A 72,089-nucleotide genomic window follows, 5' to 3' on the forward strand; every position below is an offset into this window, starting at 1 on the left:
AAAGCTCTGCCTGTGCTGAGAGAGAAAACCTACGGAGGGAGGGCAGGATTAGAAGGCAGAAGCCTGGAGGGAATAAGGCCCATGAGTGTTTTCTCGCTGCGGTGCCCCCAGCAGGCAACACAATGTCTAACAGTTGGTTGGTGGCCCATCAAGATGTGTAGACTTAGCCCCACAGCCCTTTAAAGGAGCCTCCGTGCACAAGAAAATCTCAGTGGAACGTGCAGAAACAAAGAGCTTAAAATGCTCTTCCTTAGTGACGCCTTAGTGAAAGGCGTCTTCTTTGATGAAGGCGTTTTGGTGTAAGAGTTTTAATATTATGTGTATTTTACTGTTTATAGAGACTTGCAGTTTTCACTTGGCAGGCTCCGAGAGTTTTACTGGGGCTGAGGCAGCTGCAAAGGGTATGACTGTGTCTTTGCTCTAAGGAGGGTTGGGCCTACACAAAGTAACATTCAGCTGAAACCAAGGAAAAATATAGCTTTTAAGGGACTTCCTGTGGCGCGGGCTGGCCAATAAATTTTAGGAACAGCAATATCTGATATCCATTTTTAAGTTGTTTCCTGCTCCAGGCTGTCGTTTTCCGCCATTCCCCAACACAAATCCTCTAGTGAGGTCAGTGTGGGTGGGTGGGGCTGGGGGGCTGGAGGCGGGGCACCTCTATTCGCATCTGGTGTGAGGTAGTGAGGAAGGCACGGGTGACTCTGGGGGGATGTGGCTGTCAGAAGCAAGGAGCCTGTGCTGAAAAAGGTGGGGGAAACCCCAGACCTAGCTCAAGAAAGCATGATAGAGGCTCCAGTTATATAATATGATTAATAAAGGAAGGTTGGTGAAGCTGGACACTCAGGTTGCCCGCTATGCTCCTCCAGGAGGCTTCCTAGCTTTTAGATTGTTCCCGGTGGCCGCAGCCTCCAGGCACATGTCATGGCTCTATGTGCAGGTCTTCCAGACTCACACCAGCTTTGCTGCTTAAATATCCCACCTGCCACCTGCCGAGACCAACTGCCTCTTTCCTGCCTGCTCAGCACAGTGAGCCCAGCCCCCTGCTGCAGGCACGAAATGGGATGACGGTTCTCAGTTCTTGGCTCAGGCAAGATCTCACTAATCAGTCTCTCCACCAAAATCCACACCACCCTTATAGACTCAAATCCACCCCACCCAGCCCCTCCAACCCGGTAAAAAGGCAACATCTCTAGAAATCCTTCCTGGTTGCTCTCTTTTCTCATCACTTTTAAAAGCTTCTGGTCCTCTGCATTCAACCAATTGACTTCTCCAACAGGTCTGTTCCTAATAAGATAAGCAAATGATCTTGAAAGAGAAGCTCCCCAAACAGAGCATGGCAGTCCAGAAAGGGAGACTCATTCATTCATTTAACAAAGGTTTCTGAGCTTTGTGCTAAGTGTAGGGAACACAGTATGAACTTTTTTTGGGGAAAAAAAAGATACATGGAATATGGTCGCTGTTTTCTTGAGCTCAGTCTTCTAGGGGAGGCAGGCAGGCGCATGTGGATCGAGGGAATGGTGCAGATTTGAGGAGCTGAAAGGACTCCATGGCAGGGAACGCACAGAGCATGTGAGGGAGGACTACGCATGGCCTCTACAGAGACACCATACGTGGGATGAGGCCCATCCTAGCCTGGTTCCAGAGGTGACTCCAGAATGAGGCAAACCTCCCACTGTTTGCTTTCTTATAGAATCCTCTCCCCTTGAATCCCAGTGAGCCCTGCAACTTACTTTTTACCAACAGAATGTGGTAAAAGTGACTTTGTGTGACTTCTGAGGCAGGGACATAAGAAGAGTCTTCCATCTGGAGATCTTGGGAAGCTTGCCCTGCCTGAACACTGCCACAAGGAAGCCCAGGCCAAACCGCACGGAGAGGCCGCATGGAGAGAGAGAGGCCCAGGCAGCACCGTGCCCAGCAACCCCGCTGGGGCATCAGGCCCCAGTGAGCAGTCATCTCAGACACCTGGCTCAGCTGAACCTGTGATGACTCCAGCCTCTCCCACTGCCTGACTGCAGCTGCTCAGGAGACCCCAGGTGAGAACCGCCCAGCAGAGCACGGTTCACCCACAGAACTGTAAGACTGAAATAATGTGTGATTTTAAGCTACCAAGTTTGGGGCTGGTTTGTTCTGCAGAAATGACAGAAAACAAAAACTGGTGCCTGGAAGTTGGGTGCTGGGGCTCAAGACATGAAAATGTTCCAGTGGATCCACAGAGTTGTCCACTTCATGTCCCGAAGAGCAAACACTGCCCAGACAGGCTTACGGACACAGTGCCTGCTGCACAGAAGTTGGCTCCTGTCTACCTGTTGAATTTCTACAGTCTTTAATTTGAGTCACGTGCTTTCCTGATGGACACCGATAGTTGAGAGTGTCTTTCCGGGCATAAGTGCTGTAAAACTGTAACTGAGTTGATTAATAAGGTGTCTCTATTTCTCCTCTTTCGTTCACTGCCATTTACAAGAAAACAGCGAGAGTGGGTGGCAAAATACAGCCCTGCCATGATCCTGCCTTAACAGAAATAAAGAAAAATGTGAAACTGTCAAATCTCAAGTGTTCTATATCCAGAGGAACATTATTGCATCCTCTCTGGCATCCCTTAACATCCCATAATTCTCCTATCAGTGAAAAAAAAAAAAACAGTATGATGTGCAGATGCTTCTTCTGGGTTTATTTTCATGTGGTTTGGTGATGACCAGGATGATTTTCAAATCCCAGTAAGACAGTTGCACACAGTATTCCTGCCTGCCTAGTTAGACAGAAATGAATACACTGTACCAGCCAGATTAAAATGCCCAGGAATTGGTTTGGGAAAGAATTCTAGGACTATTGGTAGAGATAATAGATGTCATCTATTCTAGCTAATGACCTGATGATTCACTTATCCCTTCATTCAAAAATCATCCTTCAATGCCTCCTATGAGCCAGGCACTGTGCCTTCCCAATCCACCTGCTTCCACCATGGTGGGTGACGGCGGTCTTACTCTGCAGAGCTCCATTTACTTGAGAGCTCTGGTGGAGCTGCCTCTGAGCCCAGGCTCGGGCCATGATGGTCTGTGTTATTCTGCCCCTCAGATTTCCCAAGTGGTGTTGGCAGCTTTCCTTCAGGATACCTGATTATTCGGTTCTTTCTTCAGTTCCAAGAAGTATTGCCCACCCTTTCCATAAACTCCTTTTCTTGGTTTAAACTAGCTGGAGTCCATTTTTATAGCTTACAACTAAGGAACACCTCCTGATACATTCCTACTTACAGATCAGCAAGCAAGGAGTTTCATTTTCTTCGCAACTTCTCTCCAGCTTCAAATAAAACAGAAAGCCCTGCTTTGTGTCAGCCTTAAACCTTTCTGGTTTTAATGTCACTTACATGCTATGGAAGCAGTCACTTTTGGTTGTATTACCTTAAGTCTGGAGTACTTGCTATGGGCCAGACCTAATGAGGAAGTTCAAACTGAAAAGGTTCAGTTCTCAGAGCTGTGTGTATGTCTCTCATCTGCCTTACTAGACTGTAGTAGCACGGGCCTTGCTGTGAGAGATTCTGATGCGTTCATTTCTGTTTCTTCAAAAATCCCTAGGCACTTGTGCTTCAAGGGTAGTAGACATGCTTTTCGAGACTCATTAGACTATGGATGGCCATTGGATGGACGGGAGCCTTGGAAATAGATGACATTATCTCAAGTTTGGAGAGGATTTAAGAACTACACCTTAGGGAACATCAACATTTATAAAGAAGAAAGAGGTAGAAAGAAAAGCCAGCAGTAGAGGCAGAGGAAGCTATCAAAGATGTAAGAACCAAGCATGTTAACACAGAAGCCAGAGGAGACCAGAATTCTGAGAACTAGGTAATTGTCAACAGCACCAAATGCTGCAGAGGGCTTCGGCCAACTGAACACCAAGAAGAGTTCAAAGAATTGGGCAATAAAAAAAAAAATCACTGATGACTCAAAAGATCATTCCCAGCGGAGTGATGGCAACCAAAGCCAGGTGGCACTGGCTGGGGAGACAGATCAGGACACAGCTCTCTACTGTGGTGTTAACAGAGAAAAAGAAAGAATGGGCCATATTTTGTGGCAAAAATAAGATAGAGAGGGCCTGTGGTTGTTCTTGGTAAAGCAACAAATTATTAAATGAATCAATATTTTAAAAATGAAATGTCCTAGTTAATGCTTAATTCTCTGACTACCACTAAATCTCAACTTCCATTTTAAAATAATAAAAATAATTGGTATTTGTGTAGGATTTTCGTGGTCTCCAATGCTTGGGTTAGTGTTTGTTCTCTCTGGTGTTTAAGCAAAACTGATTTACTCAAAACCCCAAACCAAGAATAGTCTTACATAGAATCTGAGACAAACTAAGACTCTAAAACCCTTCCTTTGATCAGGGACTGAGAGTACTTGAAAGGAATACTGTGGTAATCCTCCCACTCTCCGCCTCTGAAAAAAAAAAAAAAAGGCAAAAGCACTGATGCAAATAGCAAGTGCTTCTTGGTGCTTTGAGCTAAAAATCACCCAACGCCAGAGAAGCAACAAAAGCGCCCCCATGAAGACTTTCTCTAACATGGTCCATGGGGCTTAGGAAGAAAAGCCAAAGTCGTTTTCAGGCTATCTGGATGCCAAAATTTTATCCCTGTAACAATACATTTTTTTAGTTTTAAGAATTTCCTCTTAATTTTAGTTTTGGACAGCATACATCCACAGCTCAGTGGATCCTTTTATGCTCCATCCTCACTGTCCACTAACCAGTCAGCTTCCTGAGTGAAGAGCCTTGTCCATCCAGTTCACGTTGTATTCTCATGACATAGCACAGCGGCTGGCACATCATAATTATCTGTTTAACTAATTAATTAATTAGTGCTTTAGCTAAAGCCCTTATCACCTCTTGCCTGAACAATTATGTTCCCTAATAGTTGCTCCTGCTTTTATTCTCTTCCCTTGTATCAGTTGTCTATTGCCATGTAGCAAATCATTACAAAACATAGTGTCTTAAAACAATAGCAATCCTTTATTTTGCCTTTGAATGTGAAATTTTGGCAAGGCTCATCAGGGTCAGTCTTCCTCTGTTCCACGTGGCATTAGATGGGATGGCTCAACTGGGGGCTGGAAGACCCACTTCCAGGATGGTGTACTCACATGGCTAGTAAGTTGGCGCAGATTGTCAGCTGAGAGCTCAGCTGTGTTAGCCGGTGTCTTGAATTCCCCTCCCTGTGGACATCTCCATAAATGCCTGGGCACCCTCATAGTGTGGTGGCAGAATTCCAAGAGCAAGCATTCTGAAATGGCTAGGCAAAAGTTGTATTTCCTTCTATGATCTGGTTTGGAAGTCACACAGCATCATGAGTCTGCCCAGATATTCCTCCACAATAGGAGTGTCAACCTCATATTGTGAGAAGAACATGTGGCATGTCTGATTTTGTTGCAGCCGTTTATACAATCTGCCACATTCTCTCTAGCCATCTTTCTCCAGGCTTCTAGATCTTCTGAACCACAAGTCTGAATGTGGCACCTCTCAGCTTAAAAATGTCCAATGTCCCCTTTACTAAAAGGATAAATCCTATACCCCCTAGTGGAGGTGACAGAGAGCATGGAGGGCATGCAAGCATTCCAGGGCCTGGTCCCTGAATCCTTGCTAGTTTCACCTCTCACTTGGACCCCAAGTTCATGCCAGTAACACCTTTGTTCTTCCTGCTATCTCCAACATGTCATTTCGCTTATCTGATCAAGTACAGCCTCACCTGGACAGGATGAGTGATTAAACTCACCACTGTTCCTCTACCACCATCAGGGTTACTACACACTCTGTGGATCATCCAGAACAGTCTTCCTTGGGACTTAGCACCCTCTATTATAAGGAACCATTTATTTTTCAGTCTATCCTTGAAAATTACCTCTTGGAGAGAACATGTCTCTTTTTATATTATATATATCCCAGAATTTCACAACAATAATAGTTATCACTGTATTATAGGATAAAACTGTGACACACCAAGAGTAAGTAACCAAATATCACCATAAATGGCAGGGCTAGAATTTTAATCTGCATCTTCCTGGTTCTAAAGCCCTCACTCCCCATAGAAGTGATCTACATGGTTCTTGAATGTACCATTAAAGTAATATGAAAAGATAAATAGCTTCTTCAGCTCTCAAAACTAACAAAATAAATTTAAAAGATAAATTTAAAAGCAGCATAAAAACAGGCAATAATCATAAAACAAAGAGCCATAAGCTTATGCCATTATCCTTTTTGCAAGTCTAGGAAAAAGGACTAGGAATTAATGCTTCTTACACCCATGTCCACCCAAGAGCAGAACAGAATAAAGATGGTCAATGGACACAATCCTAAAATAGCTCATAATTTCTAGAGAAGCAGTCTGAGGGATGTGTGGCAGTCAGGGGAAAATATATAGAAATCCTTCAAAAACGAAAGCCCTCCCCCACAATCTCAGTGTCTCACCTTTGCTTTTCCCTGGCTGGGAGGAAAGCTAGAGAGGGAACAGAGAGTGATTATAATTGCTCAAAGCTAATTACCTTCAGCAATAACAGGGATTTAGCAATGCAGTTAAGAAAATAAATAAGACAAGATATCCTGAGGGAAGGAGAGACTTGGAAGGGAAAGAAACACAGGGAGACCCAGTTTAGCCTCCCTCTTCCCACAGATCAAAACATTGCAGCCAACATTCCTGGGTTTCACCTTCTGAATCTTCCACAGGCTGGGAGCAGAGTCAAAACAGCCAGTGAGGAGAGGTCGGTGAAGTCAGGGAAGAGAAACACTGGGACTAAACATCTATTTAAAGTGAAATTTTAGGATTCTGCCTGGAATTAGGAAAATGACCCAAAGCCCAAGAGTGACCTCAGTGACAGGAGCAACCACTGGGACAAGATTTTTTTTTTAAAACACAGTTGGAGAAGGGAAAACAGAAATTTGTCCACCAACCATAATGGTCCACATCCCATCTTATTCTCTCTCCTCCACCCCCAACTTCCCCTAAACTCACACTCGGCAAGAAGATTAACAGATATCAGAGTCAAGGAGCCTTGACTCAGTCTCTGTTGGAACAAATAGCACTGACCATGCTAAACATGAACAAATGGGTGGAGGAAGAGAAAAAGTCTTAGCACTTATGCTACATAACCAAGCAAAATATATAAAAGGAAGAAGAGTAGCATGCAAACCAGAGTTATCAGATACACCTTACAAAAAACTGCATTTAAAATATTTAAAAAGATAAAAGGTATAATTTTTAAATGAGCAAAAATCAAGAGACTTCTGAAACTTCTAAGATAACCATGCAGATTTGAAAAGGAACTAAACAGAACCTCTAAATAGAAAATATATATAATTATTGAAATTCAGAACTCAACATGATTGGAAGAGGTGAGCAACACAACTGAAAAGAGAATGAATGAACTGGAAGTAGACAAGAGGAGTTGACCTAGAACAGAGCACAAAGAGACAAAGAGATGGAAAATTTCAAACAGTAGGAAGGAAAGAAGGATATGGTCTAACATACACCCAAGCCAAAGTTACAAAAGAAGAAAAGTGTACAGAATACAGAATAGAAAATATTAAAAGAGCTAACGGCTGAGAATTTTCCAAAACTGTTGAAGGACATGTATCTTCAGATTCAGGAAACACAATAAATCTAAAGTAGGCTATCTAAAAAGAATACTATAATGCATCCACAGTACTTCACAGTAAAACCACAGAACACCAAAGGCAAAGAACAAGAAAGAAAATCTTAAGAGTAGCTGGAGAGAAATGTCAGATTCCCTACAAAACAATGCCAATTAAACTGCCTCCAGATTTCCTTAACAGCAACTATTAAATCCAGAAAAGCAGAGAATAGTAACTTGAAAGTGCTAAGAGACTGTCATTTTTATTAATACCTCACCACTAAGTGAATCTAAGAACCTTTAAATATAGTCTTACGAAGACAGAGAGGGGGAGATGGCCCAACAATAGTAACTGTAAGTCAGAAATTTTTACTGGCTCATCAAGGTGGAGGCTTAGGATAGAAAATAAATATAAAAATAATAGGATATGCTATTTCATACCAAAAAAATAAAATTTAGAAAGAAAATATATAAACTATGATCCCATCCAAGAAGGAGTATTAACTAAATACAAAGTCAAAGAAATACCAAATCTATGACCCACAGATCTCAACTACAGGACGATCCAACGGATACACTTCAGAAAAGCGGAGATGATCTACAAGGAAAGTCTGAGATTCAAGAAGAAATATTAACCAAATAAAGCAATAGTCATGACAGAATATCTAAAGCAGATGTTAGCAAATCATGGATCATGGGCCAAATTCAGCCTACTGCCTATTTTTGAAAATAAAACTTTATTGAAACGCAGCCTTTCATTTGTTTACATACTGTCTATGGTGGTTTCTATGGTACACAGCAGAGTTGAGTAATTGTAATAAAGACCTTATGGCCAGCAAATCTGGCTCTTTACAGAAAAATCTGCTGAACCTTGATCTAAAGCATTTGCAAAAAAAAAAAAAACAAACAAAAAACAAAAGAAATAATTTATGGGCTAAAAGAAAAATATCAGCAAAAAATGACTATCGATCTACAATAATACGTAAAACAGTGTAAGTGATTGAATTTAAGTGTTCTAAAGTCTATCATTATTGGAGAGAAAAGATATTGGTTAACTTTGGATTTTAAGCTTTTAAAGCATATTAAAATTTTAAGAATAATGACTAAAAGAACAGGAATAGACTGAAAACTGAAACAGTAGAGAGGAAACATGAAATTTAAAAACACCATCAATCCAAAACAAGACAGAAAAAGGAAATGACAAAGCAGAGGAGAGGCACATCAAATAGAAAGTAGGAATTACAATGCCAGAAAGAAGTTTAACTGTATCAGTCATAAATGTACAGATTGACTAATATTCACCAGTGAACAGAGAATGTCAAACTGAGTTAAAAAAAACAACAAGGATATGCTATTATACAAAATGAGTACTAAAAACACAGAAAATTTTTTGGGGTAGCTTACTGATGCCAGATAAAATGGACTTTAATGCAAAAAAGCACCTTTATGCATAAAGAGGATTGTATCATGATCAAATGTTTGCTTCACCAGGAAGGTAGAGTAATTCTATATTTGCTCATGATTAACAGTATGGTCTCATTTATAAGATAAAAATTACAGAACTATGAGACAAATTGTCAAATCCATCAACAGAGTGCGAGAGTAAAATGTATCTTCCCTAGGAATAAATAAAGCCAGCAATCAGGAAGCCATAGAAGGTCTGAAATGCACAATTAACAAGCTTGACCTAATGAATATGTGTCTGGGTCTCTGCATCAAACAATTATGGAAATCATATTCTTCCCAACCATTCATAAAGCATTTATAAAAACTGACATCACCACAGGTCAGAGAGTTCTTAAAGCTTTTCATAGAACTGGCATCTAATACATCACATTCAACCACATCAATTAAGTTAGAAATCAACAATAAGAAAACTTTAAATCCAATGTATTTGGGTATTTCAGAAGCACACTCAAAAAAACCTTCTTACTGTGGGAATTTCCAAGGGGGGAGGATATAGCTCAAGTGATAGAGCGCATGTCTCGGGTGCAAAACATCCTAGGTTCAATCCCCAGTACCTCCTCTAAAAATAAATAAATAAGTAAACCTAATTACCTGCCCCCTCAAAAAAAAAAAAAAAGCAGTTTTATTGTGGAAATTTCCAAACATACATATCATCAATCCTGCGTTTGCCATCAACATTCAAACACACAAACAAACATACTTTAAAATAACTCATGGGTCAAAGAAGAAATCACCATGGGAATGTTAAATACTCGAGACTGAACCGTAATAAAATCTTATACATTAAAACTGTTGGCATGTACTAAAGCAATATTCATAAGGTTAATTTATAATCTTAACTGCTTATATTAGAAAAAATAGAGACCGAAAATTAATGATCAAAGCATCTAATTTAAGAATTTAGTAACAGAGCATAGAATAAATTCAAAGAAAGTGGGAAGAAAATAATAAAGATACAAGCTAAAATTAATGAAGTTTAAAATAAAGATAAAATACAAAGGATCATCAAAGCTAGAAGTCTTAAAAAGTAAACAATCCTTCACTAAAAGTACTTAAGGAAAAGAGACAGAAGGAATAATAGCGCGATTGAAAAGGCATAACTCAAAGAGAACAGATAAAATAAAGACAACAAGAAACATGATATACACAATAAGAGAATGCTATATACACCCAGATACTGATAAATTTGAAAACAGAAGAAATGGACAGTGTCTTGGGGAAAAGTGTATAAAAATCACTCAAAAAAAAAAAAGACCTGAGTTCTCCTAAAACAACTAGAGAGAGGAATATCTTATCCAATAACAAAAAACAAATATAGAAATGCCCCCTGCAAAAGTAGGCTTTCAGTTTCATGGTTTTTTTTCTTTTGCGTTACTTACACTAAGCTTATTCCCATCACTTAAGCCATGGTCTTTGGCTACCAAATGTTACAACTGCTTGGAGATTCAGGGAAAACTATATAACCAGATACTTCAAACATCAAGAAAACAGGTCATAGAATTAAACTTAGCATGTAAGTTCTCTAAAACCACAGAGCAAGGCATTGGTATTTAAGGAGCTTCAAACAAACTCTTTATGAAAGTTGAGTTTCACGTTGAAGAATAGGCAAAGGGGATCTAAGACGCACAAACTTCCAGCTATAAGATACATAATTCACAGGAATCTAATGTACACACAGAGAATGTAGTCAACAATGTTGTTACAACTTTGTATGGCAATTGAATCATTACGTTGTACACCTGAAACTAATATAATATGGTATGATAGTGGTAACTCAATTTTTAAAAAAAGACAAGTATCCAAAGGAAAAAGAGATGATCTGTCAAGTCAGCCAGATTAGGAGGAATTAAGACATTTCTTTCCCTGATTTTTCCATTGAAATCCTGTAGCGGATCTAAAAAGGGCCTGAAAGTTTTCTGGCGCGGATGTGCAATAATATGTCCCAGGCTGCTTGTGTTTATAGTTCTCTGAACTGCAGATTCCAAACTTTCAGAGGTTTAATTTCCACTTGACTCTTTCCCAGAGCTCTCACAGTGAACCCGCAGTTCCTGCCTCACTGTCCCTTCCCTCAGCTGTTTGCTTTTTCCCTAGGAAACCTGGAGGAGACAAGAATAGATGACTTTGGATTGTCAGAACAGAAACTCACTTGCAGATCTGCAGTGGGGAGGGCGCGGGAAGCCCGTACGCGCGCGCGCGCACACACACACACACACACACACACCAGCTCCTCTGTCTCTCTCTCTCACACACACACCAGCTCCTCTGCCTTACAGAGCAGGGAAGAACATTCCCCCAATTACCCAAAATCACCTCTGGATGCTGCTCCGTCTTGTTACGTCTGACAACCTAGGTGGGTGGTACTGCCATGGACTTTTCCCACTTGACTCCACCCCATCCACATTTAGCAGGAGCTTATTACCATCATTTGCTCCTCCAGTGAATGCAATTAAACACACCTCCATGCCTGATCCACTGGGAACCTGAAATGTTGCTTACAAATTACCTGCCTTCCTCGGCCATTACTGTGCCTGTTTAAGCCAGCATTGCACTACCAACCGGAGGGGAACTGCACAGAAAGCATGGCTTGGACGGGAGATGAACCTGAGTTTATATCCTGTATCATGGTGTTCTCACACCTCACTGTTTAGGATATGTTTCAGCAAAATTTAAGTTTAACATACCATTACCAAAGCTTTAATTAAAAATCCCAATCCCTTTGGACTTGCTATTTGTCCCAGATTCAGTTACACTCTATCCCAGATCCATGTAACTGCCTTGCTTTCTGGCTGAAGTGGCTCCAGAGCAAGGTCTCTTCTGCGGCCGCCACTACCACTACAGACCCAGTGCCCACAGTGACAGCTGCCACTCGTCCCTGACGTCACCAGTGAGCATGCCCAGATGGCGTCTTGCCTTACACCTGTGCTATGCACCTGTGTGTCACAGCTACCCCACTGAGCCTTTCACACAGCTCCTAAGGTGCAAAATGCCTCAGGACCCACCAAGCACCCACACTTACCCTGGCAATGCTGGGCAAACTTTGAGCAATGGGAAATGGATGTCAACAGATACCCCTTCCGGTCTTGGCAATATGGCTTCTCTGAAGGCTACCTGGGTGATGGAGATAGTGCCTCGTGGTGAAGCTGTAATCAGTTGGAAACACACTCCCTTATATTTGCTCCCCTGCCTTCAGACTCACTCCTGCCACCCTGGGATTACACTCCCCAGTAAAGTGCTGGGTCTTAAGCCCTTACACCTCAGGCTCTGTTTTTCAGGGAGCCTGGGATGAGACACATCATTCTTTAAAAATGAGCTTCATCCGTTTCTCTCTGTTCTGCCACCTTCAGGAACAGAACTGCTACTTATGGGCCATGAGCTCAAGCTGACCAATCACACACACTCCGGCCTGCCTCTTGCCTAGTTCCCACCCTAGCACTAAATCCATCACAGAACTAGCAGGAGATTATGTACAAAATAAAGGCTCAGCTCCAACTTCTCAAAAAGAAACTTTCTGCTTAAGCATTTCACAGCTATATATTTTTTATGTACCCAGAAAGTGAACATCAAAAAATCCCTTTTTCAAGCAAACGTTGGTTCAATAAAATATGAGGCAAAAAAGAGGGAAGAGCATTATTCTTCAAGACCGATTGTCATCACAAATTAAAGCATTTTAACATTCAAATATAATAGCTTATTTTTAGGTAGTTGAATGGCTTCCTTAAATTTTTTTGACAAGAAAAAAATTAATTTTAAAAATCAGAATGCTTTAAAGTAATTTCTGTCATCACTCATGAGTGATGTAAAAAGGAGACATAACAGAAAATTTTAATTTTGCTAATCCATTAGGTATTATGTTACATTTCATGTTTCTGAATCACTGCCTTTCAAAAAAAGCAAATATTACTTGCTATGATTTGTTTTTGCTATTGCTGTTAAAATGAAACATTTTTACATGAAATATTCATTTTTATTTTGTGAAATGTTTAGGATTTTAATTAGTGGAGAGAATGACAGGAGGATGTCATATGGCCCAGTGGCTACTCTCTGCTATATTAAATTTTACCCCTTTATCATTGGAAGCCAGAAAGCCTTGAAATGCCTTTTGGTTCTTCGATAAACCACATCTTGAGATGTGAGTTCTATTGGAGCATTCCAGCCTTTTCATAAACCTCTCTGTTACCTTCTTTCAGTGACGCTAAATATATAGCACAAACATCAATACTAAAGTGAAACTTGAAAAGAACCACGTGCTTTATGAAAGCGAATGTATTCACTCATTGGCTGTTTATCCCACTGAAGCACCTGTCTCAGCCACAATTCAAGACTTTTCAAACAGACTCCATTTGGCATATCAGGACTCACAAAGATAACCTGAAAGATTACAGCTCAATGCATGTGCTGCCTCCTATTAGATTTCTTTTCATATTCATTTCAGATCTTTTATTTTTTAACAGTTTTATTGTGGTATAATTCCTGTACAGTAAACTACCCACATTTCAGATGTACAATTTGATAGATTTTGATAGACATATACACCTATGAAACCACCATCACAGTCAAGATAGCTGACATTCCCATCACTCCTCACAAGGTGTAAATTTTGAACTCCCAATTTAGCCCTTCCCAACCCTTTTACCCCTTGGTAGCCTTAAGTTTGTTCTCGATGTCTGTGAGTCTGTTTCCGTTTTGTAGATAAGTTCATTTGTGTCCTTTTGTTTTTACATTCCACATATAAGCAATATCATATGGTATTTTTCTTTCTCTTTCTGGCTTACTTAGAATGACAGTCTCCAGGTCCATCCATGTTGCTGCAAGTGGCATTATTTTATTCTTTTTTATGGATGGATAGTATTCCACATCTTCTTTACCCAGTCATCTGTCAAAGGACATGTGGGTGGTTTCCATGTCTTGGCTTTTGTGAATAACACTGCTGTGAACACTGGATGCATGTGTCTTTTCAAATTATACTTTTCTCCAGATATATGCCCAGGAGTGGGATTGCTGGATCATATGGTAAGTTTATTTTTAGTTTTTTAAGGAACCTCCCTACCGTCCTCCATAGTGGCTGCACCAATTTACATTCCCACCAACAGTGTGGAAGGGTTCCTTTTTCTCCACATCCTCTCCAGCATTTATTGTTTGCGGACTTTTTAACGATGGCCATTCTGACTGGTGTGAGGTGATATCTCGTTGTAGTTTTGACTTGCATTTCTCTAACCATTAGTGATGTTGAGCATCTTTTCATGTGCTTGTTGGCCATCTGGATGTCTTCTTCAGAGAGATGTCTTTTTAGGTTTTCTGCTCATTTTTTGATTGGGTTGCTTGTTTTTTGATATTAAGCTGTATGAGCTGTTTGGATATTCCTATTAGATTTTGAATAAGGAGGTAGATATCGATCCTTAATTCATTTAGAGGGACAAACTGAGATGTTTATTGAACACTATTATCAGGCACTGGGCTCATCATTTTGCACACATTATCTCCTCCTGATGATGTGACAGTGAGGGTAACATTAGCTGCTGTAACAAATAAGACCCTAAATCTCAGTATATTATCACACTCTCTCCTCTATTTATCTACTGTAGGTGTTCCTGGGCAACAGGTGGCTTTCCCCCACTGAATGAATCCAGGACGTAGTTCTTTCCATCTGGTGGTTCCACTGTCTGTCTTCCAGGACCCTGGACTCTCATCCAGTTGGCAGGCAAGGACAGGAGAGGTGAGGAAGGCACACCCATTTCTTAATCACTTCTGGTCACATGGCGAGACCAGGTTAAGAGTCCTCACCCAGATGTAAATGGGTTGGCGGGCAGTCAGCAAAGGTATTAATTGGCTGGGCAGCCCAGTCTCAGAGACAACGCTACACTGTACAAAAGGGAGCGCATTTTTTAGGGGTTAACTAGCCATCTCCTTCCCTCCCTCCCCTCCCCTGTCTCTCCCTACCTCACCTCTTCTCTCCTTCCTCTCCCTATCACACACACACACACACACACACACACACAGAGCTGTGCATGCACGAACCCTATGAAGCAGGCATTATTTTTCCATTTTACTAATGATGAGACTAAGAGAGGTTTTGCAAATTTCCTGAGGTAATAATAGCCCAACTCTCTAAGACTCTAAAACCCTGGATCTTTCCCATACATCATGTGACATATAACAAGTATTTGTACAGCTCTTTCAATATACAAAGCACTTGGGGTTTACTGGGAATGGTGTGTGAAGCAGCATGCCCCTCCTCAGTTCATATCAATAATGTATTTCTCACAATTTTATTCAATCAATTTTGAATGAATTAGCACGTACCCCAGGGGACTTTGAACAATGATATATTTATTTATTTATGAAGGGTTTTTTCCCCCCCTCAGGTTCATTTCAGAGACTAGCATAATATTTTTATAGCATCATAAGTTTTAACGTGGCAAAAATTGTTTTATAAGATATATAGGTTTGGTTGTAATTTGAATGGAAAGCTAATAGTCATGATTAAAAAAAAACACAAAAACTTTGATTTGGTTTGTGGTTCACTAAAAACAAAAGTGATACCTAGAACTGGTTCTGCTTGGGTTCAGTAAATTAATGTGGTAAGTTCTGTTTATAGTTAATTTGAATTCTGGTTCCTAGTAAAAACAGTCTTATTTCAAATAAAATAGCTTGTTATGTGTGTTTTTTTTTTTAAAGAGCCTCTCCGTAGAGAGTTGTTTACTCCTTCTTGGAAGTAATAAATCTTGGATAAGATGAATATCCCTTCTACTTTCTTGTCACGTGCCCCCCTCCAACTCTGTCCACCAATTCATTTTATTTCTATTTCTATTTTGCCTTCTATGGCATATTATATGGACTGTTCAGGTAATTAATATGATGTTTCTGAATTCAAATTTCCCGTGAACCTCAACTGGGAAATAAGCATGAAGGGCGTTCCAGCAACCTCTCTCTGTATAACAAATCAACCTAAAATGCAGTGACATAAAACAACCATTTTTTTGTTATGCTCATAGCTTCTGTAGGCCTGCAATTTGAGAAGAACACTGCAGGACAGCTTGCAGGCAGGAGGGTGACTTGATGGCTGGAGACTGCAACCATCTGCAGGTATCTTCACTCAGATGTCTGGTGACTGATGCTGAGCAGGACCTCACATGAATCTTTTGGCATCTACAGCTACATCTCCCTGTGGCCTCCCCATGTGGCCCTGGCTTCCTCATACTATGGTGGCTGGGTTCCAAGAGCAAGAGTCCCAGGAGAACAAGGCGGAGGGTGTAACAAGAAATCACAAGGCATCATTTCCACCATAAGCCCTTGTTGAGGCAATCATAAAGGTCTGCCCAGGTTCAAGGACTAGAAGATATGGAGCCCATCACTCAACAAGAGGGTTCTCAAGGTCACATGGCAAGAAGATGTGGGATGGGGGATATCATTTTGACCATCTTCAGAAAAAAATCATCAGCCACAGAGGGTTCAGGAGACATACCCAATAAAGTGGCAGATGCCTGTCCACCCTTTCTCTCAGGCTGCTGCTACTCATGGTATCACTCATGCTGCTCACTCATTCAGGGGTGGCCAGAGAGAATCAGTGGAAGCCAGACTAGACTGCAATGCTTACTGGACTTTCCAAAGGCTTGGAATCAACCAAAGAGAATGCCAATAGAGAGAACTTAATTTTCCAGACTAGGTTTAGCTGTTGGCAGATGCACAGACCTGGCCCCTGAAGACAAGGCCCCTTGGTTCCAAGCTCCTGGAATGCTGCCAGGTTGTAAGTCAGCTTCTCTCTCTACAGCGCCAATGCCCAGTGCCAGTCTCCTCTGCCCAAGGTTCAGCACACAGTTCTGCAAGGCTCGGATAAAGCCTGCTTGTCATCCTCTAAAATCTGCCCTTTCCACTGTAGGCTGATTGACAGTGGAAACCTACACCCCTTCAAATATATAATCTTGCCCTTCAGTTCGATATTAGTTTATTTCCCAGAGTATAGGGCATTTAATACTGAATTCACCCGGTGTGGGGCCTTCAATGAATAGTTCAGGCTGGGTTTCAGCCATTCTATTCAGGGCCCTTTGTGTTATCCTCCAGCAGAAGGGTGAGGCTGTGCCTTCCTGTATCTTCTGGGTTTAACTACCAATGTCCTGTGAGCAAATGCATGAGAAAATACATGCATACACAGCTTCCAAATACATAATCACACTTGATACTCACAATTACCTGCTGGGATATATATTAATATTCCCATTTTGCATTTGAGGAAACTAAGGCTTAGTAGAAGTTAAAGGGCATGCTCAAGTGTCTTAAACCAGGATTAACAGTCAACCTCTAACTCCCAGTTGTCCTTCCCCTTGGGCCACACTGGCTGTGCAGATTCAGAAATTCTAATTTTGAGTCTCATTCACACAAATCAGTATTTCCCACCTGATATTAACTCATTCATCACTTCCTTTACAGGAGACTTTGCTACAGGTTGTAGGTAGCTCTCCATCACTGTTCTCCCTCCTCCTTACCCACCCCTCCCTTTGAGGCCATCAATTTATTTTCCATCGTTATCATTCTGGCTTGGATCTGCACCAGTTTTCCCTTGAGTGATAGAACACCCTGTAACCCAAAGAGAAATGCTGCTACTCTGTAAAGCAAGCCTTTGAGTCTCTTGTTAAAGAGAGTTCCTACAGTGTGGCAGATTTGAATGACCCCCATCCCTCATGCTTGCACTGGGTCACCTGAGCCACACCATTCAAAAGGATCTAACCACCTCATAATGCCGGCCAAGGCAGACTCAGGCTCACCATGGGGCACCCGGCCTAATTCATTTCACCACCTAAAGCCATAAATCACAGGATTCTCCCCCTTTCTTCCCACCAAAAGGCGAGCTCACATGAAATCTATTTACATGGGATGATTATTCAATTAATTTTTTCATTACACTTGCCAGAAAGCATTGCCAGGATTTCTAAAACTGCCCTGTGTGTTTGCATTAATGATGACGGTGGTTTGTGCTACTTAATTTAGCAATCGTGGCCCATTTGGAGGTCGTGTCCAGCCATATGCAGTCTGGAGACCGTGGAGGGCAGCTGCCTGGTCAGGAACACCTGAGTGCCTGACACGTGTTTAGAATAATCACACAGATATTAATATCCCTACATACTGTCTCCATGGCTCCATCCCTACTGTGGCGGCCTTGGCACAGGCTTGGTGTCCTCTCCTCAACAGCTCAGGTGATATCATGACCCCCTGGTTGCTCTCCCTGTCTCCTTGACCCCTTCCAATCCATCCCCCATATAGGCTGCCAGAGTGATCTTCCTAAAGTGTAAATCTAATCACGCTGCTCCTACACATCAGTGGTGTCCAGCGGCCTGTGGAATTTTGGGACAAGCTCCCATCTTGCTTGCATGCAACGCCCTTTGTGATCTGGCCTGTCCCACTTGGCCAGTCTCAGCTCTTGTTGCCTACTCCCTGACCCCAAGATGAAGCCCAAGCCCCAGCCACGTAGGTACTACCCACAAGTTACAATTCCTCAGCCGCACAGCTCTCCCTGGCACCTCGGCGATTTCCTCTGCCTGAAGTGCCTCTCACTCCCTTATCCACCTGGCAAATTTGTACCCACTTTTCAATACCCAGCTCAAACGTCCCTTCTCTCAGGAAGTACTCATAGTTCTCACAAGGCACTGGCAGGCTTTCTCTGTGGTCTCCACAGCACATTATACATGCTTGAATCACAGCCCTTATCTCAGATTTAAATTCTCTGCTTTCCTGTGAGTTAGTTGGGTCAGTGTCGGTCATTCTTTCTTGTATCCCTAATACAGAGACACTCAGATGAGAACTTTTTGAAAAACACAGATTATTTGGAATTTATCTAGACCTACTGAGAAGCCCCAAAATTGCTATTTTTAACAGTTTCCAAAATTGAGTCTTTTGCTACCAACCTGGCTAAGTCCACAGAACTTGAGTTAGAGACCTACCACCCCAGCATGTGGCCTGCCTCAAGAGCAGGGGCTTAATGATTATTCTGTAACAAGTTGGGGAACGTGCATCTACTGGGGAGACAGAATCACAGAGTAGAGTTCAGTTAATAAAGGCAACAGGGCAGTGGCTGTTCTTTCCTGACCATTAGAGGCCAACGCTGACCTAAAAGGGATCCTGCTCTGTGAGCCTGTTAGAAAAGAGATCGATGAAACATCAGTCTGGGTCTCACGTAAGTGCACTGACCTCTAGCTTCCAAGCAGAGTGTCTACTGGCTGCCTGGCATCTGACCTCCAGGCGCAGGAAGGGGAGGAGGATGGGCAGGCGATGCCCATGCAGACCTGGTCTTCAGTCCACATAGTCACAGGAGTTGCTACAGAGCCTCCAAGGATGCCTCTGGAAAACCAAACCTCTCTTCCTTTGTGTAGGCCCTGGGAGACCCTTCAGGATCCACTGGCCCCAGGCTGTCAATCAGAGCTGTAAACATCACCTCCTGTCCTGTTGTTGCTGAACTCAAGTTACATAGGTAGCTTCTGCCTCCTTTCTGGAGGGTCAGCATCTCAGAGGGGATTGTCTGTGGGTCCCAAACTGACTCCCTCTCCTGGTTTTACTTAGAGAATGCAGGTTCATCTCAAGCATTGGTTTATAATATAGATCATATTGAGAATGTAAGACCTTGGCCGATCAAGCCATCATCATCAGTCCATCCAAATCCCCACTGACAAACCTTTCTCTGTGGGGACCAGGGAATGGAGGGGGAAGTTTTCTTTCATTGTGGCTAAGTTTACGTCTGAAATTGTCTATGCTTTGTGCAAAGCTCTGGCTCTCCCTACCATGCAGGGCTTGGGCAATCTCTGTGATCTGAGGTATAAAGAATTAGATGCCTGTCTGAAGACCCCTCTTATCTGCCTACCATGTCCTGAAGCACTCACCCCAGATTCTATCCAGGGACTTTCTGACTTGGACATTTATTCTCCCAACTGAACTCCCAATTAAGTCATCACTAACCATTGTGGTCCAGCTGAGAAAATACTAAGGAAACCCAGAAAAATCTAGAAAAGCCCAGAAAATGAAAAAAATAGGGAAGAAAATGAGTATTTCTTACACCTTTACTATGGGCCTGGGATTAAATATTCCATTCAATGCCCACAAGCACCTTACAGTACAGGTATTATCCTTCCCATCTATAGACGAGGAAACGGAGGCTTATGTGGATCGTGTTACTTGTCTAATTTTGTACGGGAGGCAAGGCCATGTCTATCTGACTCCAAAGCCTTTTAGTATTTCATTATCTGATCCTTTCTCCAACTGGATCCTTCCAGGAGGGCTTGAAGTAACGTCTTTGAGTCTTGTCTACATACTGTGCATTTTAATTTGGGGAACACCCGTAAAAAAAGAGACAGTACTTGGAGCACCCATTACTCACGCCTGGGGCAGCCTCAGACCCCAGGGGATCCTAGAAAAGTGGGGCAGTAGAGGGATTCGAGGGCCAAGGACTCCTCTGAACTGCTGAGCTGAGTCACTCTCTCTGGTCCTCTGTGGGGTAGGGAGGCAACTGGCCAACCCATATTTCTCTGGGAGAATTGGGGTGAAAAGAGCCAGCTATGGAAATTCAAAATCAGACCCACACATTTATTAAGGGGACGGGAATAGGGAGGAAAGAGAGAGGAAACTCAAAAGAACGGTAAGACAGCTTGTCCTCAAGGAGATGGGGAGACAACAGACGCATCGATGTGCAACTCTAGCAAGATGAAGAGTCTTGCTGCGTTCCCCCAACTGGAAATGTGCTTCAAATGTGGGCTGAGTCTGCAAGGGGCAGTTAGTTCCAGTGGACACACGAGGCATCGGGAAAGCTGATGCTTGAAGGGTGAGGACGGCTTTCCATCCCTGTGGCCTCAGTCTGTGTGACAGGCAGCGCATGGGCCTCCAGAGCCCGCAGTTCCCTCCCAACCACATAAAGGTGGAACGTGATAATTTTGCGTCCCCAGGCAGAAGATTTATTTCACTTCCTTTTGGTGGAGACCTATAAATGTGATCCTAGTCCCTGCTGTCAAGCTTTGCAGTCACCTTTAAAACCTCGGGCTCCGAATTCACTTCATGGTACACAAGGAAGCGTGAAGTCCGCCACGGCCGCTGCAGGGTGAGGAGGGAGATGGAACATCCCTTAGCACCAGCCATGTGTCCTGAGGGGCCCAGGGCTCCTCTCAGGAGTCTTGGTTCTGGAGAGTCCCTGGCTGTGCATTGTGTAATTCTTCTTCTCTCGTTCTCCTTCGTGTGGAGAGAAGCACAGTGGAAGCACACAGAAGTCTGTAGGAAAAGATGCGTGAGTCTTTGGGGGTTGGGAGGCCAAGCACAATAGATTTTCAAATGTATAGGTTTTAGGCATGTGAATGCTGGTGGCTGCAGAACAGGAGAGCTCCCATCATAACAGTCAGAAGAGAAGGAAAGGATGTAAGGAAATGAAAATAACCACGTGCACAACAAACACTTTCCCATGTCCATAAACATCCTTGGAAAATACAATTTTAATGGTTCCATAAAACTCTGCTGTAGGAAGGTATTGCATGAGCCAGTCATTGTCGGATGTTTTCTAGTTTTGTGTTTGTTTTGCGCTGCTCTAATACAGTGTTATAAGGAGAACCCTTGCATATAAATCATCAACTTCTTCTTTAATTATTTCCTCAGGATACATTTCTGGAAGTAGAATTATTGGATCACAGGCTCCTTTTTCACATTGGACTTCCAGGAAAGCATTTGGTTATAGGACCACCCACTGGGTGTGACCTGGGTCTCTTGTGACCCTGACCATGCTGTTAACATGAGAAAAAGAATACTGGGATTGAGGAGAAATGGTAAAGTAGATGGCAGACTGAAAGTGGTTTCTTAAGAGAGCCTTCAGAGAGGTAAAGTTGAATCAAAATTAAAAAGTAGAGCAAAAAGTTCTTTTCCTTGGAAGATATATATGTGGAATGGAGCCATGGAAGTGTCCTTCTGGACTCCATCTTAACATGAAGTCACCCTGAACAGAGCAATATTGATAGATCCCTGAGTCTTGGGAGGTGGGCTGGAAAAATTGTTTTTTAGCCATTCAGTTTTTGTTAAAGTCAACTAAATATGTTAGATGAAATCTACTTTTCGTATTTAACCATTCAAGCTACATAGAGACAAAAGTTAACCTAGTCACTCATTCATTCATTCAACAAACATTTCATGAGATGTTTATTTGCAAACCATTATTCTAGGAATTTGAGACTACAGAATTTGAAATGAAGAAAATAAATCTTTCTAATAGCTAAGCAAAACCTTCCACACATAAAGAAATAAATGTGAAATATGTGCATTACTCTTACTGAAACAGAATGGTTCCTGGGTGAAAATAAGACCCGGTGATGAGTTAACTGATTTTATTAACTTATCCAGAGAAAGAACGTATCAGACGAAAGAGAGATGTGATCGGAGAACACAGAAAAAGGAAACTGAGAGAGATTCATTTTGGCAGTGCCCATCAAAGCATTCTTCTGGTGTCCTTGGAGGTCCACAGGAACACATGATTTCTCCGTGGACGTAGATGCATCAGACTATGAGAATCTGATGATATTAAACCTCCGAATTCACCACCAAGGCCCCTTGCTCTGATCTATTAAATCCATGCAACTTTCTGACAATTTGACTTTATATGTAATTTTCCTCAGTGGAGAAAATGTGCAGAACAGGCTAATCTAACTATCTGCTCCTCCTGTAAGTTGCATTTCCCATTGTAAATTAGTGAATTGACATTTTGATTTATATACGTGAGATTCTTGTGAGCTGGGTTAATTTGCACCCTGAGAAACAGGCCCACTTAATATGCTGAGGGAATCAACCATCCAAGCCCTGAAGGCTGAGGGTTAGAGTCACCAAAGTAACACTTTCCTGTACAACCAACCTGCTTAGCACAGTGCCTTGTGTGTAGAAGTTGTCCAACAGATGCTTCTTGACTTAAATAGATTTGAGTTGAATGAGTTTGATATAATTAAGGTTGGAAGAGAGAGATAAGGACAGGCTCAGAGATTTGGGAAGTCACCAGTATAGTCAGTTGAAGCTATGTGAATGAGTAGAGGTCCCCCAGGAATAATGGAACTTGTAGAGGGAGATAGGGGAGGTGAGGGCAGTAACTTATAGAGAATTCCTGTAAGAAGGAGCTGGAAGACGAACAACATTTACTGGAGCATTTGAAGGTCAGTCAGAGAGGAAACCTGAGTAGAAATGAGGAAGTTCTAGGTCATCCCTCTCTATCTCTGCTTTCCCCATAAATTATCTACATCACTAGCTTTAAAGATGAAAATACAAATAATCTTTAACAATAATCTAACTCCTATATCCAAGTGACAATTTGCCACCTATCATGAGATGTCTCTTGGGCTCCCTAATATAATACACGAAACAGAACTTGATGCTTCCTCTCAAAACCTTTTCCTTCCTCAGTCTCCTCAGCACAGTAAATGGTTCTCCAGTTGTTCAAGCCCCAAACCAAGGCATCACCCTTAATTCTTTCATTTCTTCACTCATCTCTTCCCCTATCCCCACATCAAATCCATTACTACTTCTATCTCAAAACTATGTCTCAAATTCATAAACTTCCCGCATCTTTATAGCTCTTCAGCAAGCCACCAATATTTCTTGCATTATTAAGACCCTCTTATGTCATCAGCACCCTTGTTCTTTAAAAAAATACACATGGGTTCATATCACTCCCCTGCCTAAAAACATTTCATGGTTTCCCACTCCAGCTAGGAGAAAACAAAATCTTCACCATGGTCTAAAAGTTCCATATCAGCGAGTCCTGAATAAACCTCCAACTCCATCTCCTACCAGCAGTTCAACGTTGACTATGACCCAGCCACACGGCTTTCTTTTGCATGAACATACCAAGCTCATTTCTTCCTCGGTAACTTGGCACTTGCTACTCCTTCTGCACCTGGGCTTTATCCCAGTCTTTGTAGGACTGCCAGATAGTATTCAGATTTCTCCTCCTCACCATCTCTAAGGACCCTATCAGATTACCCCATCCCAACTACAGTCACGCTGAAACACATCACCTGATTCTGTTTTCTCTGTGGTACCCCCTTCTGTGTTAACTTGTTAATTGCTTCCTCACTCCACCTCTCCACCACACTCATTCCATGAGAACAGGGACATTTTTCCTCCCACCAATGTGTCCCCCAGAATCTAAAACACTGCCTGGCACATATTAGGTGTTCAATATTTGTTCAATAAAAAATGAATCAATAAAAGGTAAGAACCTTCTACAGGAGGAAGAAACCATCTCTCTGCTCACTTTTTACCAGAATATATTTTTCTCCACCAAGAATCCTCATTAAAGAATTGCAATATTTTATTTTGCTTTCAAAGACCCAAATACTTGATCTCTGGCTCTTCTTAATGGCTTCAGGAGGCATGCCAAAAAAAAAAAAAAATCTACCCCATGTTGTTGAAATACCAGAAAGATGACTGTCATGCATTCGAACTCAATATTTATACTGGAATGCAGAAACTTGATTCTGAGAGAAAAAAAAAGTAACAAGAAGATACAATTCATTGCAGTCTAATCCTAGTTTCTACTTTTTCACCTTGAATAAATGACTTAAACTCTCTGAGCTGTAAGGTAGGTGTATCAGTACCCCCTCTTTTGTCTAACTCTTAGGTTTCTTTTAACTCATAAAATGTGAAAAATACCTAACCATTACTCAAGGTTAGAAATCCTATAGGTTATAGAGCTTGTGAGTTTTTTGATAGCTTTGGAGAGAAGAGTGAATTATTATTTTCATGGTCATAATTCAGACAGTTTATCACATTATGTAGCTTTGAAAAGAATTGTTCTTTAACCACAGAAATAGCATGTTTACATTATGGACTGTTACACTAGTAACAGGATCCGTCACTACAGCATTAATGAAAAGGAAGACGCTAGAATAAGAGGAATGGAAAATCAATTCATCTGCTTTTCCAACCCAACATTTATATGCTGACACCAAGTGCTGATAGTTATTGAGTCAAGTATCAGATGTTTATGTGATGTCTCCAACACTACAGGCTGCCAAGATTTTATTCTGCAAATTCCAGCTGCCTGACTGAAGTTCCAAGTAGGATTTCTTTCTTCTTCTGCACATCCCTGGTATTACACTAAGTATTTTCCACCTGTGATGGGTATAGTGAGATAAATGACTTAATTGTTGTATGAGTTAAAATATTTTTTGCTGCAAATACCCAAAGAACTGGACCAATTTTGGCTTAAAAACATTAGAGTTTATTTGTCTCATCCAGCAAGAATTCTGGGAGAGGACAATCTAAAACAGATATTATCACTCAGTGATGCGATCAGAAACCCAGCAGTCAGTGGGCTGGTCAACATTACCAACCAACCTGCAGGGAAAGTCCTGATCTGTCATATTTGTCAATTTCCACAGTGCATATACTTCCATCAAGGTTTGATTTTAAACTGCCAGTGTGATGTAACAATGTGGAGTTGGGAAAAATATACTCAGTAGCACACCATTACAAAGTATTTCCACCATACATATGATAGACTTAAAGAACCTTAAGAGCATTAGATAACAGTAAAATGCAATAGAAAAATTAGGAAATTGTGAGCTGAGGGCATTATCTTTGCTTTAATGGAATTCATTTAATTGTAAGTTTATATAAGGTAATTTTTAATAATGGGTGTGCTGAACAACAGGCTTGCAAAGTTCCTGGAAATTTAACAGGCAGCTCTCGCAAGCTGGTGCAGCTGTGTCCAACACACCACTGCAGGCAGGCTCTTTACATTATTTTGCTCTTCCACCTTCAACGCGTACATTTTCATCTGCGTGCTTGTTGCCTCATGGTTCCAAGGGGTCAGCTGCCCTTCTAAGCCTCCCATGTGCATGCCAGGCAGGGAGAAGAAAACGGGGTAAAATAGTAAAACAGCATGCCAATTAAAAAAAAAAAAAAGAAAGAAAACTTGGCCAAAGACCCACTCATTGGCTTCAGTTGAAAACTCACTGGCTAGAATTGTGCCTCGGGTACCCAGATTGAAGATGGTCAGGCAGAAAGGAATCCAGAGGAAGGCTGGGTGGGCCAACCAAATGGGTTTGCCACAACAATAAAAATCTATCCAAGGAACTTCAACGTTCAAGACGCCACACCGTGCTCAACACGGCGGCAAGGAGATAAAAGCAGAGTGGGTCAAGGCTCAGTGCTTGCTCTGCAAGATTCTTGGAAGATGAGGCATGCACCCACAGAAGTATAACCGACAACTCCAGGTCAGTTCTCCTTTAACAGCACAGTAAGAGCCAAGCATTGGTTCAGAGGCTCAGCACCTCTGGGCCTGGCAGAGGCAGGCATCACTCTGGACTGCATGGTCCATTTCAGCAGAAGGGCTCATCATCACAGAAAGAGGAGTCAGGTCAAACAAGTAACTGCCGACAGGTTTATAAATTCTGCTTAATTTGGATCATTAATTAGTGTACATGGGCACGGCCTTTGTACACTCCCCAATTTCCGTTATTTTAGCTAATTGCATGGGAGGCTTAAATTGTGTTGAAGTACGTGGACTAAAATCAAACTGCCCTCTCTTCAATGACCTCCCTGCTGTTTCAGGTCACAGGTAATTATCATTTTTCTAAGCGTCGTCCAATAGTCTTCAAAGCCCTCTGGAGACACATTACTGGTATAAAGTGGTCTCTCAAGTGTCCTGTTTAAATTCTAGCTTTCTGCCCAAAGAACACCGCCACAATGCCTTAAAGCGTTGTGTGGGTATTTCCAAATGATGGCTGTAATACTGATTTGAATATTATTGCTATCCCTCTGGAAATTTCTGTCGTCATCAGGGTTGAATTATATCATGCCTGTACTTTCCTAAATGTTCTGAGCTCTCTCCTGCACCTGGGCGGAGTGGAGGACCCTCGCTCTCAGCCTGAACAGACATCGCCTAAACGAACAAGAATGAAGTTGCTGAGTTATACAAGCCTTCGGGGCCGTGGGATCGGGCCATCAATTTTGTCTGATGTAAAAGGTTATTCTCTTACTGCCTTTCAGTTTTGCCCTTTTAGCTCTGTACGGGTCACCACTGAATTTCTGCTTTAAAAAAAAATTTTAGCATCATGGACTGTCTGGCGCAATGATAGGTTCGGAAAGTTCAGAGGAATTCTTGCTACGAGGTCCTTCAGGATCTGTGATAGACAAGTAACAGCACCTTCCCTCTCCCAGGTAACCTAGAAACCTTTCTTTCCCTCCACCACCCTGCCTTTCTCCGCATGTAACTCACTATGCCCCACGTAAAACTAATAAATTAACCAGCTATTGCTGCATAATGCTGCATACCTGACTTCCCCAAAACACACTGCCTTACAGCAGCGAGCGTGACTTTTTCTAGCTCCTAGTTCTGCAGAGTTTCTGGGACAGCCCAGGATGTGGGTCAGCTTAGCCTGGCTGCAGATTCAGGGCTGCTCCAGGTGTCTCTGCCTCTTTTTGGACCAGCAGCTACCTGGGACATGGCCTTTGTCAATAAGTAGACAGTGAATATCCCACTAGCCACCTGGGGGCTAAGATAGGGGTAACGCTCTAAAGAAAAATTTAGTAATGGAATCAACTTGCACAAAAGTTCTTGGTATAGCTCGTTGATAATGCCAAGCAGTATGGGATTAAAAGCGAGAATGGGAATGGGTGGGTCGGATTTTGATAGATCTAAGCAAGGGCATTTTCAAAAGGAGAAGCACATCTGAAGGAGCCAAAGGTTCTATATGGGAGTGAGTATTATCTCAAATGCACAGCATCCTAACTTCTATAAGGTGAACTATGAATGATCATGTTTAACTAGTCCATAGGCTGGTTACACGTTGGCCTTGTTTCTCTATCCCTAATTTTTAACACTCTTTCCATTACTTGATTTGTTAATTATAGTAGTAGTAGTAGTAGTAGTAATAATAATAATGATAACAACTGTAGAATGGCACAAATGGAGGAATTCTTCAAAATGCTTCTGTAATGCAAATATTCATAGCAACTAAACAATTAACTCATTTTATAGATTCAGGTTTCTTTTAAACCAGAAATATCTTCCTACAGAGACTTTTATTCACGTGTAAAGAAACCACACCCAAGGAAACAGTGACCTGAAAGATTTCATTCCAGGCGGGAGGAGACCTAGTCACTCAGTTCTGTGGTCTCCTGGCAATGGTGATGCAGGAAAAGATTACTTTATGTCTTTTATTCATTTCAACTGAAGTCTGGAAAAACAGACATTTGAACCCTGTACTGGTTTGCATCCAGTTCCTAAGCTTTGCCTCCAGGATTCAGAACTCTAGCCACTGGACTGAAATGGATTCTGAGAGCTGGAAGGTCACGGAGCCTTCCTTCACGTTACAGATGCTGAAGAAGAAGCCAGGAGTTTATTCAAATAACTTTGAATAAAACTGGTACTAAAATCCAGGTCTCCTGATTTCCCAGGTGAAGGCAAGATTCTGCCAGTCACCTCCTGCGTCCCTCTCATGTCCCAGATCATTTCCTGTAAGCCATCTCCCTGCACGAGCTTCTGCAAAATCAACTCTTCAGAATGGGCACTGGATCCCTGACTTCAGGTAGAACCTGTCTCAAATCACAACTCCCACTTATTTGCTGGGCATCCTTGGGCAAATTGCTTGATCATTCTCTGCTTCTACTTCCTCCTCTGTTAAATGGAGCTAATGATATCTAACTTGAGTGTTGCTGGAGAAGCAGGTAGAATAATACATTGCACAGTGCCTGACATGGAGGAGCAGAGCCACAGATAGTGGTTACGATGGTGACAATTAGGTGACTCAGAGGCCTATCTGGGGAGGATGCAGGCAGAGAGCACTTGGTGGGGGTTTATGGCATGAACTTGCCTGAGACCTGGGTGGGTTTCCGTAGTTTTTCTGCCCTCGGACAGCAGAACTCAGTCTGCTGAGACAGAGAGGATATGGAAGCTCCCAGCCCTGCCCAGAACCCTGCTTGGGGACTTGGGAAAAGCAATAATTTCCCTGCTGCACACCATCACCCACCCTGCCCGGGGTGCTACCATCAATTTAATGACTCAGACATGGATAAATGTAATATTGGAGTAGGATGAGAGAGTGGTAATGGATCTTGAGATTCACAGATTTCCCTGAGGATAGGGAAAGGATAGGGTAGACTTCCCAGAAGGTAAATGGAGGTGTGCTCCATAGAGACTGGAAGAAGGGGATGCTTGATAAAAGGGGACCTGAAGGTGGGGGACCAGCAGGGAAGAAGGACCCCTGGGGAGAGTCTACCGCGCTATGAGAAAATTACATTGGACAGTGTTAAGTTTCCTCCTCCAATGTTGTAAGTCCCCTGAATTCCCCCCACATCCAGGAAGACAGTTTAATCCAAGTTTGACTAATAATATGATGGAGAATGAAGCATCTGGAGGATAAGGAAAAGTGGGACATGCCTGAATTGTCCTGGAGGTAAATGTTGGACTCTAGATGCATATACACCTCTCAAAGGCCAACATGAATTACCAGAGCCAGCCCTACTGAAATCCAGAAGGAAAACAAACACATTGCCCTGTCTCACCGTGTCTCATAATCTGAAAGATTCTCTTGCAAGTTGGAGTCCATCCTCCACACTACTGTGCAGAAACATATTAGGTCCTATTCTTTACCTCCTCTTTTCAGATGGCCCTGAATGGCCACTGGAGATAAGAAAGAGTCCATTGCTCAGCCATATGGAGAGCCAGTGACCTCTCAGTGTCCACACAAAGGCCAGAGAGAAGCCTGGAATTACCACCTGTTGGGACATAGCAACTGTCTCTTAAAGGCAAGTTACTGGAACCTTGCTAAGCCTCCGTTTCCTGCGTTCATGTTAGTTTGCCCCTTCCACATCTTAGTAATTCACCAAAGCCACCTCAAGTTTACGTGTGAAAAAATTAGTGTTTCTAACAGCACCGTGGCAGAAGCCTAAAGTTGGGGGCCCCAAGGGAAGCTTTCTAAAACAGTAGCTAATGCAGCCTCTTCAGAAAGGATTCTCTGCCAGGAAGACATTTCTAGGAATAGGGCACAGCTTTATTTCCAGGGAGAAAAATCACTAGTTAGAAAACCAAGGCAGTTGGATGTTGTTCAAAGTCCCCCCAAAATGTGTTGGTTCCTCTCAAGGTGCTGGTGCCTGGGCAAACATCTATTGTGAGTGTTGGACTAAAATAGACAAAAAGGGGCTTTAAGGGAAAAGGAGACCCAAAGTGGCAGTCTGAGGGGTGCCGGCAGACAGAGAAGGCACAGTCCACCGCTGGGGCTCAGTGATGACAGGGCAGGGGGAGAACCTGGGGGTCGGGGGCCAGACGAGAGGACTGACAATTGGGTACCCTGACCTGAGGAGCTCTTTTGAAGATGCTGTTGGCAGAGCGACCTTGGTCTCTTCAGCTTTAATGAGCCCTGATCACATGCCAGTAGTTTAGGAGCTCAGGACAGTGACCTCAATCCAGGCCAGCCAGTGCTGCCAAAGTGGGCAGGAGTCTCCAAACTCCAGGAATTCAGCCTTGAGGAATCTCCTTTCTGGAGTCACAACTGATGGAACTGATGGACAGAATTCTGTCCTCTTCCTCCCGTAGGACCCTGGAGGTTGTCAAAACACAAGTTGGTCCCAGTCAGGGGCTGAATCTAGCAAAGGAAGGAGCCAAGGAGTTATGGACATGGCTCTGAGAGCTTTTACATCATCTAAGGGCTCAATATTTAGAGGAATATTGATTCGATTTATCTAGTGTTGTAATGTTCCATTGGTTGCTAGGCAACAGAGTTCTTTCTTCCCTATTTTCTGGGTGGCTCATGGGAGTTTGACTACCAAAGAGATTACTTTGTGTATATGAAACTAAATGGACCATAGGTGCCATACATAAGTGGAGGAGTACTGTTTTACTGGGCAGCGTGCAGGCCATGTTTCCTATCACATCCTGGTAATTGCGATTCAACCTCCAGAACAACGGGGACATTCATAGTCACATTCCCCTACAAGATACCCACTGAGAACCATTTAACACAAACTTGTGCTGATGCATAAAACCCTGTGTTGTGTGCTTACTGTCCCACCCTCATAAAGTCCAAGCCTGCACTGGGGCAAGGATGGGTTTATTCCTCCCCATTCTGGTTCCTTCCAAACCCCACATTAATAACCAGAAATAGCAATCTGGATTCTGGTTTGCACTTAAATCCTGGCATGGCAGGGTCTTTCTTCATTTCTCTTAGCCCATCTTCTCCCTAACTCACCATAAAATTGCCTTCCTTTTTTGGGAGGGTCCTTTGTAAGGCCTTCACACTGACGTTCACTGTTTCTTTAAAATCCCAAGTCAGAAGCAGCAGGCAGACGAGGCGCTGTCAGCTTGGGCTGTATGGTTCAGTGACTTGGCATTAATGACGTTTATTTTGGAACCTACGTGATGGCCTGACCTATTTTAGGATCTCTGCTTTAACCATACCTCCCTCCCCCATTTTTTCAATTAGAAGTGAAGGAAAAAGGGATTGTGGGGAGTTGCAGGGGAGGGGAAAACCTGGAGCCCACTGCACTATGAGTTACAACATCAGGTTGACCATAGCACTAACCACTGTCACAGAGGCAATCTGAAGCCCTTCTGGAAAGGCTGGAATGGAGGGCTGTGTCCACAAAATGGGAAGAGCCTCCAGAGGCACTTCTCTGCCCAGTTTCCCCAGGTGGGGCTACAGGAGATACAGAAACCAAAGGCCACATTTAGTATTGTTTGGCATTTTCCTCCCTGGAAAGACCTGGTTGGGAGAGAAATGATCTTCTTCCAAAGAGAAACGCTACCCGGAGGAGGGGAGGGAGGGGAGGAGAAGGAAGAGGCAAGTGCAGGCAAATAGCCAACTACGCACATTTACGGAGAGCTGAAATGTAAAACAGATGTCCTGCAGGAGCATCAACCACTGCCCTGGGAGCATCGTTGTCAGCCTCTGGAGAATTGGGTTTCTCAGATGCAGGCAAATAACCCAGTAAGTCACTGAAAGCTGCATGCTCATCATAACCCGCTCTAAGGAATGGCCCTTCTGGGTGGCGGGGTGCCCTGGCTGCACATCTTTCTTGTGGCTGAATCGATGTTGCTGTCTCTTTAGCTAGGACTGGGATGTTCTCACCCTCACCAGAGCTGCTTCCCTGTGATGGAGGGCAGGAGCAGCAAGACCTGGAGCTCCAAAGAGACACAGATGGGGGCCCAGTAAGCCCTGTGCTGTGGCTCTAGTGGGATCTGTTCCATGAGAGTAGGGGTTATAAGAAGGCAAAAGGAGCCAGGCCACTGTGTGAAGGGCCCTGTCAGAGCAGCTGCAGCACTTGGGGAGCAGATGGTGATATCAAGGTCAGTGGTATAGAGGACCCGTGGCAGCTGCTGCTGTGGGCAGCTCAGGAAAACTTTAATGGCTATCGAGACGATGCTCAGCTTGAACCACTTGGGAAGTGCCAAGGGTAAAAAACGGGATATGGAAGGTGAGGGGTCCCGGCATTGGGCAAGATGGAGGTCAGAGGTGTGACGTCTCCTCTCACTGAGCTGGGGTCTAGCAAGCAAGTCTGTAGGACTTGACATAGCTCAACTCAATCAAAGGGCCAGAAGAACAGAAAGGGCTAAGTGAGTCTTAAGAGAAACAAAAGCAAGGAGCAAGTGTTCACCGCAGTAAGGCACTAAAATTGAAGACAGTTCTGAGTCCAGCTAGCACACTGTCCCTGAGAACTGAGTCCACAGAGCACATTTTTAGTAGGTTCTAAATCAACAGCTTCTATGACCTCTGAAATGTATGGACAAAATCAGAAATAGTCCCTTTTTCTAGGCAGCCCACTTTGCCTTTCTGAATCTCCTTTTAGAATTTCGCACAGCAGGTAGGCACTGCAATATTGTGGGTCCTGAAATATTTTTCAGGAATATGAGTTCAAAGTATTAACTGGTCCGACATCATCTTAAGTTATTAGCCTGTCTTGGGAGGCTGGCTGGACATCTGGCCAGGCATTTTTCCTCCTTCCCTATATATTTCTTTTCTTTCCCCTTGTGTTTTCTTAGGACTGTGACTCAAATATATATAATCAGACAGAGAAGGAAGAAGGAGTGTTCTTACCCCATTCCAGGCAGAACTGTCACCTCTGGAAACTAGATTAACAATGTTACATATTGAGGGCCTGGAGGGAGTGTCCAAGAAGGAGGAGAATGAGGAGAAAACGAAGGAGGACGAGGAGGAATAGAAGAAGGGGTTCACCGCAAATTATATTTCCAGTTCTCAGACCCAGGTCATTGAAACTGAAATTGCTTGCTCCTTGATAATTCTGTCATGCTGAAAGAACGTATCTTTTTCTAAGTGAAATCAGGTTTAACGGAGGAATAGCATGCCTTAAAATTAATTAGAATAAACTAATTTCTTAAGGAAACATACTACCGAAGCATGAGAAAGCTAAGGGCACACAGTATTGATGTGCTGACTAAGAGGTGTGGTCTTGGGGGTGTTTGTTGATAGGAACTCCTGCTGTGTCTGTGCACACAGACGGCTCTGAAAGACATCAACCCTTCTGATGGCTGGATCACAACCAACCAGCTAGTAACTGCCTGGTTGCTTGACTGAACTCAGCCAGTCTGTTTTGAAAATAACCCGCACTCCACCTAACAGCATCACTTTTGACCCAGTCCACTGGCTGCTACATTCACGTCTCTGCCCAAACTTGAACAGTGGGGTGGATGACAACTGCAAGTTTAAACTGAGCTGAAGAAAAAGTCTGGAGGAGAGAGTTAGCAGAAAGTCCAGCAGTGAGAAGATCAAACTAGGGCTGCAGTCGACAGCTACCTCCAATTTAAGAAAGATACCGAACTGAGACAGTAGGACTGCCAGAGAAAAAAAACCAGGTGATCCTAAAATGTATCACGGGAGCCTCGCTTTTCCCCCAGGGCCGGTACTCAGGAAGCAGCCCCAGAAAAGAGGAAGAAGGACTCAGCGAGGCGGTCTGATGGCTCCACGTGGGGATTCGGCGAGGTGGGGTCATTACTCAGTGACATGTCAGCACTCTCCTCCACGTGGAATGTCATTTCTATTTTCGTAATCCAGAAGTTTTCAGGAAGAGCACTCTTGATGTACTGCTCAGCTGACCTTTTGTTAGTTCCGGGGAAGGGCGGAGAAGTCCGCAGAGAGCTGGCTGCTTATTCTAAACAGCTGGGCTGGAGTTGGAATGGCATAAATGTGGACACGCATTTTTAGCAGGTCACAATAGTAACACGGCTCTGGGGAAAGGCAAGGGACTGAATCCTTTCTAATTAGTCAGAGAAGCTTTTGATAAGAACCCCAGGAGTTCCTTATCCCAAAATATCACTTGTCATAGGAGCACACGGGCCCACGAATGCACGCACCCTGGATGAGATGGATGGGTGATGCCAAGTTCTAAATCTCCTATGGGGTCTCCCTTGACAGGCTGCTCTTATGATTTAGGGCACCATCAGCGGCCCTGGTTTGATTCATCACTTGGTGATTCATCTTTCCCAACAAGCTGTGGTTCCTGTTTTATAACGCCCTTTCCATTTCTCTCCTTTGAAGAGAGAGAGGAACAGGTGATGAAAGCCAGGCTTTGGGACAGAAATCTGGCTTTTTCCTGCCAGAATTAGCCCTCCTTGGTAAGAAGGAGAAGCAGCAGGCTAGCAGATCAATCTCAGGGAAGACTATGCTTATTGACGAAGCAGCGCCCATTTACATCGAACATGTCGCTTTTACTATTTCACACATTGGTGTGACGGGTACTATAAATAGCCATGGCAACGTAGGAACGAGTGGACTTTGCTACCTGAACATGATGATTCTTTAAAAATAAGCACATTTGGTTTTTAAAGGAAAATTATGTTTTACCCTTAAGTGTACAGACTGGTTAATATATTGAAACTTGGGTTTCTGTCTCTCATAGGAGTTATTATTGCCATTTTGGATTTTGCTACATCTGTTTTGGCTATTATAAGTCCCTACACTTCTTATTTTCACAATATTTTTAAGCAACAGTTATTGTATTTTTTATGACAGAAGCAATGTATGAGTGTTACAGTGAGCTTAGAAAGATAAAATAATATAAAGGAAAAAATTATCTATTATACTACTACTCAAAAATAATCGTGGTTCATAACTTGTTGAATTTTATGTATTTACATATAATGTACATATTATACAAAATAAATAAATTGGGATCATCTGATATGAAAGTAACATCATAAGATTTTCCCTTTATCTATGAATAGCCTTCATCATAGTCAGCCCTGATCAACCTCTAATGCCCACCTATCTAGAGGGGTTTATTAGAGAAAGAAAGCATAGAGGGAAACTAAAGTAAAATTCGACTTCTGGAATTCAAAACTAGGATTTTCCAGTAGATAATACCTTGCAATCCCAGGCATTATCTAAAGAAAGCTTTGCTAAATTTCTTAATCCCCCTACCCCAACACATCCCAGACACAAACTATTTTTATGATCTAGATGAAAGATATGTATTTAAGAGAGGTCCAGCTAGAAAGGGGAAAGGGGGAATTCCACCCTCCAGTGCAGGCGTGCCCATTTCCCCTCTTCATCTTGAGGGAGCAGGTGTATAGATGGATGAAGGTAGTTGGAGAGCAAAGGACACTGTCTTAGTCCATTCAGGCTGCTATAACAAAAATAACCATAGACTGAGCAGCTTATAAACAACAGAAACTTATTTCTCTCAGTGCTGGAGGCTGAGAAGTCTAAGATCAAGTCTCTGGCAGATTCAGTGTCTAATGAGCACCTGTGTCCTGGTTCACAGACAACCATCTTCTCCCTGTGTCCTCACATGGTAGAAGGAATGAGGAAGCTCCCTGGGGTCTCTTTTATAAGGGGATTAATCCCATTCATGATGGCCTCACCCTCATGACCCAATCATCTCCCCAAAGCCCCACCTCCAGATACCATCACACTGGGGATTAGGTTTTGACATACAAATTTGGGGGGCAGGTTTCAAACATTCAGTCTGCAGCAGAGCCCCCAGGCCTCAATCTTCATCTAGGGCTCCAAAACATGCTTGCCTCTGAGGCTTCCCTTGCACCCTTTTGGGGTGAGTCATGTCTATCTGGCTGCAGAGCATCAACCGAGCAGAGAGACACCTTAAGGCCTGTCTCTCTGATGCGGTCCTAGGTGCCTGAATAGCAGGAATACGGAGTAGAGACTCAGACGGGCTGCCCAGGGATGTGCCGAGCAAGGCAAGCCTGCACCAGAGGCCAGGATGCACCGCAGGCCAGCAGGCTGAATGGAGGATGGGGCAGAAGCTCAGAGATCATGTTTCATACAAAGGATCTCAGATCACTGACTTTTTTGAACTCATAATACTGATTCAGCTCTGGGTCAATTAGACAACGTCTTCAAAAAAATTTTTTTTTCCTCACAAAGGGCAAATAGTTAGTAAATTTCCTAGATCCTTACAGTTCCTAGAGTAGTTTGCTTCTACCTTCAACCATGAGTGAGCATTGAGCTAGGTTCAAAATCCATGGATCTAAACTATTTTCCTATAAAACCAGTAGATGTTATCCCATCATCTTTTATCATTTGAAGAGTCAAAGTCTGAAGTCAGCCTGATGTTTTTGTTCTCCTGTAGTAAAACTGATTTTTTTTTCTGCCTGGATATTTTCATACTTTTGAGTGGCTTACTTTAACTCTGAGAATTAAAAAAAAAAATGACCAGGACATGAGTGTGTGTGTTGCCTATACCATAGCAAGCCACTTCAATCTTTAAATTCAGGTGTTTTTTTCCGATTCATATAGATGCCTTCAATGTACTTCCAATTTTTACATTTTGTTCCCCTTGTTCTGTTTCTTTCCTAAGAAATTTCTTTAGTTCCTAAGTTTTATCTTTGTTTCATGTCCTCCAAATCTGTCTAATTCTTCTTGTTTTTACGTCTTCGTTCTTTTTCCCTGAGCTCTGAGAGAGTTTTATCAGGTTTGCCTAGCAACTTTCATCTTGGCACTGCATGTCAGTTCCCTTTAATTTCTTCCTTCTTTGTCCCTTTTTGCCTCAGTTTGTTAAATCTGAATTTCATCTCACTAGACCATTCACCTCTTCCACTGCCTTCTTATGGTTTTATTTCTTCTTTAATCAAGGCCATGCCTTCTTGCAACTATTGTGGTCATCAAATAGTTTCTAAAAGGTTCTTTTTACTCTTGCAGGAAGTATTTCCAGAACTGTATTTCTCCATTGAGTACACTGAGGGACGCTCCCCTTTCCTTATTCTGTGGCATGTTTTCCAACTAGCCTATGTTAATTTTTTTGTGATAGTCTTATCTTGAAAATAGAAGGGTGTAACTGGGGTTTGTCAATAACTTTAGTGTGATTTTCTTTGGATTCTACTCACAAGCCCATTAAGGGCTAGATCTCCTTCTCTGACCTAACCCTAGATGGAACACTGGTTGATACAGCTCTCATCTCATTTTTAAGTGTCTGGTTATGCATTTATCTGGTCCTAACTTTTGTTTTCTCCCCTCCCCATAGCTTGGTCCTCTAACATTGAGAAATAATGGAATACATGTTTATCGATTAGGATGTGGATGCAGTAAAAATTAGACCCCAAAGTTTCCAGCGGCTCACAGTAGGTATGCATTTCTAACTCATGTAAGAATTCCAGGGTTCCTGAACACGAGGCAGCGCTACTCCACGTGGTGACTCAGGGACTCAGGCTCCTTGAATTTCCATCTGGAAGATGGAGGAAAAGAAAGAGAACAGGGAGGAGGCACAGTCCCTTCCACAAAGCTCCAGACTGCTTTCTGGAGCTGGCACAAATCATATACACGCACATTTCATTGAACATAACTCATCCATGACCACATCTAGCTCCCAGGAAAGCTGGAAATGCAGTCTAGCTATGTGTGCAAGAAAGAGAGTAGGACACTGATTTTGGTGAACAAGTCTGCCATGGTGTTCAAAACAGAATCACCCATACACACTGTTGTACAGACATTCCCTGCTTTCCCTCCTTGTCAACATGGCTTTTCTTGGTTGCAGGAGATACCACTCTCAGTTGTTCAACTACTGTGACTTCTCTGTCTTCTTTCCTGCACGGCTATGTTGAGTAAGATAGTCCGCTCATCCCAGTTTCACCCCCTGTGATGCCAGCTTTACACCTAGGCCAGGCAGACTTAGAGCATGCTAGAAGTTAATCAGAGAAAATGTCGAGGAGAGGAGAAAGTGTCCAACACAGACTAATCCCCTTTCTTTCAATACTTGAGAATACTCTTAGCTTTTCTCTGGCAACAGAGGCAAAACAAAGCCATCTCCCTGGGCTAACATATCTTTAGCTCAGCAGTTCTCAGCAGTTCTCAGTAGTTGGGCCGGCAGTGTCCGCGCCATCAGAAACTCTAGGAATGAGGCCTGGTAACCTCTGTTTTAACAAGCCCTCCATGTGATTCTGCTTCACAGTGAAGTGTGACAACCACTGCTCTGACTTAAACTTGGCTATGACCTGAGCCATAGCAAAATAGCCTATGTTGACTGGAAGCACTTCATTTTAGTTGTCAGCAAAACACCTAAGAGGAGTATTCGGAATTTTAATCTTGAAAAACTAAAAATATAGAGCAATGGTAATAAAAAAATTGACACTAATTATCTAATTCTTTGGTCTAGATCAAAATGGCCAACAGTGATGAACACAGAGTCACAGAATATCGGATATAGAAGGGATCTCAGAGACCATCAAGTCCACTCACCCATTTCATACACTGGAAAACTGAGGTCCAAGAAGAGTACGTGGGTCTTCCAATGTCCCACCTCTGGTTGGAGGGAGAGTTGGAACTAGAATCCAAGACTCCTAATTCCTGGTCCAGCTCTCTTTCTCATGAGATCATGTTTGTGAAGCCCTCTGAAAAATATAAAGTATGAAGTGGTTGCATTATATGAATATTGAATTGAGTTCAGATAATTTGAATTCCAAATCTTAAAGAGCCAAAGTTAAATGTATGTGCAAATTTGTTCTCTAAGCCCTGTCCAAATGCAAATAAAAAATGAATGAACAGCATCGCTTTAGAATTACAGAACACTTCAGAACATTGATACTGATATTAAGAAATGTAATGCAGAAGCATCAGGCATCAGCCTCTGATATCTCCTTTTCTTCCAAAAATGTGTGTGATGTCATAGAAATCTGAGAGACATTCCCACTAACTCTAAGGCCAATAGGCCTGCATAAAGAGAAGTAATCTGTGGGTTCCATGTACTTTATTTCACAAAGAGAGAAACTCAAGCATCATATAAGAAAGTGGGAAGCCAATAGGCTCTTTCCTCACTGTCTTTCCCAAGAAACTATGGTAAAAGCAGTAACGAGAAAAGTGGACAGCACAAATACTACTGGAGACAGGACTTGCCCCGGCCTCAGCCCCACTCCAACATTCAACATCCCTTTAGAGATTGCAACTCCCAAGAATGCACAAGGCTGACTCAGAGACTCTCACTTTCTGAATTCAGTAAGAGTCATTTGCTATCAGACTTAGAACATGCAGAGATAGAGGGCAAATGAGGTAGCCATGGGATTGTGTCCCAGGTCACTGATAAATGGAGCTGGTGCCCCTGGCTTGGTTTTGCTGGTGGTCAGGGGCCTAGTGCCCAGCTGGTCAGACAGGACTGGAGAGGACATGGCAGCCCCATACACCATGGGCTTGCCTCTTTCCAGCAGGAGTTTTCCTTCCAGTTTGTTTTGTAGTGTGTGAGCTGAAATAGACTTCTCTCTATCTTAACTTTGTAACTGGCTTAGCTGGGTCTTTGAATTGAGAATCTTTTTAAAAAACAGCTTTATTGAGGTTGAATTGACATACCATACAGTCTACCCATGTAAAGAATACAATTCAGTGGTTTTTAGTGTGTTCATGGATTTGTACTACCATCACCATGGTCAATTTTAGGACATTTCACCACCTTGAAAAGAAACCCTGTACCTTTTAGTTATTATACCCTAAGCAACCACTAATCTGTGTTCATCCTCTACAGATTTCCCTGCTCTGGACATTTCATATGAATGGAATCATGTAGTTTGTGGTCTTCTACGACTGGCCTCTTTCACTTAGCACAATGTTTTGAGGGTCTTCTGTGTTATAGCATGTAGCAACACTCCATCCCTTTTTATTGCTGAATAACATTTCATTGTATGGACATGACACATTTAATCTATCCATTCGTCAGCTGATGGACATTTGGGTTGTTTCCACCTTTTGGCTATTATGAATAACTGAATTGGGAACATTAGAATTGTCATCTATTCTGAGGGAAAAGAAATTTTGAAGAGAGGAATTCCCTTAATAACTGGCTATTTTTACACTGTTCAGTGTACTAATTCAGTAAACACTGAGCATGTGCAACATGCAAAACAAGACGGAAGCTACTTTGAGGTTATCATTCTTAAGAATATTTATAGCAATACTGAGAAAATATCTCTTATAAAGCCCTTAGATATGATCTTAGGTAAAACTTATTATCATAAGAATACACTGTGAACCTGATATCCCTAGCCCCATTTGACAGCAGACAAAAGCTCTGAGAATTCAGGATCACCAACCTAATGAGTAGAAGACAGTTTGGAGAACTTGAACTATTAGTCCTGTCTCTTGTTAAGATATATCTTCATCTAATCTTTATAGGGGAAGAAATTCTTTTAGAAACATTTTATCACAACAGTTGACACTTCTGCAGCCCCAGATTATGAATCACAGACAGGCATATTTCTCCTGTTCCAAATTCCAATAGCTCCTTTTTATACTTTCAAAAATATATCACCTTTTGCCTTTTATCATATTTGCATTAAGCGCTATCTCCTTTGCTAGCAGAAAGGCTGGATGGGAAGTCCTCTGAAAAATCCGCTAGCTGTAAAGTTTCTGGGGCACTTTCTTCAGTGATGTGCAATGATTCCACCATTAAAACAATGTTTGTGGTTTTCTTAACAGTGGCTCCCTTTCTTTGAGGCCAGGCAAGCCCAGTAGAAATACTGGCCATGTGAGCTTATGCTGGATAGACCTGGAAATGCTGGAAGCCAGAAGCCTATGCAAGTCAACACCAAGGAGGGCCATGTGTTTGCTAAAGGAGCAGTATCACGAGAAAGGGAACAGCCAGAAAGGGAATGAGGAAGAAGACAGGAGCCAAAACATCAAACAGAGGCTGGAACTGGAGAGAAATGTGGGATGAGTCCAGTGGGTTCATGACAATGCCTGTGCGTGAGTCAAGACACCTGAGAGCTTATTTACATTGCGTCCTTGCTTCCTGGTAAAAGGCAGAGCTGTCCAGCCGAGGGGAGCAGGGCACAGCTGAACACCCTGGGCTGCTACTGAGTCTAGTTTCTAGAGTTCCCTTTCTCAGGGCATCATCATGACCATCTTCAGTGCACAACTGCCACTTTGCAGGCTGCAAACAAATGGAAACAACCTAAATGCCCAGCAATTGCAGGGACAAGTTAAACTATGCTAAGTCCATACAGCGGGCTACTATTGGTTTTTCAAATAGGGGTGGAGAGCTATATATTTTTTTCTGGGAAGATATTCAAGATATAGTGTTAGTTTTAAAAGATTATAAGAAAAAACAAATAAACAAACAAAAATCTCATGACAGAGAGAACAGATTGGTAGTTGCCAGAGGTGGAGGGTGGGATGGTGGAAGAAATGAGTGAATTATTTTGTTTTTTAGTTCAAACAAATTGAATTAATTTATATATTTTAAAAAGGTTATATGATATCATGAATACTATGCCATTTGAATAAAATTGTGTATGCAGAGGTAAAAATATATATAGATACCATTTTTATTACAACATAAATATTATGCTATTTGCATAAAATTGTGTATGCATAGGTAAATATATATATATATATTTATGTATGTGTGTGTATGGTTTTATTTTTCTAGGTATAAATGGATCCAGAGACCTCTTCCTTTTTGAAAGTATATTTACCAAAATTAAAATTGCTTTCAGGGTAAGTGGATTTTTTCAGTGATTTTTCTTTCAGAGATTTTTTTTTTACCTTTCTTTTAGCTCTTTCCTATATTATTTTACCACTATCCTTATCCTTGTAACTAACTAAATTCATAAAATAGTCTACTAGATAATACTATTTATTGGGTACCTACCAGTTGCTAGTTACATAAACTGTCTCATTGGAACCTCAAAGCAATTCTTGGAAGTATAATATTATTATTCCCATTTTAAAATGAGGCAACTAAGACTTAGTAACATTAGGAAATTGGTCCAAGGTCACACAGCAAGCAAATGGCAGAGCTGGGACAGTCGTTTAGGACTATCTAACTCCACAGTATGTACTCTCAGTCACTGTACTGTGCTACCAGGAAAAATGCAAAAAGCACAGGCCTTACCCAGTAAAGACTATGACCAGCAGGGAGCACGATTTCCCATGTTACTTACTCTCCAGTGCCATATGAACTTGGACCCACCTTGACAAGACATATTCAGAACCCACAGAACTATTAATCTGAATTACTCAATCCTCTTCATATATCAGCATCAGATACTGAGCATGTCTGTACATTCTCTGACATGAGAGGAAGTATCCATGTCCCCTTCCCTTGAATCTAGGCTGGCCTTGGTGACATAACTCATAGAATACACTGAAGTCACTGCATGACGTCCAAGGTGTCCACCTTGCTTGCTAGGATGCTCGCTTTTGAGCCCTGAACCACCTAAGGCCACTCTGATGGAGGAAGCTCAGCCACATGTGGAGGTGCTGTAGTGGACAACCCTGCGGAGAGCCCAGCCAACAGCCAGCATCAACCACCCGGCACTGCAGTGAAGACGACTCTGTAGGAATCCAGCCTCCAGGTGACAAATCGCCCCCAGCTACTGAATCTTCCCAGCTGAGACCCAGACACCATGGGTCAGGGACAAGTCTTCCCTGTCTAATTCCTGACCCACAGAGTCCAAGAGCGTAATTAAACGGTTGTCTTACGCCACCAGCTCCAACTCCAGCTCCTTCCTTCTGCAGCCATCCATTCCACTGAGGTCTTAGTAGTTGGGCTTGAGCCTTGGAGGTTATATAGATAGGAGTTATTGACTCTAATCTCTTTTCTTCATAAAGCCAGGACAAGCTGCAAGCTCCCTGACGGCAGGAATGAGTTAGTCATGTAGACAATTATATCTCAACACTCACCACAGTGCCAGGAGCATGTGGGTAGGCTGTTTCAGCTATCTATCTAGTTATTTATCCCAAAACGTAGTGGCTTACCATGGAGGTCGGAAGATCTTGTCCACAGGCAGACCCAGCCTGCCAGCTCTTTTTGTAAATAAAGTTTAATGGGAACACAGCGACAATCATTCATTTATATATTGTCTACAGCCGCTTTCACTCTGCAGGGGCAGAGCTGAGAAGCTGCAACAGAGATGATACCGCCCTCCTGCAAAACCTAAAATATTTACTATCTGCCTTTACAGAAGGATGTTTGCCAGCCCCTGATGCAGCACAATAATAATTTATTATCCCCCGCCCAGTGCTGTGGCTGGCTGGGCTCAGCTGAGCAGGTTTTTTTCCCTCTACACAATGAGGCTGCCTTCATCTGAGAACTTAGCTAGTGCTAGCACATCCAAGATGATGTGCTGACATGTCTGGAATCTTAGTCCTCTTGGCCTGGGGCAGCTTCATTCTCTTCCATGCAGCCTTGCTCTCTGGCCTCTCATCATTCATTAGTCCACCCCAGGTTTCTTGATTAAAACTTCCAAGAGGAAGAGCAAAAGCAGAAGCTACCAAACTTAAGATCTGGGCCCAGAACCTATGCAGCAACACTTCCATCACCTTCTGTGGGTCAGAGCAAGTCACAGGGCAGTCAAGATGGAAGGAGAGAGGACTCTCCACTCCTGGTTGGAAGGAGCACCATGGATGTACAGAGAGGGCAGAAGTTGTTGATACCTATCTTTGGAGACTACCTACCATACAAAGCACACAGTCAATATTTAATGAATGAATGCAGGAGAGCTCTACAAAGGTGCAAACACAGCATGAGAAGGGAGCAAGTAACAGGTCAGGCCTTGAAGGATACATCCTAGGTTTTCCACAGGGAAGCAAGGTGTCCACGAGTGCCAGCACTAAGGAAGGGAGGGCTAGTGGAGCTGAAGAAAGGTCCCAGGTGAGTACAGGAAGAAAGGGAGAGAAATCAGGAACACAGTCAGTGAAGCCACTTGGGGATGGGAGGCTGCAGGGGTGGGATCAGATACCCAGTCTACACCGCAAAAAACACCAGACCTCCTCAGAACAAGCGCAAGAGTCAGATGTTATCAGTCAACACCAGACAAGAACTAGCAGCGACTGACGAGGAGGCAAAGCAGGGAGCTTCGTGAGTATCTTCAACATCGGGGTGAGCGTATTGGGCCGCCTTCCATCGTCCTGGTCTTGCATCAGACCAGACGACTGATCTCAGTGAATGTGACTCCTGGGTCAGTGGCTGGGTCATGACAGTATCGGACAAAACAATGACCCCAACTACTCCGTTAAGAGGCTTAGAAGAACTTGCTACAACCCAAGAAAGGAACCTGGCATCTTCAACAACAGAAGAGCATTACCTTCCAGTGGTGTACGGGGGCTGCAGCCAGGGAGCCAGTGGCCCGGCAGGTAAACCGACCGGAAGCAGCAGATGAATCAGGCTCATTATTTCACTTCATCCTGCAGAGAAGTTAAAATCTCCACTGTTTCACACAAGAGGAAGCTGAAGCTTGAAGAGATTAAAGATCTCTCCCACGTTCAGATAGTTAACATGTAGAAGAGGCATGATTTGGACGCCATTCTGCCTGAATCTAAAGCAAGGCATTCTGCTTCCCTATGGAACAGAGACACTGCTATATATGGAAAAGGTAAAAATATGAGGCTTCATCTGCCTAGAGAAGTGTGTCTCAAAATATGTCCTGAGCAACACTATTACCTTGAAATGATCCTCCAAAAAATGATCCCAAGGTTAGTAAGCGTGAGAGCTGGTGCCTGGCAGAGCCCTTTTTGAAAGTCACATGAGCATTTGTATATTTGAATAAGAGTCTAGCTGAAATCCAAGCCCCTTTTTCATGTACTGTCCACCAACATCCTAAAGAACGAGTGCTCTAAGTAACCTCTGGGAAGGTTCTCTCCAGGAAGATGAAGCGGCCTTAATAATCTCATTAAATATGTAACCGTTGAGGACACATTTTTGGCAACCACTAGAATTTGGAGCGCCCAGTGAAGGCTGAAGCAGGTTTAATACACATTAAAAAAAGGTCTTATTCTTCATAGTCTAAAGGAAGCTTAGAAACCTTGCTGCCATGATAAATAAAAATATTTTAAAAGCCATAATCATGTTGTTAATGAATGGGGGCCCTCTGGCCCCCCAAGAGTGGCTGTAGGTGTCAGAATTAGAGGCACAGTATCGTACTGGACGTGCCACAGCTCCAGCATTTTATAGAGACTCAGAGCAAATTTGACCCAGCTGGCCTGGCCTGTCACAGCTGGCTATGACTTTATTTCTCCTGTGTCTTATCTGCAGAGGGTACCTGGAAAAGTCAGCATCTTTCTATCCTGCCATGTTTACATAATCCCAGTAACTCAGAATTGAGGTGGCAGTTAATTTTGCATTGCTGGTGGAAATGTAAAATGGTGCAGCTGCTATGGAAAACAGTATGGGAGTTCATCCAAAATTTTAAAATAGAATTACTGTAGGATCCAACAATTCCACTTCTGGGTATAAACCCAAAAGAATTAAAAGCAAAAGACTTGAAGTGATATTTGTACACCCATTTTTCACAGCAGCATTATTCTCAATAGCTAAAAGCCAGAAGCCACCTGTATGTCCATCGACAGACAAACGGATGAACAGAATGTGGCATGTACGTATAATGGAATATTATTCAACCTTAAAAAGGAAGGAGATCCTGACGCATACTACAACATGGATGAACCTTGAAGATATGCTCCGTGAAATAAGCCAGTCACAAGAAGACAACTACTGTATGATTTCACTTACATGACACACCCGAGAGCAGTCAAATTCATGGAGACAGAAAATAGAATGGTGGTTGCTAGGAGCTGAAGGAAGAGGGGGAAAGGAGCTATTGTTAATGCAAACTGAGTTTCAGTTTGGGAAAATGAAACGAGTTCTGGAGATGGATGGCGGTGATGGTTACATAGCAATGTGAATGTACTTAATACTATCAAGGCACTTAAAAATGGTTAAGATGGAGTGTGGCTCCAGGGGTGAAATTGGTTAAGGTGCAGTACTTACAAAAATGATTAAGACGGTACACTTTGTTATGTGTATTTCACACAAGGAGGGAGGGAAGAAAGGAGGGAGGGAGGGAGGGGGGAAGGCAGGCAGGCAGGCAGGCAGGCAGGCAGGCAGGCAGGCAGGCAGGCAGGCAGGCCGGCCCTAGGTGGAGGTTAAATAGTGATTTATTTTGCATCTAATGCAGAGCAAGGGGGTCTTCCTAACAGCAAGGCAGAGCTCAGAGCCCTGCACCCGCCCCTTCCCCTCAGCCCTCCTAGGTAGATTCATACCCGGTCAGAGCTCGGCCCTCCCCAGGCCTCCCAGAGGGAGGCAATCGCAGCTGCAGCTGGTTAATCACCTGTCACCCAATCCTTCATTCACACCAGTTCGGGAGCAAGGATCCCACACGTCTAACTTACCCGACGGCCCTCCAGTCCCTCTCCTCCTGCACAGGGGTGAGTGCAGATGGTTTCAGTCTGAACAAAAGAACCAGTTTAAACGACAACAAAGAATTGCTTCAGACCTAAAGAAAATCAGGTATTGAAAGAAAGAAGCCCTGTCTCTCCTTTCTATTTCCTTTTCTTGCGGGGAGGGTGAGGGGCGGCTCAGGAGACCTGGCTCTGGAGGGGAACCCAGGCTGGGTCGGCCTCCGACGATGCCTATTCGCCAGCCTCTGGGATGGTAACTGGTCCTCGAAGCCTCTGAGACGCCATACAGTTTGTATTAGCTCTGCTGATAGTCCCAGCTGCCACTTGTTTGTGTTTCCTCATAACTTCCTCCTATTCCCACTAGTCTGAAAGCCAAGAACATGGCTGAAGCAGTGGTGACATAAGGGAAATAAATGGTCACCAAAGTAACAAAGAAGTGTTGTTTTGCCCCCATGGAACTGTAGGAAGGAAGGAAGTGGGGAGAGAGAGAGAAGGAGCAAGAGGAAGGGAGAAGGGGAGGCTGAGGGAGAGAGGAAGGGAGGAAGAGGGGAGGAAAGAAGACGAAAAGAGATTTTTAGTGAAACTGTTTTGAAATAAGAACATTCAAGCATTTGCTGTAGCGTTTTACGTGTACAAGTACTCTGGAAAACAGGACAATGTGCATTAAGTGTAATAGAAATAAATATACCTTTTAGCCCAGTAATTCCACTCAAGGGATTTGTTATAAAGAAATAATTTAAGAGAAACAAAAAGCTACATGCATTAGAATAAAGATATCAGTTAAAAAAAAAAGAATAAAGATCGCAGAATTATGTCCAAGATTGGGAAACTGCAAACAATCTAAACTTCTAGTAATATGGGAATAGCTAAGTAAGGTATGAGAAATTAGCATGATCATATATTACTGCGAAATAAAATTCATGTTTTATGGCAAGACAAGACAGATTTAAATGTAAAAAATGTTCTCTGCCCTTCGCCCTCCTCTCTCCCCTCTGCTGTGCGTGGTGCATCTGCTTTATGCATCGACCAAACCTCCCCATCAGCAGAAATACTCGCTCAACAGGGTAAACAGCAACACTCTCCTAACACCAAGACAGCTCCTTAAAAGATAACATTCCTTCTTGACCTTGTAAGGGGTCATGATGACCCACCACTTTGCACGTCATTTCATGTACAGCCTCTGTCTCAAAAAACTTGCAAAACTGTCCTCTAACGGGCAGAACAGTTCTCGGAGATTTCTGGTTATAATCCTCTAATTGGCTCGAATGAAAATTTCCATTTTTTTCTTAGATAGAATTATTAATTTTTTGTTGACATCGTATAGCCATGAAAATAATTATTGAGAACATGTCACAGTATAGAACTTAACTACGAAATGCAGAATTTACATTTATGTGTATACTCTGATTATAAGGATACAAAATATGTGCATAGAGACTAACTAGAACAGGATTTAAAACTGAAAACTGTTGCTGTATTAAGGGTGGCAGAATTATTAGTGACTTTTTTCTTTTTTACAATATTTTGTTTAGATCCGCCAAGATGGCGGAGTAGAAAGACCCCTGAGCTCACCACCTCTCACGAGCACACCAAAATCACAACTACCTGCAGAAAACTATCCACGAAAAACACCAGACCCTGCCAGAAGAGATCTTCTACAGCCAAAGACGTAAGGTACCACAATGCGATGGGCAGGAGGGGTGGATTCGAGATATAATCAACTCCCATACCCCCAGTGGGCGACCCACAGACTGGAGAATAATTCTGCTGCAGAATTTCCCCCACAGGGCTGAGAGTTCTAAGCCCCACATCAGGCTCCCCAGCCCAGGATTCTGACACCAGGAAGATGAGCCCCCAGAGTATTTGGCTTTAATGGCCAGTGGGGCTTAATTTCAGGAACCGCACAGGACTGAGGGAAATAGAGACTCACTTTAAAGGGCCCACACAACATCTCACACGCACTGGGACCCACGGCAAAAGCAGTAACGTGATAGAAGCCTGGTCGAGACCTACCTGCTGGTCTTGGAGCATCTCTGGAAGAGGTAGTGTTGGCTGCAGCTCATTCTGGGGACACAGACATTGGTGGCAGCCCTATTTGCGAGTTTATCCTACTGCGCAGATGCTGATGTGGGCGGGCCCCACCATGGGGCTCCAGCTCATTAGAGCCAAGACCTGGCCCTGCCCAACAGCCTGCAGGCACCAGTGCTGGGAAGCCTCAGGCCAAACAACTAACAGGGTGGGGACACAGCCCCACCTATCATCAGATGGCTACCTAAAGACTTCCTGAGCCCATAGCCTCTAGACTCACCTCTAGACACATGTCTAGCCCTGCCCACCGGAGGGCCAAGACCCAGCTTCACCCGTCAGTGGACAGGCAACAGCCTGACCTCCAGGAAGCCTGCTCTAGCCTCTGGACCAGCCTCACCAGATGCAAGCAAACCACAATCCCTCTGCCTGCAGACTGAGCCTGCCCACAGTAGGCTAGATCCTTCCCTCAAACCATCTGGGCCTTGGCTCCACTCACTGGCAGGCCAATGCAAGCTTCAGGACACCCCATACCCAACTGTGTCAGAAAATACTCTCCCTCCCTCCACCAGTGATCTGACACCAGCTCTGGGATCCCTGGGCCCTGCAGCCAGACTCCAGGACCTAGTTCTGCCTGCTAATAGTCTAGCACTAAACCCAGGACCTGGCTTCATACCCCAGGGGGTGGACAACAGCCCCGGAGTCTTCTGGACCCTGAATCCTCCCACCAGTGAGCCAGCACTAACCCTGGGGCCCCTCAGGGTTCTGCAACCAGCAGTCTCATGACCAAGCTCCACTAACCAGCAGGCTGCAGCATCCACACAAAGCAGGGCCTGGCAACCAATCAAGCCTACCAGACCATCCACACAGCCTGCCACAACAGAGGGGTGCACGCAGCCCTCACAGAGGGAACCCCTAGAGCATATAGTTTCGGTGATGAGAGGGGAGTGCACTGCTGCGATGCATAGAATGTCTCCTATAGAAATCCACTTTTCCAAAGCTGGGAAACATGACTACCTCCCAATATATAAAAATACAAATAGCAACTTAGACAAAATGAGGAGGCAGAGGAACATGTTCTAGATGAAGGAACAAGATAAAACCCCAGCAGGAGAACTAAATGAAATGGAGATAGGCAATCTACCCGAGAAGGAGTTCAGGGCAATGATTGTAAAGATGATCAAAGAACTCATGAGAAGAACAGAATCACAGAACGAGAAGTTAGAAGTTTTTAACAAAGAGTTAGAAAATAAGAAAGAATAGCCAAACAGAGATGAAGAACCCAATAATTGAAATGAAAAATACACTAGAAGAAATCAACAGACTAAATGATACAGAGGAATGGGTCAGTGAGCTGGAAGACAGAGAAGTAGAAATCATTGACACTGAACATAAAAAGAAAAAGAATAAAAAGAAACAAGGACAGTTTAAGACACCTCTGGGACAACATCAAGCACACTAATATTTGTATTAATAGGGATCCCAGAAGAGAGAGAGAAAGGGGATGAGAACATATTTGAAGACATAATAGTCAAAACATTCCCTAATCTGAGAAAGGAAACAGCCACTCAAGTCCAGAAAGTGCAGTCTTATACAAGATTAACTCAAAGAGGAACACACTGAGACACACTGTAATTAAAATGACAAAAGTTAAAGATAGAGAATACTAAAAGCAGTGAAGGAAAAGCAACAAATAACATACAAAGGAAATTTATTTGTATTATTGACTTTCATATCCCCAGCACCCATGACTGTGCCTAACACATACTAAGTGTAACAGCTACCTATTGCTGTGTAACAAACTACCCTAAAGCTAAGTGTGATAAAATGACAAGAAACATGAATTATCTCACACAGTTTCCATGTGGCAGGAATTTGGGAGCAGCTCAGCTGAGTGGTTCTGGTGTACGGTCTCCTCATGAGAATTCAGCCAAGATGTGAGCCAGAAGTTCTCTGAAGGTTTGACTATAGTCTTCCAAAGTGGCTCATTTTCATGGCTGATCCAAAAGAGAGTAAGGCAGAAGCCACAATGTGTTTTATGATGTAGTTGGAAGTTACACACTGTTATTTCTAAAATATCTTCTTGGTTACATAGATCAATCCTATTACTATGGGAGAGGACTATCTCCTGGTAAATACCAGGAGGTGGGGGTCACTGGGAGCCATCTGAGAGGGTGGCTACCACACTAAGTGTTCAATTAATATATACTGATGAATAAACTCATAATTAAATGGTAAAAAGAAGTCTGATTGCTTTCATTTACACTCTGTATGGACAAGTAATTTAACTTCTCTAAGCCTCAGTTTCCACATCTATAAAATAAAATTGCTGCAAGTATTAAATTAAATATTCAGTGTAAAGGCACTTAACATGATGTGGTGCATGTAAGTGCTCAAAAGATGTTGTCTACTTTTCATTATTACTATTATAGTTGCTGTTAATTCCTGGCCATAAGTCTCTTTATTGATACTCCTTGTAAGGGTTTATCCTTCAAGGAGAGAGAAACTCACTGGTCTAGAAAAATTTTCAACTCATTTTACTTACACAAAAAAAAAGAAAAAAATTCAAAATATTTTCAAGATTGCCCTGGAAGCAAGATTGTTGGCGATAGACTATTTTAAGATTTATTGAAAGAAGGCTATTGAGGCCACTGGAGAAAACTGGTATTTGTGAAAATGGGATCAAGATGGCAGCTGAGCACATGCTTTGGTCACTCCTACCCAGGAAGAAACAGAAAATCAGTACTGTCACTGGAACATAAAAAAGTGTGCCATCAGCAGGCCAGAAACTTTTATGAATTCATAAAAGAGAGAAAGCAGATGAGCACTGTGAGATAATAGAAAGTACATATAGTGGTCTGTGCCCTCAGCTCCTGGCACAGAGCCCCTAAAACCCTTGTAAATTCATAAAGGATACGAGCCCTAGGAGCATCGTTTATTTTAATGAGTGACTGTGGGTGGGCTCTTGGATGGCTCTTCGATGGGGGCTGGTCACCAGAAAGACCAAGCCATGATTAGAAGCTTGGAATATTCAGCCCCACCCCAACCCCCATTCTTCAGAGAGGGGAGAGGGGCTGGAATGGAATTAGTCCATGGGGACAGAAGTTCCTGCATTCAGGAAACTCCTAGACCATGCCCCATGTATCTCTTCATCTGTATTCTTTATCATATCCTTTAATAAAATGATAAACTTAAGTTTTTTCCTGAGTTCTGTGAGCTGCTGTAGAAAATGAATTGAGCCCAAGGAGAGGGTGATTGGAACCAACAATCTATAGCAGGTTTGTTCAAAGTTCAGGTGATAAACTGGCCTTGCAACTGGTGTCTGAGGTGTGTGTGTTTTGGGGAGGGGATAAGGGGGGGGGTCTTGAGGAACGGAGCCCTTAGCCTGAAGGATCTGATTCTATGTCCAAGTAGACAGTGTCAGAATTGAATTAAATTGTAGGACACCCAGTTGGTGTTACAGAGAATTGCTTAGTGTGGGGAAAAACCTCCACATATTTGATGACCACAAGCGTCAGAAGTGAAGTGTTTTGCACGAGTAATAAAATAAACACATAGGAGGCAGACAGAACTGGGGGTTTTCCCTACAGCAGAGTGAAAGGCTGCGTTTTACATTTTAAGCACAATCATCCATTGTTGGTGGTAATGTCAGATGACAATGCTGTTTAGGAGGGCACGGAAAACATGTATCTAAAAAAAGTTACTGTGATTGTTATTTAAACTATTCCAATGTTAAGAATCTGTCTTAAAGATACATACTAAAACATACACCTAAAGAATTACCTGTGCATGTTTGTGTAGAAGTATATTCACAAAAACATTTTTCTATAATTGCAAAAAAATTAGAAACCACCAAAATGTGTCTGAATGGTCATCATTAAATAAATAATGAAACACTATGCAGACATGAAAAATTATCAAGAAGCCTCATAGGTACTGACATGGACATTTCTTCAGAATATATTATTATTATTATTTTATATAAGTATAGTCAGTTTACAATGTTGTGTCAATTTCTGGTGTACAGCGTAACAGTTCAGTCATACATAAACATACATATATTCATTTTCACTAGAATATATTATTTATTTCTTATTGTTACTTCTCATTTCTTCATATTTAAAATTAGCTGAAAAGTGCAAGTTGCCAAACAGGAGACAAAGAACATTATACCATTTTTGTAAAACCAAAGTCAGGTACCTATGATTAAACATATAATACATGTGAGTACTCATGTGTGTGCATAAATTCACAGAAAAAAATCATAAGCTTAAAAATCAATCCGTTAATAGTGGTGTATCAATCAGAGTCCAGTCAGGAATCAGAAATCACTAAAGTTATTTCAACGCAGAGAATTTAATAAAAAGGAATTGTTAACTAGGTGTAGAGCTGTTAACTAGGTAGCTGAAAGTTACCACAGAGGTAGCAACTACTGGAAGCAGCTACCACCTCTCGGGCTGGAGGAGCAAAGAGGGGAGGCTGGAATTATTTAAACTTAGAGAACTTAGAGGGAGCTATGGGGCCCCGGGCCTCTGGGGAGGGGAGGACGGCCACCTGATGCGATGCCTCTGAGGGCACACAGCGAAGCTTGTCCACAAGAGCTGGAGAGACTGCAAAGTGGATTCAGTAGCTACCACAGGAAGAAACCACCACTGTTGGGGTGGCAGTGACAAGGACAGGAAGTCCATGAGAGACAGACAGAACGTCCACAGGAAGCAGACAGCAAGGAGCCGTTCTCTACTTCCTCCTCCCCTTTGCAGTCTCCCTCTAGACCACCTTTGTCAGAGCCTCACAAAGCCAAATGTGGTTTCCAAAGTTCCTGCTCCAGGATCACAAAGCAGGCTAAAGACTGGAGTCAATGACTCCATGCAAAGTGTCAGAATTCCAGCAGCGAAGGGTCTTCCTGGGGTCATGCTGACAAGGCTTTGAGACTCCAGGAAGATACTGATGCAAACTCTCTGAGATGTAAGGAGCAATTACCTTCCATGGTGAGCAAATGCCTCTGGATCCATGGGCCATTATTCAGAGGCAAGGTGGGGCTGGCAGCTAGTAGCTCAATTACCAGCACTTCTCAACTCAAAACAGCATCTATTTTCATTTCTGTGGAGCAGGAAGAGCCTTTTATGTTTAATTTTTATCAAGCTGTGAAATGAGGTTTTAGCTGTGGGTGTCTCATTGATGCCAGCCGTGCTCAGGAGGCGCTGTCTCTCCAGTGTCCCCGAGATCCTGCCCCTGCAGTGTCCCCCTCAGGCAAGAGCACACAGCCCAGGTAAGATGGCAACTTTCTCCTTAACAGTTTCCTGAGAAGTTTTTCTTCCCCTCACATTTTTTTCAATTTCATTCATTCCATTATCTCAGAAAGTCCCATTCAGTATCAGTATCAGTCACCCACTAAAGCATCTCTAGATCAATAAAAGCTTCAAGGCAGCCAACCTGCTTTTTTGATACTAAGGGCTGATGGACTTATGGTGTGTGTGTGTGTGTGTGTGTGTGTGTGAGTGAGAGAGAGAGAGAGAGAGAGAGAGAGAGAGAGAGAGAGAGAGAGACGGGGGGCGGGGCGGAAATAAAGACAAGGTTTATAGTTTTACGTTTCCAATACACCTGGAAAAGCCAACTGGGACTTCAATAAAATAAAATAGCTCTTACCAATTTCCCTTAAAGCCAAGAAGCTCATAAACATTAAAATAATACCAGTCCATGGGGCAGCACCTTGAATTTCAGTCCAAAGTTATGTCCATTTGCTTTTTTGGAACACAGGATGATAGAAAATCTAGTGTCATCCACAGCTCCAAGCACAGAACCAACGAATAACCAGAATAGCAGGAATGGAAAGAGTTCTGTTGGTTCTTCCAGAGACACCCTCCTGGTCTAAGCTTTGTAAACGGACGTCCAGAGAAGTGAAATAATCCACCCAGAGTCATATAGCGGCTGGGAGACTAAGCAAGGACTAGACCCCAGGTCTCCTGGTTCCCTGTGTCCATCAACCCCCACAGAGCATACGCAAAACAGGGAGAACATGCAGTGTTCACCAGGAATCCCCTTGGGATCAACAGACCATGTGTGAGGAAGAAAGAGTTGATGATCCATTTAGAATAGAGTTTGAAACACAAAAAGTAAGTTCAAGGAATTAGCGATCGTTCCTCAACGATCTTCACAGAACGGAGATTTCCTGACTTCCTTCTTGAGGATGGGAATGCAGTTCAGGGTCAGAAACTCTGACAGAACAGCTCTGCTTCATAGAGTGGTCAGAAAAGTAAGATGAAGATTAGAGGGCCATCATCCAGGGGAGAGGGAGAAAAACTAGCAGAACTATGCATTGTTTGGGGAAGAACAGGGGTGGGGAACTTCAGCAGCTTTGCCAGAAACAGGCTTTGGGGAAGAAAAATGTCTAAGAGGAATCCTGAGATTACTGGCTGAGTTGCATGGGACATAAACTCCTATGTTAGTTAGGGCGATGCTAGCTGGTGAAACAAGTAAACCTCAGAGATGGTTGTTCTACCTGTTTCTTGATTTCCCCAAGGACGTGATTTTCTCTCCGTTCTACTAGGTATGGGAGACCCTGCTGCTGTGTCTCTGCTGCTGCAGAGTTGGTGTGGTTGCTGTGCTCTGATGTGAAAAATGGGAGAACGCTCACTCATCTACTCTGCATTGTACTTTGCCTCCTTCTGTGAAAACAGCTCATTTTTATCCTACAGTCTCACAAGGACCTTTGTATCAGTCAAGTTAGGTTAGTTTATGCTGCAACAACAAACAACCCCCGAATCCTAGAGGCCCCAGTGACAAAGCTTAATGGCCCCCTTACTGCATATCCATTGCAGCTGACTAGTGGTGCTCCGTTCATTACAATCAGGCATGAGCCCAGGCAGATGGAAGAGCCACCATCTGAATATTTGCAGGCTACTGTGGCAGAAAGAAATAGGGTCTGGGTGAGACTTCACCAGGGATTAAATGCTCAGCCTGAAACTGACACACATCGCTTCTACTCCTAGTTCACTGGCCAGAACCAGCCACGTGGTTCTACTCAAATAAAATGGATCCAGGAAGTACACTCCTACCTTGTATTTGGGAAACACACTTTTACAGAAACGATGTCTTCAGCTGCTGGTACCATGCCCTCTCTTTCTGAGGGTTAAAAACTTGTCCACATAGTCTCGTGTGGCCAGTTCCCATATCATCCTCCTCATTATTTTCCTTTGCACCCATTTCTCCACAGGAAAAACGTATAGAATCTCTCTCCTCTTGTCAAAATTAAAATCCAAATCCCCAGTACAACCAACATGACAACTCACATATATGGAAACCTGGAGATTTCCAGGTACAGTGAACCACTTTGAGAAATTGTCAGACTCTGAAGTCCAGTTTGGGCTCATTTGGAAGAGTTGCTACAAACACATACATACAAATGTAGCTAAGAGGTGCACTCTTCACATACACGTAAGCCAGATATTACATGGCCTTGCTCCTTGGCCCCTTGGACAGTCTGATTTTCCCACCCCACTCCAGTCACAGAATTTCAAGTTCTCTCCAAAGAATCCAATCTCTCAGAAGTCCAAAGAGCAATACAGACTTCAATGAAGTTTTGCAGGAGGGAAGGGGAGGGGATGTTACAAAGATATCTAGCTGTACGCCAAAATTTGGTCTCCATTCCATAGCTGGCAGGTCTTATGTCAGGACCGGATTTTTACAAGCTCCCTTGCATGCAGGGTATCTCTCGTGGCTTGTTTTTGGTAATGGAGTGTGCGTGGAAGCAATATGTATCATTTCTGAGCATGATCTTTTGAGAAGAGGGTGTGTCAACTAGCTCACTTGAGCTGATGTCTGACTTTCCCACTTTGTGGCCATGTGGCTTATTCATTCCACCATGTCCTCTTGGCCAGCTTCTTCCATCTCATTATTTGCATCATCTATGAAACAGAGTAATTATATCTGCCTCCCTCAATAGTTATCAAGATTGAGTGAGATAATCTATATTGGTGGTTTTTAAACATACATAGGGGCATCCATGAGGAGCTCAGAGAGAGGGGTTTTTCCTGTCTCATCTCTCACCCTTCCACTCAATCAGGCCACCCCAATTATATCAGTTCTGCATGTAAGTATTCCTCCTAAGACTTTGTGAGAATGTTCTGTAGTAGAAAAAACATTTGAACACAACATTGTAAAATGACTATAACTCAATAAAAAAAAAAGTTAAAAAAAACACACCATTTGAAACTACCAACCAGAGTGAAGGCATTTGATGAAATGAAAAATGCAAACCTAATGAATTGGGATCCATTCATTTATACGTTCATCAAATATGGATTGGGCCTGGAGCTCTTCTAAGCACTAAAGATATAGCAGTGAATAAAATAATGGGAGGACAGACAGTAAACACATAAACTAATAAATACATAATGCGTCAAGTGCTCCAAAGAAACACAAAGTGAGGTCAAAGGTGATTGAAGGTGTTACTTTAATAGGGTGGTTAGAAAAGACTCTGCCGAGAAAGGGATGTTTGAACAGACCTAAAAGAAGGAGGGACTGAGCCACGCAAGCGTCTGGGGGAAGAACAGTAAGGGGTGAGAGAGATAAAGAGGATGAGCCATGGGCAACATCACACAGGGCCTCGCTGGCCATGGAGAGATCTGCGTATCTCACTCTGAGTGAGATGGGGAGCTATCAGGGAGAGAGCAGAGCAAGGTCGTGATCTGATTTACATTTTAGATGGATCATTCGGGCCTCTCAGCAGAGAATAGACTGTGAGGAGTCAAGAATAGAAATAAGAAAAACAGTTAGGAGGTGATGGTAGAGACAGAGGTAGAGGTGAGCGGTGCTCAGACTCAGGTGTATTTTTAAATTAGAGCTGGCAGGATGTGTTGATGGATTGAATATGATGTGAGAAAGATTTTAGCTAGATGACTGGTAGAACGGGGTGGCTGAGATGAGAACCAGGGGGAATTTGGGTGGAAGAGGAGAAGAAACTAGAGTTCTGCTTTGATGCCTTGAGCTGTGAGCTGTTTCTCTGACTTGGAAGAGTAAGACAGCTAGATGTGCAGGCCTGGGTTTAAGGGAGAGGCTGGGTGAGAGCCCAACATGCCCGGATGCTACTGAAACCTGGGGGACTGGAGAGGCCTCGAGGGAATATGCGCAAATGGAGACGAGGTCCAGGGCCTGTTAACGTCACTTATCAAAGACTACTTTAGAAGCATAACCTTCAACCTGTCCTACCTGCTCACACGCTAAAAAGATAAAAGTAAAATAAGTAATTCAAATTTTGTACTGTCACTTTACCATGAGAACTTGAAGGGGTAAGAAGGAAAGAAGAAAAAATAAGGTGCAGTTTCCAAGACACAAAAGTATTTAAAAAAAAAAAAGCAGGGATTAGAAAGGGGGGAGTGAGTCCAATAGTGCATCTCCCATCCGTTCTAAACTTAGAGTTCAAAACAGTTGTAGGTTCAAATACATCAAAAATGGTGCAGGGAAACCCACAATCTGATTTAGTTAAATAGATTTAACTATGGAAAAATATTAGACTAGTAGAAAAAGTTTCATTCTGATTGTATTTAAATAGAGATAGAAAAGCTCAAAGTATTTAACAGAAATAATATTTGTGGTGAGAGAAAACAAAGAACTTCATTAAGTAGAAAAGAAGACAGGTTGGGGGAGAAAATGATAAATACAATTATAATATTAAGAAGTAATGTGCTGTATTCAGCTTCTAGTTTTAAATATCATCTACTTAGCAGCCCTGAAATAGACTCTCCCAACTTTTAATTAAAATGCCTTTAAAAACACAGAAAAAAATTAAAATTCACAACTCTAGGGAAAAAAATAGGACAACAGTCAACCTATTTCTGGATAGAATTGGGGAGATTTTCCTTTATGAAGCAGTGGAACTGGAAGGCAAAACAGAATTGATGGTTCACTTGGGCTGAAAGCACACACACCACTCCTCCTTTCTCCCATATTTGCTCTCCAGTTCAAGGTATGTAGCATCAGAAACCTAAGACGTATCCCCTCTCCTGCAAGAATGCTGATTTTTGAAGCCATCCAAGTGCTATTCCTCTTCCTCCAAGCTCTACCTCTCCTCACCCAAATCGGGGAGTCTTTACAATATCCAGTAAGAACCTGTCACTCCCAGAGAACTAGTCCCAGGAGATGGGCTGGGCTGGTGAGAGAACAGGAGTACCATGCACTCTGGAAGGTAAATCCCGGGGAGGGAGGTACACGGGAAGAGCTATTGGAGCAGTGTATTCTGGGAGCTGTAGGTAAGGTTTCAATTCCTACACCTGTTAGAATTTGGCCTGTGGGAGTGAAAGGTCCCAGCTTGGCTAGCAGAACCTCCTTAGAGGAGACATGCCACATGCTGAGGACTGGTTTTAGGAGCTGTGTTCACTGAATTTCTGAGAAGTGTGTCTGACCCAGTGCACAAGTGAACCCAGCAGGTGATGCACACATCCAACCATTAGTAGGAACCGTGACTAAGCATCTCTTCCTCCGTCAAGGGTAAGTAAAGAGACATCACCACCAGCATCACCAACACACTCTAAACAAAGAAATAATCATTAAATAATAAAAGAAGACCCAGCGAAACAAAAACACAGAACAGGTAGGAAAGAATCCCGCTACTTAGACTCAAAGAAGAAGCACATCACAGAAATGAAGAAGGAAATTCTAGAAAACTTACTCAAGACAGACCACTTCTCACCTCTAGGACCCAGGAATGGAAAGCCCAAAGAAGAGAACAGACTGAAAGGAAAACATAACAAAACAAGAAGGGAACTAAATGAGATAAGAAAAGCTTGCTGAGAAACTTGAAATGTCACCAGGCAAGGAGCATGACTGTCTTATTTACCGTGATATCACCGAGGACTTACCACAGTGCCTAGATGCTACCTGTCTATGTCCCCCAAGTTGCCAGAAGCCTAACCAAAGCACCAGGAGGCCATTATTTTTACATCATAAATATTAGAATATGCTGCCCTTTCATGTAAAAATGGTTCTCCATTAGTAGGTTATATATCTTGATTTTTTTCTGATACTCTGATAATCTATTCATAATCTATCAGATTAATAATCATCAATCATACACAGTTCACATTTCTGATAAATTGAATGCAGTTGGGGAAATAGGATCATATACACGACAGACTAAAGTCAATTCAGTCAATGTAGGATTGTAAAAAAACTAATAATAAAAAGTCTATTAGATCAGATAGAGCGTCATAGACAGTGTCCCCTCAAAATTCATATGTTAAAACCTAGCCCCCAGCGTGATGGTGTTTGGAGGTGGGGGCTTTGGGAGGGGGTCGGATCCTGAGTGTTAAGTCACCGTGAATGGGATTAATGTGCTTATAAAAGAGACCCCAGAGAGCTCCCACCTAGTGACTGTAGTAAGAAGATGACGGAGCACAAGGAAGCAGGCTTTCTTCACCAGACACCAAATCTGCCAGAGCCGTGACCAGTCTCCAGAACTGTGAGAAATACATTTCTGTTGTTTATAAGCTACCAAGGGTATGGTTATTTTTGTCATAGCACCGCAAATGTTCTATGACACGAAGGTTACTGCATGACCCTGGCCTCCTTAGGGCCATGCCCCACAGAGTTAAGTTAATGGCACTTCTCCAAAGTCAGAAACATTTAGGGCCGTTTAAAACCATTAGGATCAGTGCCCTATTTGTTTTGAATACATGTGCATTTGTCTTCCTCTAGTTCAGCATAACTCCCTCTGCTATCAACATCTCTCCATCACTTTGGTTAAGGTATGCAATAATTGTGCAGTACTTTATCCTGCCGAAGTGTTTTCATATCCATTAAGTCATGAGAGCTTCGCAGTAACCCAGAGAGGAAGCAGATCAGGTGTCTGCCTGCATTCATGCTGAAGAAATAAGTAGCAGAAGGAGAGGGAGCACTGTGGCTTCCCAGGACGTGGCGGGGAGAGGATGGCAGATTCGTACCTCCCACTGCAACACTTAGCTCCCCTTCCCACCTCCACGTCTGCTCCCGTCCCAGCCAGTACGAAACTTGGGACACTGCTCAAAGCTAGGACCTGACTCATAGAAACCTTAGTCCACAAGCACACTGAGAACTTCTTCAAAAGAGTGTGGCTAAGGAACTTTGAGGACAATGGCCAAGATCCTTAAAAACAAATACAAATATAAGAGATGTTGGTTACTTTGGGGGAGGAAGGCATCCAAGGATATGGGAGAGTGGTTCTGGGTTGCTGTGTGTCCTAGTCATTGGCCTGGATATGTTCAAGCTGTGATAGTTCATTGCACTGTATATGCCCTTTTGATTTGTGCACTTGAAAAAAAAATTTTTAACACCTTTATTGTGGTATGATTCCTGTATGGTAAAGTACACGTATTTCAGATGTACAATTTGATGAATTTTGATAGATGTCTACACCCATGAAACCACCACCACAATCAAGATAGCTAACATTTCTGTAAGAAGGTTATGGGTTCAATGAAAGCGAGAAATTTTAAAAGGCACAAATACCTTTTAATTTCAGGTTTGCCTTTTCTTCTCTTTTTTGCCTCTCAGTGTTTTACATTCTTTTTCTCTCCTCTCCCAGGGTGAATCACCCTACTTGTTAAAATTGCACTACAGCAAATGCCGGTAAATGATGTGCCTTGTGGTGGTGATTAAGTCAAATCAAACACATTTGTCACTGAAGAGATGGCCTCCAGCTGTTTATCTGGGAAATATAATTGAATACTAATGGGATAAACACTGTAAGTTGCCAGTTTTATTTTCACGTAAGGTGTGGGCTAAAATAGGAGAGGGTGAATTTCTCTAAGTTTAAAATACAAACAGAATTTTAAAAATACACCCTAAGTCTGCCAAAGAATTTAGCACAGGTGATTTACATCATTACTTCATCTCACTCCCACCACAGAGAAACAAACACAGAAGATATTTACTAGGTGCAACTGGCACTTTAACTTCAAATTTACTAGGCTTGCTACTTACATGAGAACTTATCAATGTATTTCATGTTGAATTTGGCTCGATGTTCACTTCCCAGAAACACCTGTTGTATCCCTGCCCTTGAGCCACCCTCACCATCAAACAACAGCTCTCAAGATTTGAACAGAAGTGGTAAGGGGCCCTGAAAATTTCTGCTAAAATAAATGACTCAAAAGTAGATTTATGATGTAAAAGACTATGATATTGCAAGTGGAAGTGAAAGTTTGAATGAAGTATTTCCGCTAGAAAAAAAAATGCTTGATGACTTTTCCATCATACTTTGGAAATATCCTAAGCACTCTCTCGACTGAACCACAAACTCGAGTCCCCACTGGAGACGCCTGCATCTTAGGTGAAATACACTCTGGAAAGAAACAGCAAACACAGACCCAACAACGACACCAGGACATCAGTGCAGCTCGTCCCCGTTTTTATCAAGTGCCTTTTGACTGTGTGATCTACCAGGTTGCAAAGGTGCAAGTTTCCACTTCCACCATCCCTTTTTTGGGATGAAATCACTCACACAGAGAGCAGTTAAGCAATATACCCAAGGCTCCAAAACAGAAATTCAAGTTCCCAGGACTGCTTTGTGACTGTCCATGAAGACAGCCAGAAATGATACAGGTCAAGCATTAATGAAACACACAGAAGGTAGAATAGGAGACAAAAGAAGCTTGCATTTGGGATGCTGACGGAGCCTTGGACTGTCTTTTGGGTGTGGACCTGATCAAGACCCAGGGCCAAACAGACCAACAATAGCAGGGGTCGCCGGAGGGGTAGGCAACAAGGCAGTCCATTCAGGTGGCAACCTGCGGCAGGGATGTCTGGCAATGGCGATTCATCAGAGGTCTGGTAGAAGGGCAGAGCTCAGGATGGGGAGAGCCCGTCAGCAAGCTGTGGGCACCAACTTCCAGAGGGTCTACAGGTGTAGTGGGTGCAAGAGACCTCGCAGGATTCCGGGACCGACCATGGTCAGAGATCAGATAACTTCTATCGCAGGCACGCATTCAGACGCTCACTTCTCTATTCTCTCCCACATATCTTTGCATGTGGCCCATCGCCTCCCAATGTTGAGAAAGTTTCCCCTCAAACAAGCCAACACCACGAAGGGAGAGCGAGAAGACAATGGATCCTTGAGTTCATTTCCCGACCACCTCTCCTGGGTAACAGCTCACCTTTGTCTTTCTCGTCAAAATGACTCTACTCACTGATCAACCGATTTTCAGAAAATCTCCTTGAATTAGAACCAGGGAAATACACTGCTAACAGATATTTTTTGCTCTGTCAAATCATTTCCCCCTCAACTATCTTTCCATTCAAAATCCTTTAAAATTGCACACAAAGGGGGAGAAAAATGTAGGTCGGCACGCATGCTAATGACATTGTGTCCGTGTCTCCTCAAGCACAGCACGGCAGCAGAGCCGTGTCACACTTGTGTGTTGCTGTCTGTTCTCTTCTGCAGCACACTGGTTATGCTCTCGCTTGGCAGACACAGCAGAACCAAAGGGATTATACACTTACCATCTGGAAATACTCCACGATCATCATAGACCAAAATCTATACCCTGCCTCTTCCCTCCTGCGCCAAGTAGTTAAAATAGGAAAGAAAGAAGGATAGCCCAGCACAGCCCCACCAGAGGAAGCCAGCAGACTAATGCAGACCACACGTTCTAAGAGCCGGTGGCTTGTTCTGGAAGTGAAACCTGCATGGGGCTTGTAAGCAAAGAGAGGACTTGGAAAGACTCAGGCGACAGGCTTTGAACATTGCCAGGGGTAACATTCAAATGCTCAAATTCATGAATACTAAGCTCTCACAGCATTTCTCCAGAAAATGGAGCATAACTCCAGACTTCTCAGGACGCAGGCAAATGGAGACTAACGGAGCAGCATTCAGACTCTGCTGGGAAGTCTGCTAGGCTCACTCACATCTGCCCCCACTGCAGGTCTCACGATTCCTGCCCCTGCACAGATTTCTGGAAGCCACGGAGCTGTGGGGCCACTTGAGGATAATCAAACCCCCAAAAGTGAAGTTGTCACAGGCAAGATGTTACTTTCCTGGTTCTCAATCTTTGATGTGCATTGGAACCACTTTTGGATACCTGGGCCCCACCGCAAATCTAACCCAATCACAGTCTCTGAGGAAGGGACCCAGGCGCACCTGATTGTTAACAGCGTATAAATGACTTGGCCGTGTCCCCTCTCCCTGTATACCTCAGTGCAGAACCACGGCTCCTCAGCAAATATTGGTTTGCAGATTCATTTACTCTTACATCTCACTCTGCCATCTGTGGTAATGAGCGATTTCTTCTTTGGAGAGGTTTTCATCGCAGAAATATTCCATGGGAAGACATCTCATTGTAAAATGAAAGGGAAAGACAACACAAAAATCCTATATCCATATGGAATCCGTTAGCTTTCTTACCAGTCTCTCTCCACCTCCTCCCCAGGCTGGTGGACTCATCACCAATATGGAAAAGGCAATAGCTTTACCAATCCTAGGGTCCAATAGGTCTTAGGTGTTCAAACCAACAGAATTTTCCCTGCCAAAGGGGAGCCCAGATTGTAGGATCCTTGCAAAATATGCACACGTGGGTCCAGGCCAAGTGCAAATCATGCTCTGGCCCTGTCTGGAGGGCTGGCTGTGCAGGGAAAGGGGCCCAAGGCAGCGAGCTCAGAGACCCCAGCCTTGTCTGCCTCTGCTGCACAGCCGCTTGGTAGGAATCCAGGTACCAGTCACCTCTTGGGGAGCCTCAGCATCTTCACTTCATTTGAGAAAGGGCTGTGACAAGAGTAGTGGGCATTCCTTTCAGTGAACATTCATGCACTCACCTTCCCCCGTCCCTGCCTTCACCTTCTCATCTGCTCTGTCCTCAGCCTGGAGGCCTCAACCATGAGTATGGGAAGAACTCGTGGATGTTGCAGAGCTTCGCCCCTGGGGACTGTCCAGCCCAGTCTCAGCCTCATTTCTACCTCTCTGGCACAAGCTGCCTGGCGCCAAACTATGCCACAGTCTGTTGGCTGCCCTCCTGCCAACCCCAGGCCTGAGCTGGAGCAGGAAGTAGAACAGAACTGAACACCCAGCTCTGATTCCCACGTCTTGCTCCCCCCTCTGCTCCCTTTCTCCAGAGCCTGTCCTGAAACCTAGACAATCACCTACTTCACCCAAACTATTATCTATCTGGGAATCTTACCTTTTCAATTATTTTCTGCTTTAGTCCAGCTCCTGGACACCTATGTCATATTCCAGACCCCATTTTGGACTAAAGCCTTAAACTTGAACCCGAACCTAGTCAGTGATTTGGTCTGTTTCTTACTGAGAGGTATTCTCAGTGGCAAGAGTCTACAGGACTGTCCAACTCGGCGTGCCCCTCCCCCTTTGCGGGGGCCCCATTACTGCTCACTGCCCATCTGCCAATGCTACCTGCAGCAATTAAAGACGGCCCCACTCTTCTTTCATCTGCCCCTGCAGTCCCTGCAGCTGGGCTGATTACCACAGAGCCTGGCTTACCCCAGGGGGTAGGCGTGAGCCATGTCCATACCTCTTCTGGCCCGGCTCATGCTCATATCCCAGGTAAATGAGGCCCCGTTCTTCATCCTGAGCCTGGTCCTCAAACCCGCATCTCCGTCCCCTTTGGAAAATATATGAGCTGCCTTTACTTAGTGTGACACTGATTCTGCTGCCAACTGTGCACTTGGTTGACACAGCAGACTGCTCTTTCCACCTCTGACCACTTTATTCCCTTAGGGACTGTATTAATTTCCTTTTGATGCTATAACAAGTTATCACAAACTTAGGGGCTTAGCCAGTCCAAATGTATATCCTAATTTATTAATAAACATTCATTATCTTGAGGCCAGAGCTTCACTTTGCTAAAACAAAGGTGTCAGCCAGTTCCCTCTGGAAGTTCTAGAGAGAATCCATTCCTTGTCTATTCCAGCTTCTAGAGGCTGGACACGTTCCTTGGTCGGCGGCCCTGCTCCAGCTCAAAGCCAGCAACTTCATCACACTGACTCTGCTTCCATCGTCACATCTCTTTTTCTCATTCTCCTGCCTCCCCCCTTCCTTGTGATTACACTGACACCCAGAATAATCTCTCCATCTCCAAATCGTTAACTTCATCACATATGCAAAGTCCCTTTTGCCACATAAGGAAACCGATTCACAAGTTATGAGACTAGGATGTGGACATCTTTGGGTGTCATTGTTCCACTGATCTCAGAGACCAGGACATTTCCCTCTCCGGTTTTTTCTCCCTTTCTGAGTGCTCTGCCTCCCTTTCCATCAATGGATCTTTATTCCCCAAAGATCTCTTAAACGTTGGTGCCCCCACCACTCCCATGATTTCACTGTGGTCCTGCTCCCACTACACAGCCTCCCTGTGCACTCTCACTTGCAGTCATGATTTAGGTCACACACGGATGAGTTTCTAAATAGAGGTTTCCAGCCCAGTCCTTCCTCCTGAGACTCATACCTGTACGTCCAGCTGTCTGACTCTGGTCCTCTGCCTGGGTACATGTCAAGAGCACTGTTCCCAAAGGGCAGTGGGCCCCAGATCAAAGTCAAGAAGTACACCCAAAGTCAAAACCTCAGCAGGGGGACCTCTGGAGGTGAAATCGTAATTTTTAGTGCCATAATTGAAGAGAAAAGCTTATTTTTGTAGAAGAAATAAACGTGGGCAGGCAGAAGGAATAAACACAAACATCTTCAATGTATTCATCTTATTTTCTTGACACATAAAAAGTCCCACTTTCTACGTCTTGCTCTCCTAGAACCTTATCCATAGGAGAAAAAAAACCTTAAAAATAATGCAAGCAAGAAAGTTACACAGGATAACAATGTAAATGACTATCATTTACTGAACTTACCAGGAATTGTATTAAGCATGTACATGAAATATTTCATCTCATTTAATCCCTATGACAAGCCAGTGCAGTATTTTTAATATTAAATGAAGAAAGTGTGTCTTGGGAGTTTAAGTAACTTGCCAAGTTCACACAATCAATAAGAAACAGAACCTGGACTTGAACCAAAGTCTGCTTGACATTAGTGTCCAGACTATCGACACTCAGGGTTGAGATAAGAAAGACGGATGCCCACGGACAAAGCTCAGGTGAAAGCAAAGAGGAAATAGCTTCTCTGCTTCCATAAGGCAACACTCACACTTCCTGGTTTCATTTTTTTCCCCTCCCGAATTCTGCAGGCCTGGAGAGACAGATCTGTGTCACCCTGCTAACTAGCACACATGCCACCCCTTCCCAGGCTCCGGGGTCACATTACCCAGCCCACTGGCCCCGAAGAGGGTTGGAGCAATGAACGCACCCTGGGGACAGGTAGCCTGGGAACTGCCTGCCCACTTGCCACAGGCCTCCATCATGCCTGTGTATAATTCACACTGGTCAGAGGAAATCACTGTTGGCTATTGATTCTGGAAGGAGTGGAGGCAAAGGGAACAAATGCAGTCCAGTAATAACGCAGCGATGGGGAGAGACGAGAGGAGAGACCACAACTTGACTTGACTCCTTGGTGGTCAATAGGCTGTTTATTGAGATGCATTACTCTTCTGTTCCTGGATCCCAAGAGCATGGGCATCACCTGCGAGCTCCTGGGTCCCTTCTCACTTCTGGGCTTATCCTAATGGATGTGGACTAGCTTCGTACAGTATTGGGACAATGGTAGTCCCCACGTGGTGCCCCAGAAGGCATAACAAAGGGAAGTAGTTTCATCCTGTAATCCTCCAGTGGGAGCAGATGTGCGCTTTCTAACCTCCTGTCCCAGCCACCTTCCTCTTCACACCCCCTTTCCTGTTCATGACTTTTTTTCACCAGTGTTAAATTCGATGATTCATTCTGCTACAAAAATGTTGTTAAGAAAAGAATGAGAGAGACAGACAGACATTGAAAGGGAGAAAGAAAGGGAGGGGAGAAGGGAGGGAGGGGGAGAGAGAGCGCATCCCTTCCTCTGTTTGGGACAACATTTTTTCACTATCCCACCACGCACTGCAGGATGAGTGCCTTGCTACCTGCAATGGCTGACGAGAAGGACAAAAAGTTGCAGAATTTGAAGCTATGTCTGCCATTATGGAGAAGCTAAGATTGTGAAGAAACGAAGATTAAAACTAAGGTAAGAGTGTAGTTCTGAGGCTCAAGAAGTCTTTCTGTTTGAAAAGGAAAGATGTGGAGGTAAAGAGGGTCAGCAGGTATTAACAGGAAGAGGCTGAGATTTGGTCAGCTGACAAATTTCAATGCAAATTTGACCTCATCCATTGTAAGCATCGAGCAGTTCCTCCCCACAGGCCACACCCCAATTCGTTTTTTGATAGCTGTCTAGCAGTTCTTTAAATATGGAGTTCCAGAAAGATTCATGGCCAAAAGAAAATGCAAAATTTCTTTCTTTTTTTCTCTCTTTCTTTTTTCTTTCCTCCTTTCCTTAGGTGAGGTGATAGTTTTGTGACTGCCATGCATGTTTTTCTTTCACGTCCATTACAAATAATATCTATTCTTGGCTGGTTTTGTCCAAAGGAATTCTAGAAATACCTTGAAAAAGCAAAGGCTGACCTCACTACACATTCATTCATGAATACAAGAATTGGTTGAGAGCCCACTGTATGCCAGGCAAGTAAGAGTAGAGACCAATTCTACAGAAAAGAACAAATGATACATTGTTGACCTTTTAAGGGCCTTCATAAGTGATGTCAAGAATGACTAAGAGTAGGGGAGGGTATAGCTCAGTGGTAGAGTGTGTGGTTAGGATGCATGAGGTCCTGGGTTCAATCCCCAGAACCTCCATTAAAATAAATAAATAATAAATAAATAAACAAACCTAATTACCTCCCCCACCCCCAGAAAAATTAAAAAAAGGCAACTTGCAAAAAATAGTACTTCACATTAAAAAAAAAAAAAGAATGACCAAGAGAAAACAGTATAGAGTGTCCTTAAAAAATGAAAAATAAGAATTACCATATGATCTAACAATCCCATACCTGGGCATATACCTGGAGAAATCCCCAATTCAAAAAGATATATGCACCCCAATATTCATAGCAGCACTATTTACAATAGCCAAAACATGGAAGCAATGTAAATATCCATGTCCAGATGACTGGACAGATGATTGGATAAAGAAGTTGTGGTATATATACACAATGGAATACTACTCAGCTATAAAAAAAGAATGAAATAATGCCATTTGCAGCAACTTGGAGATTATCATACTAAGCAAAGTAAGTCAGTGAAAGACAAATATCACATGATACCACTTACATGTGGAATCTAAGAAAATGAGACAAATGAACTTATTTAGAAAACAGAAACAGTCTCACAGACATCGAAAACAAACTTACAGTTACCAAAGGGGAACGGAGGAGGGGTGGGATAAATCAGGAGTTTGAGGTTAGTAGATACAAACTACTATACATAAAAATAGATAAACAACAAGGTCCTACCGTATCACAGGGAACTAAACTCAATAGCTTGTAATAACCCATAATGAAAAAGAATATACATGACTGAATCACTGTGCTGTACACCAGAAACTAACACAACACTGTAAATCAACTACACTTCAATTAAAAAAAAAGAATGATCAGGAATTTCCACATCTGTGAGAACAGCGGTCCTTTCAGGCCCATGTTCTAGCTCTGAAAGTGGCACCAGGGAACACTTGAGGAAGAACAGGGTAATTGCAAACACTGCCTTCAAGATTCTAAGTTCCCTGCAGTAACCTGGTGACACCAGGCTGCTGCACACAGCATGATGCCTGGGACACCAGAGGTCTCACTAAAAGAGATCAAACGTGGAAGACCGAGAGGTCAGGTGTGGAAGGCTACTGCATGCATCTAAAGGCAGTCACATGCTCATACGTGATTACTGCCAAACCACTTGGAAAATAAAAGCTAACATCTAATGAACAATGATTCTATGCCAGGCACTGTGAGATGTACTTTACATACATTATCTCCTTATAACTCCCAATGGCCGCATGAGGTAGGTCATTTTACAGATAAGCAAATGGGCGTCGTAATCTCTGATGCCCTCCTGCTCCCCTTGGAAGCAGCACTGATGCTCCAGCTGACTTTGGGGAGAGGCTGGGTGCACTGGAGAATCATATAGCTGAATACAGAGAAAGAAGTGCTGAGATGGTACCTATCTCTGCTCTTAGGAAATCCCCAAGTGCACATACTGAAAAGGATTCAGGGCTGATTTCTCATCCAAACCAATGACACAATAAGCTTTACTTTACCCCAGCACTCCACCCAGCAGGGGCCCAAAGGATTCCCGTAATTCCCTCACCAGCCAACTATAGTCAGTTAATTTTTATTATCATAACCCAGACTCCCTGGTATGTAGAAAAAACCTACTTCCTACCCCAGAAGAGATAATATTTGAGAGAGTGTTACAGACCCAAAGGCCCTTTTGTTTTTTCAGTTCACTTATTTTTAAAAATTTTTATTAAGAGGCTACCAGGGCAGTGCCAGGCACTAGAAAGAGAATGGTGGACAAGACAGACATGCTCTCTGCCCCCACAGTTCACAATCCAGCAGTCACTCCATTTCAATAGAGACACTGTCAATCTAGAAAGTGCCCAGAAGGAAGGCAGATGAGAAAAAGGTCAAGAAATCATATAACAAAGTAACAAAGTCATGGGCAATTTTTGAACAAACTAGTGACCCGTGGGGAGAGAGAAAGAGGAAGGGGCAAGATAGGGATATGGGAATAAGAGACACAAACGACTACATATGAAATATAGGAGCAACAAGGATAGACTGCACAGCACAGAGAAATATGGCCATTATTTTGTAATAACTTTCAATGGAGTACAATCTATAAAAATATTGAATCACTATGTTGTACACCTGAAACTAATACAGTATCGTAAATCAACTATACGTCAATGATTTAAAAAAAAAAGAAAGGAAAACGTCGGTAATTTTTGAAGCTGGCTGATGAGTACATGGGGGAACATCTTACTATCCTCTCTATTTTGGAGTGTGTCTGAAAACTTGTGACAGTCATCTAACGAGTTGGTCATGCTGAAAATGAAGTGAATGTGTTGCGTGTTGCCCAAGAGGTTAATGAATACCCCTTAAATTGCTTAGCACTTTTGAAACCAATGTGGTCACTATCAATCCTCACAGGAGTGGTGTCAGGGGAAGTAATAACGCCTATGTTATGAACGAGGGAAAGATTAGGCTCACAGAAGCTCAGAGCTGGAAGGGATCCAAGAACTCAATTCTCCTTCCTAAGGTTTGACTTGATTACAATCCCATCCACCACAACACATTAAGATAGCTTGGGCCTAATATGAGCAAGAACTTTTTAAAGTCTGAAAATGGTACAGGCATCCTTGAAAAGCACTGTGTCTCTGGCCCTGTGGGTCTCAAGCACATGGTGGAAGCTTCTTCCGCTAGAGATGACTCGGAGAGATCTCTGCTGTAGGTGGGATTATGGATTGAAAAATATCAAGGGAGCCCTCCGACTATTACTTTGCCACTGTGCTGAGGATTTCGGAAGGCTTCTCTGTACTTCCTCATTGCTTCCTTCCTGGGGAGAAGAGGGGAGAGCAGACCTCCAGATAGGACTTTGGTTCCCACGTGTACCTTGGGAGGAAGAAACACCGGAATGAAACCAACTCCCATTTAATGAGCAGGAACACTCGGCCGTGCACTTGAGTTTATATGCGTTATCTCACCTAATCTCCACATAAACCTAGTAGGCAAATACCATAATTACACCAAAACGGAGTAGGCATGGAGAATTAAAGTAACATCCAGCTGACAAAACATTCTTAGCAAGAATCTCAATGCTAACCTTCAGCTGATAGAGAGAGACAGCACCACTCCTGGGACAGTCTGCTCTCCCTTCCTTGTTTAGAATTCTCTGGCACCCAGGGAGGCCAGCCCAAGACAGGGCACTTAGGGAGTGGGGAGGAAAAACAAAGGCACCTACAAAGCCAATTAGTGAGTTGAAATTCAACTCCAAAACCTAACTGTTGGTTCCCTGAGCTGAAGTCATGAGCTTTGATCACAGTTACTAACTCCTGAACCGGGCTGACTGGCCTCGGTTCCCTGCAGGGAAAGGTAAACATTCTTGTGGAAATGCAAACATATCACTTATGGTCTAAAATGGCCTGTAATGGAGGCATAATTTCTTTTGGAAACAAGCCCCCCCACCCCCAATAAAGGTAAAGGTTGTTGTTTTTACCGCCTGAAGGAATGATCTTCCCTACGGGCAGCCAGGGCTCTTCCCCCGGTAGTGACAGCACCCGCAGGGCAGATAAGGAATGAAATAACGCATTTCCCTACCAAACTCCTGCAGGCTCCGCTTAAGGAGTCAGCGCCTCCTCCACGGGGGAGGTGAGTGTCACCCACTGCAGTTTCCTCTGAAAGGGAGGTGGATAGGTGAGGCTGAGAAGGTATAATTATGGGTGGAGCCGGGAGCATCTTGGATTGTGATACCAGGCGAGGCTTTCTCT

The sequence above is a fragment of the Camelus dromedarius genome, chromosome 24 (assembly GCF_036321535.1).
Source record: "Camelus dromedarius isolate mCamDro1 chromosome 24, mCamDro1.pat, whole genome shotgun sequence".
Taxonomy (NCBI): Eukaryota; Metazoa; Chordata; class Mammalia; order Artiodactyla; family Camelidae; genus Camelus; species Camelus dromedarius.